Below are 64,775 nucleotides of genomic sequence, written 5' to 3' on the forward strand. Positions count from 1 at the left end.
TTATTCAAAAATAAAAAATACAATTCAAGAAAAAAAAGGAAAATAAATGACATAGTATGGAAAAATAAGAGAATTAATAATCATCATTGGTCGAGAATCAACATTAAGATTGAGGTCAATGCTTGCTAAAAAATTAAAAAAAAAAGGAATGTGACACAAGAATATTGAGAGAAAATTTAGGTTTTCTCATAAATTTTTTATCTTTAAGAAAATAAAATTAAAATATGATTATCTTTTACGTTTGTGTTTATCCACTTTTCTTCGTTGATTTCAAAAAGACAATATATCGTGATTTTTGTTTTTATTTAATTAAGATGTGATCACCACGAGTTAACTGACGTTAAATATTTTAGTATAATAACTCATTTGGTTTCTGTTATTTACATATTCTCTCAATTTAGTCGTACTTTTAATAAATTAAAATAAATTTAATCCTCAAATCAAATGATATCACATGTCACTATTCGATTGGAGAACTAATTTTATTTTAATTTAATATATTTATTTTAATAAGTATTTATAAACTAAGATACAATATATATACATCATGTTGTCTATTTTAGACCAAATAATGATATTGGTTCAATGGTTGGGTACATGCTTAGATTACTAAGAGACCCGTGTTTCTTTAAGTATTAATTAATAATGAAAAAAATATATTTTTAAAAAATCAATTTGGTCGTGCTCCGGTTGAGACGGACAGCAATTTGGTCGTGCTCCCGATTTTTGTCGGCAGCGGATATCGGGACCGGACAGTACTTCGCTTCATTCCGGGTCGGTAGCCCGCTAAGGAAGTTTATAATGATCATCGATACGGGAAGCAGTTTTACATGGGTGAAATGCAAGTACAAGTGCAAGGATTGTTTCAAAGATAGGGTTAGCCTTCATGAAAGGATATTTAATGCTAAAGCATCACGTTCGTTTCATCTGATTCCTTGCTCCTCTGATATTTGCAAGCAGGACCTTTCTCGATCTTTCTCTTTGCAGCATTGTCCTCGCCCCTCGACTCCTTGTTCCTATGATTACAGGTGCATCTTTTTACTCCCTTAATTCTTGTTGGTAGGGTTAAGTATTTGATCAGAGTATGAGTAAAAAAAAATATTGAGTTAATTAGTTGGCAAGTCTTGTTTTATAATATAAACTTTATTTGATTTGTTTTAAGTCAAGTCAAATTTATTAAATTTGAATTGAGTTGTGTTTTCGAGTTTTTGTTATAATTTAATTATAAATATTTATAACATTAAGATAATATTTGACTACAATTTAAATGATTCTTTATAATTATATATATATATTTCATATGTAATATATGTATATGACGCAAAATTGAGGATATCATGCAAAATTGAGGAATTTAACTTGAATTTGAGAATCAATCGACTAATTACTAAAAATTTTGAATTAGTTGAGCTCTATTTTATAACTCAAACTTTATTTGAAATTTTTTCGAGTCGAGAATATCAAGTCAATTTGTTTGAGATTTTTTTATATTTAAGTATAAATATTTATAACTTTATGATAATGCTTGATTTCAATCTAAATGATTTTTTATAATTATATACAATATAATATATACTTTGTATTTTTCATTCGTGACATACATATATCATGTGGAATTGAGGAACTAACTCGAAAGTAAAAATCCATCTATCAATTACTAAAAATTTTATTTTATTCGAATTTTATTTTATAATTTAACTCGAATTAAAAAAAATAAAGTAGAATCAAGTCGATACCAATTTTTTTAAGCATCAAGTGAGTTTTATTCACCCCTGTTTATTGGTGTTCTAGGTAGTCGGATGGTACGGTGGTGCACGGATTCTTCGGCAACGATACGGCTATAGTACGCCTCACAAACGGCCGGGAAGTTAAAGTGCCGAGAGTGATTATCGGGTGTAGCGAGATCATACAGGGAGAGTTCCACGACATCGATGGTGTAATGGGGTTAGGTTTCGAATGGCATTCATTTGCAGTGAAAGCAGCTAAGAAATTCGGGTACAAATTCTCCTATTGCTTGGTCGATCATTTGAGCCCCAGCAACCTCGTCAACTTCCTCGTTTTCGGCGAAGTCAATGATCCCACAACGCCGAAAATGCAGTACGCGGACTTGATTCTGGGATGGTGAATCCATTTTACGCCGTAAACGTCTCCGGAATCTCCATCGACGGCGTATTGCTCGATATCCCGTCGAATGTATGGGACGTTAGGAGCGGCGGCGGCGTTATCGTCGACTCGGGTTTCAGTTTATCACAGCTCGTGAAACCCGTGTTCGACCGAGTCGTCGCCGCCTTCGAGGCTCCCATTAGCAAATTCAAGAAAGTGTCTCAAAGCTCGGAGGGGCATGACCCGGATATTTGTTTCGATGATACGGGGTACAAGAAGTTGATGATGCCGAAACTGAAGATCCATTTCGCCGGTGGAGCTAAGTTGACGCCGCCGGTGAAGATTTACGTGCCCGATGCGGCAAAAGGGGAGAAGTGCCTTGGGTTCACCACCACGGCTTGGCCTGGATCGATGGAGATCGGAAATATTTTGCAGCAAAATCATTTGTGGGAATTCGATCTTTTAAACAGCAGGTTGGGATTTGCTCCTTCTAGCTGTATATTTGAACGATAGAAAAAATGGGGAGAAAAAACTAGAAGCCATTGGAGTCATCTTCTTAAACGAATTCTTCCATTTTTATGTTTTAGAATGATAGGGATACATATGATATATCCAAGTTATTTGGAATTTGTTAGGAAAAAAAATTTAAACATCCATTATTATGGACTGAAATTCGAGTAACTCAAATCATTGAATGGGTCAATAATGTTTATTCAAATGTTATAAGAGTAATTAATTTTGATTGTAATATATATATATATATATATATATTACTAATTATAAATGTTAATTTAAATTAATTATTTGAAATAAAATTTTAATTTCAACTTTAGTTTTTCATTGTTTGAACTTGCTACCCAATCTACTTAGAAAATGGCATGTGTAAAATTGAGCTCGACATTCAGTTAACTCAATTCGATTTAAAAAAAAATACACCATCCACTTAAAACTCGACTTTTATTTGAGTTTAGAATGATTTTAGTCGACTCGAATTTAACTCGCTTGTTTAAGATAAAATATGAATAACTTAACTCACTTGTTTGAGATAAAATCTAAATCTGATCAGACCTGAAATAAATATATTTATACAAGATATTAATTTTATTCGATAAAAATAGAGATCTAATTAAAAAATATGATAAGCTACGCATTTAGTACCAAAACTGATATTTTACCTAAAAATAATATAGAAAAATGTATTGTTACAATTATCCCTAAATATAAAATATATAATTATATTATTTTTTGGGTCCGGTCGAATATCTTTCAACAAAAACCCAAACTCAAACCGACCTAAACATATTATCTAGAAACTCTATTCGAGCCTACTCGAACAAATTCTCTAAAAAACTCAATCCAATAGGATCAGATCAAATCAGAACTCATCGAATTTAGGTGTCGTGCATGTACGTTAGTCATTAAAATACTTGACCATATTATCAGTTTCTTCATTTTCAAGTTAGAGGACATACATTCACATGGAAACGCCTGAAAAAAAGAGCAGACGTGCTGGTATTCAACACAGGTTGTTGAAGTCATAAAGGACCACTCCAAGGATAAGGAAAAGCACATACTATATTAAAACACGCATCATACTGATTCAATTGTTTGAATAATACTTTCTTTTACCATCAAGACTATTAATTCTACTGATTTTTCTATGTTTGGGTTAATCATATCGTATGTTATATGTATGTTACAGGTGAGATTTGATCGAAACAAGATTAAATATTATAAGAAACATTGAAGGTTTGGTTTTATCGGAGAACATAGGCTAATTGGGTTGACAATAATATCGACACAACTAAACCAGTCTTTTTCCAATTAGTCTCCCACGCACATTTTGAGTAAGTTTCTTTCTCTTTCTCTCTTCTAAAATTATTGTATAGGGTGAGCCATTGGCAACTTGTAGACATTGTTATAATTGTTGGTAAAATATACTGTGAAATGAAACAGTTAGCATCGACTAAAATTAATAACAAATAAAATAAACGATAAAGAATAAATTGTGATATGGAATAGCATCTTAGAAAATATTTTGTCTCGATATGTGTAATTGTTGTTGTAGACGTACGTCACCGAAATTAACACGGTAATTCCCAATAGCAAATTAATTTACCAATTTAAAAAATATCATTCTGCCCATAAATATGTTTTAAAGTAATTCATTTTGATTTTGCAAAAAAAAAATTGTTTTAAAGAATTTGTTTTATTTTCTTAAAAAAATAAAACATGACATAGACGTGTCCAAAACGCATATTACCACAAACAAAATAAGTAGGACAATAGTGATGATAACATGCACATGTAAGGGAGTTGTTTCACCATATTCACTAGAGGAGAAAGAATTTCTCTTTAAATATTTTTCCAAATACATTTTTCTTCCTAATATAGGATAAGTGCCCTTAACTTTAATGCACAACAAACAATATTTTATTATTTTTGGGTAATATGCTAATGTTTGATTACCTTAGCATAAGCCTCATCTCCATGTAATTTTTCACTCAATTTGATTTTTTTTTGGGGACAATTCCATGTAATGGTGTGAAATTAAGTTGAAGGCCCAGAAAAAAGTAAGAAAATGGGGGCTTCTTTTATTATTCTTAGCGATGACCCAACTCACAAGAAAAATATCCAAACACTTTGCATGCAAGTTTGGTATTTATTTAGCTTCTCTCTTCTCTCCGCTTGACCGCTTCTGAACAGAAGAGGGTTTCCCCCCCCCCCCCTTCTTCCACTTCTTGCGCTCTCTCTCTCTAGAAAGAAACGGGATTAATCACGGAGCTTTTCTTTTCGGATCGAATAACGCGGTAATCATCTCGCTTCCTATGATATTTTGTGTAAGCTATTTCTGAAAAAAAAATGACTTTATTGTTACCTTGTCCGCCTCTATCAATTCTGTGAGATACGAATGTAGGTTTTTTTTAATTCCATTATGGATGCGATATCCGTATACTAGGTGAAATATCCTGGTGAAGGTGTCAAAGATTGCTTCTTTTAGCTTCCGCCTGTGAATAAAGATATTTACACTGTTTTTTTTTATCTGAGCGTTTCGTTGTTGGTGAATCTTCAAATTCAAAACTTGGTTGATTCTTTTACTATTTGAAGTCTTGAATCATGTGGATTCTGTGTCAATGAGTTCTGTGCAAACAGGGTCTTTAGTGATGGCTACTGAGATAGTGAATAATGATGTTCTTGCGGGAGACAATGAGGAGTTGGAGATTTCGAATGGCATTGAGAAATTAGAGATATCAAATAGAAACGATGACTTATCTGCAAACTCTTCATCTATTAAAAAAGATGAAGAAGGAGGCACAGGTGATCAGTTGTTTGTTGAATAATTCTTTAAGACTTTTGTAGTTCATATATGCTGCTGCTGGGTTGACCATTCATATCTTTTGCAAATTCAATAAATGCGAGGGCACTTCAATGTTTTGAAATCCTTTTAAGTTTGCAACAATCGTTCAATAACTGTTTTGTTTTTCTAAATTGTGATTATTGCTTCTATTTCTTTCCAAGTTTCATATCCCAACCCATTTGGTTTTGCTTTAAGATATGCTGTTCCAATGAGATGATGATAATGCTTCTCTTAAAGGCTTCATATTTTTGTGTTATTTTCTTGATTGCAGTTTTGAATTGTAAGGCAACTTAATTATTATTTATTTACAGTATAAATTTCATATTAAAAAGTTGGTTTAACTATTTTTTTCTATAAAATACAGATGCACTTTTTCTTTCTAACATGTACACTTCTCTGCATTCTTAAAATTGTTCTCTAGCAGAAGTTGCAAAGAAGAAAAAGAAGAAGAATAAAAGCAAGTGAGGACCTGCTTCTAAATTTGGTTAGTTTATGTTCTTATTGGAGATGATCAGTTGAGAGTTTGACATTATTATGTTCAGGAAAAAGGAGGCACTGAAGCAGACTGACCCTCCATCTATTCCTGTTGTTGATCTTTTCCAATCTATGGAGTTTCCTGAGGGTGAAATTCAACAGTACAACGATGAGTGAGTCTTGAAATTTTCTTGAAACTACACTTAAATAAAAGTGCACTTTTTTCGTTTTAATTACTAAAGCTGAAGAAAGATCTTCAGTGCATGTTATTTTTGTTTTGAAATTATAGTAAACAATAGGTGCTTTACAACACAAGGAATTTGTAGGAAGCCAAAGTTGAACTTTTCTTCTTTTTCCCTTTGATGATTGTTCTTTGTTATAGTAATGTACAAAGTAGTAAATTTTTAATCTGCCTTAAGCCGAGAAAGTGAAAGTGTTATGTTATACTTTAAATGAGAAGATAATCATGTCAGAATGCTGTTGTCTGAGGAAGTACTTGATTGATTGCAGAAAGGTACGGAATAAGATACATTTCTTCCTTTGGAATAATAAGAAGCACATGAACATATTTTACAGTATTTAGCTCCTTTTTTGAAGTTTAGTTTTCTCTGTTGTTTGTATTGATTAATGGTAGTATCAAGTGCTTCTCATAATATTTGTCTGTAAAGCATGAAATTTTTTATTTATTTTTATTGCTTTATAGTAATTTGTGGAGGACTACTTCTGAGGAGAAGAGAGAATTAGAGCGCCTCGAAAAGCCAAAATATAATGCTGTGCGTCAAGCAGCTGAAGTCCATCGTCAGGTTTGTTTTTAGTCTTATTTTTGCATAAATTGCTGCTTGTTATGACGTAAATATGAATATTATTTGATATGGGAAAATTTGACTTTGGGGACCTTTGCTATAATGTTTGACCATCACTAGTATTGCTTTCTCATTCTTAGGTTCGGAAATATATCAAAAGCATCTTGAAACCTGGAATGTTAATGGCTGACCTGTGCGCGACCTTGGAGAACACAGTTCGCAAGCTAATTTCAGAGAATGGTTTGCAAGCTGGGATTGCATTTCCTACTGGATGCTCTCTGAACTGGTTAGTTTTATGTTTAACTTTTGATGGGCCAATGTAACTGTAACCGTTTGTATCCATGCTCAAACCGTTTTGGTCTATCAGGGTTGCTGCTCACTGGACTCCCAATTCTGGAGATAAGACTCTCCTTCAGTATGATGATGTGATGAAGTTGGATTTTGGAACTCATATTGATGGTAATACCACGGTTGCTACATCATGTACTCTTTTTCTCTGCTCTGTTTGCTGATTAGATCTGTAATTTCATAAGGAGTTATGGTTCTTGTGAATTGTGATATTTCTTTTGAGCTGGAGGTGTCAAAAAAATGAGTTATTGGGTTTGCAGGATATATAGTTGATTGTGCCTTTACAGTGGCATTTAATCCTATGTATGATCCACTTCTTGAAGCTTCTCGTGAAGCAACCAATACAGGTATCAAGGTACTGCAACCACTCAATATGTGTATTTCAAGAGATAATTTTGGTCCTTTTTTTTGCTTTCTTTTTATTATATATTTTTCCTGTGGTAGGTTGTACTTAATTATTGAACATTTAAAAAAATGTTGTGTTGGTGAATGGAAAGAAACTTCACCCAATTAATTCATGCCCCAAGTATCTCCTGAAACTCTTATCTTTCCTAGTAATGTGACAGTCACCTTGATTGGTCATATTTGCATATGAATATAACGTTAGTTTTTATTACTATTATTATTAGGGTGAATATTTTTGCACTCTAGAATATAATTTAATGGTCATTTAATTGTTCAGGAAGCTGGTATTGATGTCCGTCTTTGTGATGTTGGTGCCGCAATTCAAGAGGTGATGGAATCATATGAGGTTGAAATAAATGGGAAGGTGTTTCAAGGTAGGAAATTTAGTCAAAGATATGTATGTTTAAATAAGATTTATCATCTTTATTTATATTTATAATATCACCACTGCAAATTTAGATTTTGGTTAATTAGCGTTCAACATTGAATATAACTGTCATTGCAATAAGTGGGCTTCTTTTCAGCAGTCAAAGCATATCTCTGTAGATGAAATGTGCAATAATTGTAGTTTCCTTGGATCTCTATCCTTTTGAATAAAATTAAGGTAATATTTGATGGAATTGCATTCACATCAGAAAATTTCATGAGTATTTTATATTGTGGACAATAACTAGATGCTTTAATTTCATTTGATTTGCATGATGTTTATTCAGTTTTCAACAGCATTACCTCATTTTGGACTCCCAACTGCAAATAACAACATTTGGTTTGAACCATATTCTCTCTGGAGAGCAGTAAATGGTTGAAGTTGCTGAAATTTTTGGAAAATGATGTCTTATAGATAAATGAAAATTATTTACTGTGCATAGAGCACACAGAAGGCCATATTTAGTAATAACATGTAATTTATAAGTCTTATAAAAAAAACATGTCCTTCATATCTTGTCTTTATATGAACCTTTTCTAGGGTATTTAAATGTCTTTGGCAGTTAAAAGCATACGTAACTTGAATGGACACAGCATTGGGCCGTATCAGATCCATGCTGGAAAATCAGTTCCTATTGTGAAAGGTGGGGAGCAAACAAAAATGGAAGAGGGTGAATTTTTTGCCATCGAAACCTTTGGTTCTACTGGTAATATATCTCATCAGATGGGGAATTGAATATTTACCTAGTATATGGTAGTTTGTATGTATCTCTATCCTCTAACCAGTATTTCTTTTTTGACTTTTTTGCAGGAAAAGGGTATGTCAGAGAAGATCTAGAGTGCAGCCATTATATGAAAAACTTTGATGCTGGACACATTCCGCTGAGGTTGCCTAGAGCGAAGCAGCTGCTAGCTACAATAAATAAGAACTTCTCTACATTGGCCTTCTGTAGACGGTATTTGGATCGCTTGGGAGAGACCAAATATCTGATGGCGCTGAAGAATTTATGTGATGCTGGCATTGTTCAGGTAGAGCATCTTGTTGTTGATCTTCACTGTATCTTGAAATTTTTGGTTTTGCACTTTGTTTCAAGTCATTCGTTATTGGAAACTTTTTGATAGCCTTGCATGCTATTCGTATAATTTGGGCCAAGTGGACCTGTTATTCCTAATTATTTTAGCCACCATTTAGCTTTATGGTAGTGACTTGCATCCGCCCATATAGAGGTCAACGTATTTGGTGGGTTCTTGGATGATTATAATCCTCGAACCCAGATATACATCAGATACGGGTTCTTCAAGGAAAATAGAGAGCATACGATGTTGTGCTTTGCCAGTTGGTAATAATACATAAAGTAGCTTAAAAGGGAGATTGATATTATCATGATGTACTACAAAAGTTGAGATTAATGAAGAAGGTATTTGCTTGCAGCCTTATCCTCCTCTATGCGATGTTAAGGGTAGCTATGTGTCTCAGTTCGAGCATACCATATTGCTGCGGCCGACCTGCAAAGAAGTTATATCTAGAGGTGATGACTACTAAGGGGAATTAGCTGAAAAGTTTTGTCAGTAAACATCTTTGATATTTGTTTTTCTGTTGCATGAGTCACTAAACCATTAATGTTGTAATTTTAGCACTGTAACTTTGTGTTTCAAGACTCATAATTGGAATTAAAATTTCAGTATCTTTGCTTTTGTTTGGTTTTTCAGAAAATGAACCAATCCTCATTTATGAATGAACCTGGTACATCAAATATGATATGCATTACAATAACTATAATGGGTTTATTTGTAATTCTCTTTTCAGACTTGAACTTTCTTGTTTTATGTATCCGTGATTTTATAATACGTCATCAGTAGTCTTGTTTAGAAGTAATAATCAAGGCGAAGATGTTGGTGATAAAAAATGAATTCAGCATGAATCTTGATGCTGTTGATTAAACTACTGATTTACACTGGCAAATTAGAGATTGAACCATACGGTATGCTTTATGACTTGTTATTTCTACTTGCATTTTGCAAATTCGATTGTGATAACATTATGCCAAAGCATGCTTTTATCTGATGCTTTATCCTTAAGAATTTTATTAACACAATGACAAAATATTCTAACAACTCCCAGCCAATGCATGTTGTACCCTTATGTTATGAGGATAAAGATGCTTTTCTCTTTCTCATACATAGACCTGAGTATCGATCGAGTTGGTGTTAAAAAATTGAAAATCCATACCCACTGATTTTTATTTTTTTAAAATATTAAAATTAAACACACTATAGTCAAAATATGATTAACTCGACTTTAGATTGATTTTTTTTCAATCATAGTAGAACAAAATAAAGTTTGGGTTTATTTATTTATTGCTTTATTTATGTTGGCATATGTATTATATGACTAGCTGCTTCCGATATGTGCAATGAATGGTATTTTAAGCGATTAAAAAATTTCTCCCAACTGGTACTTCCGGATAGATTAGTGTATAGGCATATTTATTTTGTTTACAGATAACAAAAATCTTAAAATGAAAACTTACCAAAAAAATTAATGGAAAACATGGAGAGGTCGGTTCTGGAGATTATGTTTAATTCATTTTCTGATCTTCGCGAGAAATCATCTTTAATTTTTTTTTAATTAGATTACAAAACGAATCCGAAAATACGACAGAAGCGAGATATGGTTTGGCAGTCAAAAAAGCCTTGGCATATTCTGGAAGCAAAAGTAGAAAGGGAAGAATAAATAGAAATTGCTGAGCATCTTCACCATAATCCACTAACAGGCAACAACACAGGTAGAAAACTACATATTCCATCACAGCTAACCACGGCATCTTGCGAAAGCTTTACAACTTATAAGAGGATTATTGTTACAGTCATATCATTTTCTTAAGCGCGCTTGGTTTCCAACAGACTCCAATCTCTTGCCTAAACTTGGCTGCCTCCTCCAATCTTCTCGGACCAAAACACTTACAAACAAGGTTAGGTTAGTCCCTGCAAAACAATGAACAGCTTTAAAGAGAATAAAATACCAAAAGATAAAGCATCTGCTCAAGTCTGACAATAACGAAGTGGCCAAGGAAGTTTTTTTTGGTGGGTTGGTAGGGCGGTTTGAGTAGTAGAATAGGTATGCACGAGTTTCTGTATTTTTTCTTGTATGACAATTAAGGAAAGGCATTGGCCTTAGCAAAGGGTGCAGATGACAAGGCTAGTGTGTCCAACAAAACTACAGATTATGACAGCCTCCACTTTGTTTCCATCTAAAATATTACGTATTTTTATAATATTATCGATTTCACTTTAATTAAATTAAATAAATTTCAAAAGTGATTCACATAATATCTACACTAATATTTTAAACTACAACTTAAAATATTAAGTACTTCACGTAAAAGTAAGTGTCTAAATTATAATCGAAGTTAATTTATAATGTTTAAATAATATTTACTAAAAATAAGTGTTAATATTTTCTTTGTTATATTTTTAGATATTTATAGTTAAAAATAACATTTTGAGTGACATGTGTCATGCTCAGATTTAATGATTTTTTAACGGTAGACACTTAAAAATAGAACGTAGAAAACATTATACACATATTTTATTTTTAATGTAAATTATTTTAGACACCAACAGTTAACTTTAAGTATAATTTAGATACTTATTTTCATATTAAGGCAATGTTAATCTATACAATCTAAAGTATAAATATGATTCGATAATATCTTTTATTTTATTTTAAAATATTCTGTGAATTTTTAAATTGATTAAAATTCAATTTAAGTATAATATCTTAAGTTGCAACCTAAAATATTCACCTGAAAAACTTAATATTGCGTAATTACACTTTTGGTTAAAATGTTACATAAGTTTATAAAATAATTAAAATTTAATTTGACGGTAACAATTTAAGTTCTAATAAAAGAATGTTACCATTTAATATTTTTCATGATTATAATTTTGGATAACTTAAAATGTTAAGTAGATCAATCTAAATTGTTATACATTTCATTAATATTTTCGTAAAATATAAACTTAGACTGGTGTGAATTTGTTAGACCAAATATAAACTTAACTGAATGTTATTTAGGCCCAATTGACTATTATTCCAAGTTGGATAAAAGGACTGTCCCTTCCCTTCAGCTCCTTAAATCCAATTTATAATATTTTCTATGATGATGTATTTTATTTGATTCGATTAATAAAAATGTCTTTAGTTCCTTCAGAATAATAAATTAATAATGATATTTAATTTGTTATTATCCTTTCCAATAATATTATGTTTCAGAACAATAAAAACTTATAGCATCCGGATTAAGCACATAAATCAACCCAGATTATGCTTAGGAGTGTAACCATTGACACAACATCAAAATAGATGATTAAAAAACACCATAGTATACATGGGTATTGCATGAAGCTTATCGATTCAATAAATTGAATCACAAACATAATAAAAATGTTCTAAAATTGCAGTTGAAAACAAAACGGCTACCGTCTTTAACAAGTCATTTTGGACAAGCCAAATGGCAAAACTTACTTTTTATCTTCTTTCTCCGCCTCAGCAGCCTTCTTCAATCTGGCACCAATGTGTCGCTCGTTCATTCGTTCCACACGCAGTTTGTTATAGGCCTTGAACGACTTCATCTCTTCCGTGACCTTCACAAGCTCAACCGAAGGCTTCTCGCGAGAAACAGGCATATACGGTCCTTTGACTTGGGTTGCAGTTGAAAGCTCTTCAGCAGTAGAATCACCAGCCTAAATGAACAGAAAACAAAAGCAATGTGACAAACACAAACTAGAAAAGTATTTCAAGTTTGAATAACTGCAGACGTAACGAAAATTACCTTAAACCTGCGCGGACATCTTGGGAAGACAACAAGTTTGGCCTTGTAGGTCTTAAGCCTCTGAACATTGGCTTGAAGACCTTCAAGAGATCGGTTCTTACGGCGATGATCGACAGCAATACCGATGGTAGGTGCAAGTTTCTTTGAAATACCAGCAGCCTGACAACAGAACCAGTTGGTGCAAAATTACAACAATATATTCACTTGTTCACAAGGATAGATACAAGATTTTATGTTAGCATGGAACGTTATAAATTTTAGAGGTGTCAAAGTTATAAAAGATTAGGACTAAGATTATAAATAGAAAATACAAAAAATATACGAGAATTTAAAATTTTCAATATATCAAACCACTTGATCCATCCCTGCTTGTTCATAAATCACAGGTAAGATAACCAAAATGTTTCCTCAATCACTTGAAATTACTGCTACCTGTCACTATGGAATTTATCAAAAAGTATAACCTGCAACTTAAATAAGAACAAAAACTACGCCTAAGAGATATCAAGAACCTCAAAACATAACAAAAAAAACGGCCTAAAACAAATTGAGAAGAGAAAATAGCAAACCTTGAGCTCTTCGAGAGTGAAACCCTTGCCAGTTCTCAACTTCATGTTGTACTTCAAAGTCTGGCCATGAACAATCGGACGAAGAGGTCCAGCAGTAGGCCTTGGAAAGATCCGTACTGCCTTCTTTTGCCTTGCTGCAAAAAACAAAAAACCTCAAATCCCGTTAATAACAGACCAATTTCAATCATTCCAAATAAAACATGGGCATTCATCAATAAACAAAAGAAAAAAAATCCCACCGATTCTTCTTCTAGCCTTTCTTGCTGGCTGGTTGAACCAAGTTTTCACATAGTTCTGCCAGTGCTTCTTAAAGTGACCATTTGGGATAACATTGTTATGCTTAACCATGACTTACCTGCAATTTCAGTTTAAAAGTCAAACAAAATGATAAAACGGGAGAAAAGAATAACGAGAAAGAAGCTAAGCACCTTTGGCAGGAGATTAACAGGAGAAACAGAAGAAGATCGTCGCGAACGAAGGATGTTCCCCTAACTATAGGGTTTTTCTGGACAATTGCTTATTTATATGCGGCTTGTTTTTTGATCCGACGGTCAATTCATGAACCTAGAAATCGGACGGGCTAAAATAAATGGTTATGTTTGTAATATATGTACTAGATTATACCATCAGGTTGAGCAACGAAACCGATAATATTGAAAAATAAATATTCAATTTGGTTTAAGTTTTTTAATTTACGATTTGGTTTCGGTCTGGTTTAAGAAAATAAATATCCAATTTGGTTAGGCATGAATTCGATTTTTCGGGGTGAAAATCATTTGAACTGAATTAAATGGAATTACAAAAATAAAAGAAAATAAGTATCCAAAAACATGTTCATTTTGAATTTATTATAAGATAAATTTAAATAAATAAAATATTAAAATTAATAATATTTTTTATAAATATTAAATTTATACATTTACACTCGATTTAACCTTTACTTTTTTTTGAGTTTGAGTTTGAAAAATAGTGAACAGTCAAAAACTGTCAACCCAAATAAAAAAGAAAACCATGATTTTTATACCATTCGGTTTTGGTTCCCATTTTCAAAAACCGACAAAAAGCAATTCAATTCATGTTTTAGTGAAAAACCAAACCAAACCGAATACACCCATTATAATATTGATTTTTTTTACCCAAATATAACTTATTTTATTTTCTATTTTAACACTTATATTAGACTATTTCTCGAGAGTAAACACATTTAATTGGTTGAACGAATTATTTATCTTTATTTATTTTTATTTCTTAAGTTATGAGTTATCAAACATTTATTTTCTTAAGTTATGAGTTATTTTCTTAAGTGAGGTGGCCATTGATATCTCTGAGAATGACGGCACGAAGTCGAATCGGAAGGGGATCAACATCGACGTCTGAGGAGCTTAAAGAATACTCTCTTTCCATTTTTTAAAGTTCATTTTTCCTCTTCCCTACATAATAATAGAATTAAATTAAAAAAATGTACAAAAACTATTTCTCGAAATATTATTTTATTTTGCTACATAAAATAAAATCACATTTTGTAAGAAGCTCTTTTTAGGACGACAGATTAGGCTAAAAACCTAAAGAAAAACAAATATATATATATATATATAGTGCATACACACTAGTTGGATAACAACAACACTCAATAAATGAATAATTAAAAGATTATATTTAGACATTTAAATTTTTTTTATAACTATTATGAAAATTTTCATATCTATTAAAGAAAATTAAGTGTTTGAATATAAATTTTAAATAGGTACTTAATGAATAATTGAATATAAGATTAATAGATGTTTGTTGTTATTACCTAGTTTATGCCGATGTTAATATGCGTCTCTAACAAGCACAATGTATATTTTTTTTAGAAAGCTCATTTAATAGTTTATATATTTTTGGACTCACCTTTTTTTAGCTCAAAATATACATGTATTGTTAGTACTGGATAAAAAGGACTTGCATATAATTTTCATGTAACGTGTTTTTACTTTATGTGACACAAAAATATTATTAATTTCAATAATCAAAATTAAATGTCAACATATTTTTAAATATGTGATATTGAAATTGATCATATATTTGAAAAATTAAAATAAAACTTTGAATGTGTCAATTTTATTAATTATATTAATGTCTTATTAAATAAATAAATTTAGAATTATAATTATAGTCGATATGATAATTTATGTAAAATATGAATGAATTAAGACATGATACAAATATAATATAATGATATGATTAATAAAGAAAATTAAGATCAACAAGAGATCGGTTCCTTGGCAGCGGGTGATATGGTTTCCTATGCATGTTTCCGTTGTAACACCCTTAACTCGCATTTGTATCCGAATACAAGTTAAAGATATCATCCTATTTATGTATGACTTTTACTGTTCAAAAGCTGGTACAATTTTTTTCTTTTAAATTCTTCAAACTTAATATTTACAGATTATCTAACCTCATAAAATCATAATATAATATTTTAATTTCTAATTTACATTCGATCTCGTAGAATATTTTAGCAGTTTAATACTGTTTCATATCGTAATTTAAAACTGCCTAATTTAAAATTTAATCGATTAATCTTTATAATACATTATTTTACTACACTCATACATAGCCACTTAGTATTTTATCATACTTTTACCTTTCTTTATTTCATAAACTATATTATTTCTCATTTGAGCACAATTTCTAAAATTTTCTTTTTTATAACACTATGCATAAAATATATGTAATATCTATAATTAGATTTATTTTAAACAAGTTACTTTGGTTGTTGTCTACCGCCACACGACCACCCACTAATAAAAACTTTTATTATATTATCCTCATTATATAAATATATATATCATTCGTTTAAATTCGAACCAATATAATACGTAGTTTATAAACCATTCAGTGTAATTTACATTATGTTTATAACATTTTACTTTTAAAATGTAATAATTAAACTTGTACCGTTTCTTTTCCTATACTTGCTCTTTTTCTTGCACCAATCATTTCACTATATTATTCTTTTTTCTGTATCGTTCCTTTCACTGTACCGTTCTTTTTTCTATACTAATTTTTTTTATTGTATCATTTCTTTTATTACACTATTTATCTTATTATACTATATCTTTTACTGTTCTGTATCTGATGTTGTATTATTTTATATAATATACCATATATTGTATCATTTCTTTAATTATCACTCCACCTCAAGCACCGACACTTAAAAATGCCTCATAGAATTACACCATAGGTGCCATATAAACATGTATCACGTAGTCACTCAACCTTATGCACCACAATGGTACACAAGTCGCATTGAGTGATCTTTGCAGTATTTAATTATCACTCCACCTCATGTACCACAAAGGTACATGATTCATATGAGTGATCTATACTGGTGCAACTCGTAAGCTTGTACTTGTTCACTTCATCTCTTTCATCATTGACTTTCATGTTTTGTGTACTGGACTTTTATTTAAGTTTTATATCATTTTTATTATAAAACATTTATAGAATAATTATCAATTCATACATTATTTTTACATATATTAGTACTTTAATTAACTTAATAACTCATGTTTGCATAAATATTCTAAAAATATTATTAACGGATATTCGATACTAATTTATTTTATCAAATCGAAACTAACTTTAATTCTATCAAATTATTCTTCTAAATCCATTAAATAATTATTATCATCATTTTTACAATCATTCACTTAACTTTTCAACATTCACATTTAACTACTAATAAACTTTTCTTTCAAGTATAAACTCAATATTTCATATATATACATTAATATTCAATTTAAATCTATATCAACTATTTTCACATTATATCAAGTCTAATACACTAACTTTACCTAATTGCCATTTCACCACCAACTTTCCTAAAATTTACGAATTGAATCTCTATTTTATACAACTTCCCACATTGAGCTAAATTCCAATTTAACTATTCAAGTTCCTCTAATAATTATTTAGACTTTACACATTATCTCATATTCGATTTCTACTTTAATCCCTAATTTCTCCATATTTACAATTAATTTCTTTAGCTTATACATTCTTCCAAATTCGATTCTAAATCCATAATATCATAATTTCAACCATAAGTTAAATTCTTTTTAAATTTTAATCTATACTTTTCTATTTTATTTAACGTCGTCATTTGTACCATTTAATCCTAAATTCAAGCATCCTAAAACAAATTCAAATATTCCAACAACATCTTTAATTTCTATTCCCTAACTTATAACAATTTTCCATTTCAAAACCTACAATTTATATAATTTATAATTTAGCCCTCAATCTTAACAATTTTAGAAATTTAACTTTAATTAATATAACCGAAATTTCCAGCCTTTTAATTAGAAACATAATACCTTAATATTACAAAATTTATCACTTAAGTCCTACCTTTTTTCATAGTTTAGGATTTAGTCCCCAATCTTTATCAAATTTCTAAATTAGTCCAATTTCACATTTTAACATCAAGTTCAATATTCTAAAAATAAATTCCAACGTAATGATTCAACTATTACACATTAATCCCCATATTTCTCAATTTATGCGATTAAGTCCCTATACTTTCACAATTTTCCAAAATAGTCCAAATAACATTCAAAACATATAGGATTATTCTAATATCAATTTTAAACCTTAGATTTTTTCCCCATAATTTTCTCTAAACTCTTCATCAAGGCTGAATACTTTAGAGTTAGGATTCAAAGTTTGTCAAATTGATTCAAGCATGAATTCAAGCTTCTAACATTTAATTTTGTGCAATTCCAACAATTCCCAAAGGTGGCCTAGAACACTATGGAAAAAAAAAACGAGGACAAGAAAAGTCAGAGAGAACTGTTTTATAAAAAATGAAATATTTAACATAAAAAAGCAATATAGTCTGCTCATCACACAAGTTCGCTAGTTTGGAATGCTTGCATCTACTTCATCTGGGAGGAATGGAATAGATGATGTTCTAGTCGATTTGGTGCTAGATCGAATGTTGAGCTTTGTGGATTATTCGAGAGGTTGTAAAGGTGAAATTTTCTAGAATTAATACAGGGAACCTTGATTCTCAAATTTGTATAGAATGGGGACTTGATATTTGATTGTGCTCAGTTTTATGGGGGTTGATTGTACTCTTTGGGGTGAATGAATGTGTACAGGGATGTTGGGGTATAGTTGGGGGCTGTTTAGTGTACAGTGGTTGTTGAGACTGTTTTATTTGTTTACTTTTGGATAATAATATATACATTTTATAAAAAAATAAACAAAACCAAATATACTTTACCCTTATAAAATATATATTTTCTTATAAAATTAAGTCTGAAATATAAGATAAAAGTAAAATTACAAATTGACAAATTAGGAGGGAGGAGTACAAAAATGGCAACCGGGAGGGGGGGGAGGAGGAGGGGGAATTTCGTAATCTACTACAATCACACGTGCCACTCTTAAAATCGCGGAGGAGATAAAAAGCTGAAGCGTCGAATTGGTTTTCTAGTAAATATTAGAGGCGTAATAATACATAAATAAATCATCTTTCCCTCGTATCGCTGTATTTCAAAATTCAAAAAACGACCCAACAACTCTCCCCGTCCCTGCTAAATCTTCAAAAACAAAGAAGGAAACCGATATTTGGATCTCCTGAATCAACAAGACTTTGTGTTGAGATTTCTTGATCTGACGCTTGTTTGCAGAGCCATGGGCTGTTTCTTCGCCTGCCTTCGAGTCAGAGACCGTGGCTCCCGCCCTCACATCGTCTCCCCCTCTTCCAAACCCGCCGTAAGTTTTTCAGTTTTCTCGCTCCTCTGTTTGGTTCCTGAGAAAATTCAGTTCAAGTCACGCTTTCTTTCCTTGCCTATTATATTGCTGAAGCGAAGGAAACTTGAACTAAACTCTTTTTGTTTGTTAGGCTAAGAAGGAACATTCAGTTTCAGGAAACCGATTATCGTCTCTCTTTCTCGACGAAGGTAAAATATACGTAAACAATGGTGTAGCTCATTAGTCGAATTAGCTAACTTCAAAATTTTCCCTTTTTTGGAATGGAATCATTTAAGTTTTATTATCTTGTCTCTCTTCTAAAAGACAGAGGAGATTATCCATCCCATGATTTCAGGCTACCAAAAATTGATAAAGATCTCAAGGGTGAGGTATGTTCATGGAGCTTTTTTATATATATATATTTGTTATTTTGTATGTTCATGCGAGTGTCTGCCAACTCGAAACTTTCCCCTATCGTAGGCAAAATGTCGTTCTTCGTTTTCAAACACATCCGCCGATAAGTTTCAGCTGGATAAGCAACATCATCAGCCGCCTACTCCAATCAAACTTTCCGAGGCCTTGGTGAGGAGTTCAGATTCTCCGGTCAATATACCAAACAGGTTATAAGTTTTAACTTCTGTTTCGAGAATTTTGTTGAATGAAATGAATTAATTCCGCCTTCAATTAATTGTTTGACCTTGTGAGTCTGCCTGAGAATTGACCGGTGCACTTTCTGTTGTAGCTGTCTATCAAAAGCCGCTAACATTGGGAGTTTCTCTATTGATTCTACTGAAGGCGGTGAGACGACTACCGTTAATAAAACGGTTAAGATTGATATTGAACCAGCTTTAGCTCACGGAAGGAATAAGTCTGTACGATTTGAATGCGAAAGCGATGCATCTTCTAAATATGGTGATCAAAATACAAACAAACTTGAATTACGAAGTTCTCAAAGTGCATCGAAGCCCTCGCCAAATACAACCCCATTAAAACTTTCTGATGAAATGCAAACCCCTGGAACAGTTTTTCCCGCAAATGGGAAGATTCGGATCAGGTCTGAAGATGTTCATTCGGTTTTGAATCCAGTTGAGAATGCCGCTCGGTTGAATGCAAAGAAGGAAGAGACATTTAGCTCCAAAGAGGTATTTAAAGAGCTGAAAGAATCACCCGAACGACCGGAAGAAGCCACACCCAAGGTTGGAGTAAAACAAACTTCTCTGATGAAAGAGTCAGAGGAAGAAGGAAGCTTGTCTTCTTGGTTCAAGCCAAAACAGTATACCATTGATGAACATATTAGAAACCTTCAGGCCACTTCTGGCAAAATCCCTCCTGGTAAAACTCTTGTGGACAGGCCCATCATCGGTATGGTTGCTGCACACTGGAATGAGGATGAACCATCGCGCATCTCACCAAAATGGTGGGATGGCAATGGAATCCCAAATTCAACTAATAAGTACAAGGAGGTAAACTTTTATTTATATATATATATATATATATATATATATATATATTTTTGGATGCATATTGTGCTTGCAGTTTAGACCTCTACATTATGGATCTTCTCCTGTTTTCAGGATCAGAAAGTGAGTTGGCATGCATCTTCATTTGAAGAGAGGCTGGAAAAGGCACTGTCTGACGAGAGTCTCATCTCTCAGAGGTATGTTTATCATTTTTGCTTGCTGCATTCATTGTCTATGATGCTATTTTATTTTGTTTGTAAATCGATGGACAGCGGCTAAGCTTCTAATTACCTCAGCCTCTTCAAAGCAATGTACCTGGTCTAGTTAGTAGTGTGATTCACTGTATAAAATGCCTTTTTCTTATTCACTTGAAATATGGAGGCCTAACCCATCATATATATATAAAACTGGCTAAAAGAATATATGAAAGCCTAGTCATACTTTCTGTGATTAAATACCAATGTCTACTTTCTCTTAATTGAACTTCAGATATCATAGCATACACTACCCGAGGTATTAGCAAGTGAATCTTGCTTCTCATTTTCTTCTTTGCTAATTTCCGAAGTATGTTGGGGCCGAGGTGATTTTTATATCATAGCTATATCCAACGATGTGATGGAGATTCATATTATTACTCTATCTAATGTGGGGAAGATACTGAGATTTAATATTATTGGTTCTAATATAGTCTCTGTTTGAAAGCCAAGAAAGCGTCCGAGAGTAAAGTAAATATTACAGTACCACGCATTCAGTTGCTCAAGCATTTACCTACTTTTTTATATGAACTGTTTCTGGGTCACACTTAGGTTGGATATCTATATCTTTGACCCCCTTTGATGGAAAATTTAAATAGAGTGAAGTTATGGCTTAATGTTAAACAAGTTTGTTGATGGCGACCTTTTTGCTGGATAGTAACATTGTAGATGAAGTTCAATTCCTATCCGTTCTTCATATGGAAGTTGAAATAATTCAATTGAGGGTAATCTACATATTTAGTCACCTAACAATCACTTTGGTTTTGATTTGGTCATCTAATTGTTTTATTTTTAAATCATCACTAACGATATGTTTTGGTTTCATTTCGGTCACTCGTCATTAAAAATTAACAGAACTTTTGATGTAGTATTTTTTAAAAAATTTTCAATGATAACATGACATTAATTTAACACGTTAGAATCACCAAAGTGATAGTTGGGTGATTAAATATGTAATTTACCCTTTATTTGATTAGTAATTCTATTTGCCTATTCAATCGCCAACGGTTTCTACTTCGCATCAACACAGTTCTGATGGCCTGTTTTAATTACAGGAATCATGTTAACCGAACACCGATGGCTTTTGACGAGAACGATGAAAGCGACACTGCTCTGTCTCAGCTGCGACTTTCCCCACATTCCAAGTCAGTTGTTTCATTCTGATGATTAGCAGTGTTATTTTTCGTTTGAATCTCATTTTCATATTTAATTAGAATAGATGTAATTGAGGCTTTTAAACCTGAAAGAAGGGTTTAAATTCTTGAAATATCATGGCTGGTTTGTCTTGAGCGGTCCTTTTCTTGGGAATCATGCTCAGTTGGATTGGGATTTGCTTCAATTGTATATCAATGGTTATTTTGTAATACTGTGTCACCATTAGAGGTGCACAAAAAATTTGAATATCCGATTTTGCGCAAAAAATATCTGAGACCGAATTTGAGAAAAACCGGTTTTTTTAAACCGGATCGGATATTTTAAAACCGGATAGTATAACCAGTTTGGGAAAAAATTGGATAACCGGATTTTTTACTGGATTCAAAACCGATTTGAAAAAAACCAGATAAAAAACTGGTTTTTTATCCGGAAAAAAATATGGTTTGGAGTTTAAAAATCCGGTAAGAGGTTTAAAAAATTGGATGACCATATTTTTTACCGGATTAAAAATCGGTTTTTTTAAAAAAGTGGTTTTTTTCAAACCGAAACCAGTTACACCGGTTACATCATCCGGCCCTCCAAACCGGTTATGATCCGAACCGATTTTTTTATAAATCGATTTTTTGACTTAATGAAAAAACCGGATCAATTTTTATCCGATCTGGATCGAATTTAAATCCGACTATGTGCATCTCTAGTCACCATGGTATATACATAGTTTTCTATCAAAGTTGCATCAGATTGTTCTTAGAACTCTTCATAACATACGCAACATCCAATTACATAATATAAAATTAAAATTTTACATTGAATTAAGATAGTTAGATGATTAAAAATAAACAATCGAGTTTAACACTAAAATATAAGAAGATATTTACTGATAAAGAGATAATTTCAATAGTTTATTTCTCTTATCAAACATCTTAAACTAAAAGTATTTTATATTACTTAAGTGATTCCTTAACACAGTACTGTTCCCATTTTCTTCGAGAGATGTTTTACAGTTTTATTCTGTTAAAATGAAGAAGCCGTTAACCCAATCGCCAAAATTTACCAGATTACGAGAGGCAAGCTAGAAATTTATCGCCGTAATTTTAATTGATATTTACAATTGGTATATGAATATGTTTGTAAACTCTTCACTAGACATTTTTAATGTGATTGAATTTTCTAATTCAACTCAAATTTCAAGTTTTCATTCACCAATTAAAAAAGTTCCACTTTAATTGGGTAAATTTTCAAAATCAATTTTTAATTAGTTTTAAATTTAAATAATACATTTTTTTATATAAATTAGTGAATAATTTGAAATGTATAACTATTTAAAGATTTAAAAATAAAAAATAAAATAAATCTTCAACGGTTTCATTAATTTCTACTGTTATAAATTAGGTAAATTACACCCTTCATCACTCAATTATTTTCTTCTCTTCTATTTTAGTCATTAAACTCTTAAAGTTTTTAATTTTGAAAACTTTAGAGACTTCAGGGATAAGGTTATAGTTAACTCATTTTATTTTAAGGGTAAACTACACAATAGTCACTTTTGTTTCAGAAATAAATTACTAAACATAGGTTGTAAACCCAAAATAGTTCAGTGGTAAAATATCAACTTACCCTTTTTTCCCCATATGTTTTCTTCCCCAAAGCTGATATCTTCTTCGCCGCGCCGCTTCTTTTGCTTCAACTCCAAACATTCTCAGTCCAACAAGGCCTTACAATGGATACAACAATCGTCGGCTCTTTCCACATCCCACTAATGTGTGTAGTACGGTGCGAGTGACCAAGAGAGTGTTGATAATAATGGAGTTGGTGTTATGTCACCGACGATGTGTAGATTTCACGGTGGTTAGGGGTTTGGGAACGAAAGTGAGTTTGTTGTGAATGGGTTATTTTCCTATAATGCTAGAATGACTTTGCAGAAGGTTATCGAGTGTGCAAAGAGGTTCAATCTTTCACCTTCAATGAAGTCTTTGTTGAAAAAGAAGGTTGCAATCTTTCCTGCTAGTTTTAGAGCTAATTCAAAACAAATGCATACATAAAATCAGGCTTTTGTGGGAACATTGTCTAAGGGGATGCCCCTCTGGCTGTTGCTGGGGGTTGAGGTTTCTGCTGAGAAATCAGAGGAGTCCCAGACTTCGATCAGCCAGGATGGGGTTAATTCAGTATTGAGTAAATTCTGTGATTTAAATATTGATGCTAATTTAGAGCATGTTGGGGAAGATCAGAAAAGTGAGATGATAATTTCTCTGCTTCATTAGTGAAATCAGTGAAATAGACAAGCATTCATTCATATTTTCCATTCTCTCGTTTATTAAGTTCATAACATGCTATCAGTCGCTTTTGATCCGGGTCTGTGTGCGTAGCCTCCTGTTTGTTCTCTTGGTGGTTCTCATGGCAGACAGTGGTGCCCTTTCACCAGATTCCGGTGTCTCTTTGTCCGAATCATCTGCTCTTGGAGGAAAGGTGTTTACCTACTAGAAAATTAGTATTATTCTCAATGAATATAATTTTCTTTTATGGAAACAACAAGTTTTACTTACTGTTCGGAGTCATCGCCTAGAAAAACTTCTAATTGGTGATGTACAGCCGCCACCGAAAACGATTGAAGGAGATGACAGATCCCTCGTTGTAAATGAAGCGTTTAAAGTCTTCATGGCCTAAGATAGCGTCTTAGCCTTGGTTACTTTCTACTATGAGTCCATCACTTCTTCCACAGCTAGTTGGTTCCGAGACTGCGTCGGAGATATAAAAAACGATTAGCACGTTTTTTGCCAGCAAATCTACGACTACTCTCATGAACTTGCATTATCTCCTGAAGACAATCAAGAAAGGTGATTTTGGGATGCGAGCATACATCTCCTAAGTCAAAGAAATCTGTGATTCCCTTGCTGCTTGTGGTTGTCCCATTTCCGTGTTTGAACGCATTGTCACTATTCTTAATGGGTTACCCTTTGAGTATCGTCCCTTCATCGCAGTGATAACAGCGAGCAGATATCTGTTTACTCTCGAGGGCATTATTTCGGTTCTTGTTGATGCAGAGAGACAACAAATTTTTTTGAACAGTTCGATAACCTGAACATAAGTGCCAACATTGCTCAAGTTTCATCTGGCTCCTCACCTATTGCTCGGAGTTCGTCCATGCCCACTCATCAATCGAGCAAACCTCAGTTGGGGTCAGGCGGACAAGTTCGAGGATGTGGCAAGGTTCAATGTCGACTTTGTGGCAAAACTGGTCATTTAATTAATCGGTGTTGGTACCGATTTGACAAAACCTTTCTTGGAGTTACAACCATGCGAGACAAGGACAAGTCGGACCATGCTTCAGCCAATATTAGTCGTGTGAATATCAACAATACTGGTTCTAGGTGTGCTTGTTGTTCTACTATTACTCGGGGTCATGGGGCTTCTCCTACTTCTGCTGATTCCACCCCATGGTGTGTAGACTCTGGCGCTACTCACCATGTCACTGCTGATCATGGTGAACTTACTGATAGCTCGGCATAGGGCCTAGTATGTTAGTGGTTGGAAATGGTAAAGCCTTGTCAATTTCTAACGTTGGTAATACTTCCTTGAATACTGATTATCGGTCTCTAAGGCTATCTAATTTACTTCATGTCCCCACGCATAACTAAAACCCTTATTTTTGTATCTAAACTTACTCGTGATAACCAGGTTTTTTCTGGAATTTCATGCTAATAGCTGCCTAGTCCGTGATGAAGACAGTGTTAAGAGGGAATAAGGTAGATAAGCTATATAAGTTTCGTACGTGTTCGTCCAGTGAAGACTTGATACCTGCTGCAAATGTGGTTGATGGTAGTGCAGTTGACTATGGAATTTGGCATGACCGTTTGGGTCAGCTTTCAAATGAGCATAGACCAAGTACTTGTAATGCTCTTCGCTTTAAAAATTTAATAAAGTCAGGTCTTCATTATGCAATGCTTGTCAGTTAGGCAAAACCATGTCTTACCTTTCCCTGATTCAACTACTGCACATACCAAACCCTTTCAATTAGTATTTGTTGATTTGTGGGGGCCAACACATACTCCCTCCAATGGTTTCAAGTATTATCTGGCGTTTGTAGACACCTTCTCTCACCATACGTGGTTGTATCTTCTGAAGAATAAGAGTACTAAAGCTCTTGACGTGTTTCGGTTATTTAAAAAATGGTCAATACATAGTTTCAAGCAAACGTTTTTTCCGTTCACACTGATTGGGATGGCGAGTTTCGCCCATTTACAGATATGTTTGTTCAAGAAAGGATTCAACACCGAACTACCTGCCCATATACTTCTCAACAAAAAAGTGTTGAGAGAAAACACCATCTTATCATAGAGATGGCTCTCACTCTCATGGATAGGGCATCTCTCCCTTATAAGTTCTGGTCATATGCTGTTGTTACAGCTGTGCATCTTATCAACCGACTTTCCACTAATGTGTTACAAGGCTGCTCACCTTTTGAACGGTTATTTTCGAGACAACCAATCTATGATCACTTACGCGTGTTTGGATGCTCACCTTTTGAACGGTTATTTTCGAGACAACCAATCTATGATCACTTACGCTTGTTTGGATGCTTATGCTTTCCTCACACTCGCCCTTTCCAACCACATAAACTTACGTTCCGCTTGCAGCCGCGTGTTTTCCTTGGCTATAGTATTCAGCATCGCGGTTACATGTGTTTAGCCTCGAAAGGAAAAATGTTCATCTCTCACAGTGTCATGTTTGATGAATGCACTTTTCCTTACGTCGACAACAAGATGTTGGATTCTGGAGTAGTTCGCTCTTCACTACGTCTTAGCACCTCGCTTCCCGTGGTTCCTGTTTCCGTGCAAGTTCTTGGTGGTTGCTTAGGGAATCCTAATTCTCGTTCCTTTGATTAATCACAGTTGCTGAGTTCTTCTTACAGCACACCTGACTTGGGATCCTTGCTTATCTCAACTTAAATAGCACTTCTAGTGCTTCTGTGGATTCATCATCAATAGATCCCATAAGTAATCCTCACATACAAGAAGATCATCATAGCTGTCCCTACTCAGATGTTCCTATAGCAGAGGAGGTTAAGCATCAATCATCAAATGTGGCAGTCAATCATCATCCCATGATGACTAGAGTAAAAATGGGTATCTTCAAACCAAAAACCTTATCTGCTGATTCTTCATCCTTTGTTGATGAAGTTGAGCCAACTTCAATCTCCCAAGCTCTTCAAGATCCTCAGTGGAGACGAGCCGTATTCAATGAGTACAATGCTCTAATAAAAAATGGTACATGGCATGTTGAGCCTTTACATTCTAACCGTGTTGCCATCGGATGCAAATGGCTATTCAAACTCAAACGTAATGTGGATGGGTCCTTTGCTCGGTACAAAGCACGATTAGTGACCAAAAGTTTTTCTCAAGTTCCAGGCCATGACTTTGGTGACACAATCAGTCCAGTGGTCTGATCTTCCACTTTCAACACAGTATTGTCTATTGATTTTTCAAATGGGTGGGCTCTACTTCAAATTGATGTTAGCAAAGCCTTTCTTCATGGCGATCTTGTAAAAGAAGTAATCATGATTCAACCTCCAGCATTTGAGCCGCAATCTTTTGATGGTATATCCTTGGTTTGCAGGCTTTAAAAGGCACTCTATGGCCTCAAACAGGCCCCGCGAATGTGGTACGCCAAGCTCAAACAGTTTTTCACTCAACTAGGGTTCATGGAATCAGCAGTAGATGCCTCTCTATTTGTCCGATGATCAAGTGGCAACTGTGTGTTTCTACTCATTAGTAATAACATGCGATTCTAATGAAGCTATCGAAGACGTTGTTCAACAGCTTGGAGGGTGATTTTCTCTGAAATTTTGGGGGAGTTGAGTTTTTTCCTTGGCATCGAAGTCACAAGGACAACCCAACACCTTGTGCTTCGACAACGAAAGTTTATAAGGGACTTGTTAGACAAAATAAAAATGAGTGGAGCGAAGCTAGCCCGAACTCCAATGGTTTTGTCCCCTAAACTTACCGGAAATGATGGTAAGCCCCTAGCTGATGCTCAACACTTTAGAAGTGTCGTTGGAGCTCTCCTATACCTTACACACACTCGCCCCGACATAATGTTCAACGTTTATAGGGTTGCACAATATATGCATAACCCTTGTTAAGGGCACTGGACAACCGTTAAACGAATCTTACGCCACCTCAACTTTACTTTATATCATGGCCTTCTTTTTCGAGTCAACTACTCCCCGGGCAAGGTAACAACATTTGTTGATGCTGACTGGGCGAGAAGCGTTGACGATCGTCGATCCATTTCAGGCAACTGCATATTCTTTGGTGATAACTTGGTCTCTTGGAGCTCCAAGAAGCAAAAGACGGTCGCTCAATCAACCACGGAAGCTGAGTTTTGAAGCGTTGCGGATGTAGCTTCTAAAGTCGTATGACTTAAGATACTGCTTGCTGATTTGGGAGAAAAGGTGGAAACAACTCCAACAACCTGGTGTGATAACACCAGTGCAGTGGCAATGAGTGCCAACCCAATCTTCCATGCACGATCAAAACATGTGGAATTGGATTTGTGTTTTGTTCGTGAAAAGGTGGTTGGCAAAGAACTCAATGTCAATTATGTTCCTATTGCTCATCAGGTCGCGGATGGTCTGACCAATCCATTGATCAAGTCTTCGTTTATAACATTTCAACGAAGAATACGTGTTGCAGAATAGACATGAGCTGCAAGGATAATTTGTTATTAGGCTGTTAGCTGAGCTGTCGTTCAGTTATTCTATTATATGTGTAAGCGTCTTCTCTCTATGGACATGTGTCCACCTTCTTTTTTTCTTTAAATATGTTACTGTGTAATCAGTGAAATAGACAAGCATTCATTCATATTTTTCATTCTCTTGTTTATTAAGTTTATAACAATCAGATAAAGGATCTCGAGAAGCAAGTCAAAGAGAAGAAGAACTGGGCTCATCTAAAGGCAATGCAAGCTGCAAGAAAGCTTAATAGTTATCTAACAGAGCTTAAAATGATGAGAATTGAGAGAGAAGAGATGCAGCAGATGAAGAAGGGGAAACACACAATAGAGGACTCAACCATGAAAAGGTTGGGAAGAAAACATATGAGAAAAAAGGGGTAAATTGATATTTTATACTTGAACTATTTTGAGTTTACAAAAATACACATTATTAATAGTTTATCCCTGAAACAAAAGTAACCATTTGTGTATTTGTGTAGTTTATCCTTAAAATAAAATGGGCTAACTATAATCTTAGTCCATGAAATCTCTAAAGTTTTCAAAATTAAAAACTTTTAGAGTTTAATGACCAAAATACAAGAGAAGAAAATAGTATAATCATGAATAGTATAATTTACCTAATTTATAGCAGCAGAAATTAACGTAACTATTAGTAAATGATGGAAAACATTAGTTGAAAGAATTTTTTTTCAAGTTGAAGGGCAATATTAATTTTTTTTTTTGAAAATTCAACACCTCGTGTTTTTTGCCAAATAAAAATTTATCTAAACTTTAAATAATTATGTTGTTTATCCAAAAATAAAAGCGGAACAATCGCCATTGGAGGGTGCATTAGAAGCTCCGAGGGGCTTTTTGGAAGACACTTTCTTAAGCTTTTGCAGAACACACATACAAAAAAAAAAGTAATTCATATTATAGTTATGCATAACAATTACTAAAACTGTCAGTTTTTACCCCCCTAAAAAAAATCCTAAAATCTCCACCATGAACAAAGACAACACCGACAATACCGATCAGCTAATTCGTGTATACGCCGATGGGATCTATGATCTCTTCCACTTTGGCCACGCTCGCTCCCTCGAACAAGCCAAGAAATCGTCTGTTTTCCTTCCTCTCTCTCGCTTAGTCTATGTTTGATCTCAATACTTTTCTGGGTATCTTTTGAAATTCCTGCTATTTAATGGGTTTCTTTCAAAATTTTCATCTCTTATTTCATTTTATTGTGTATATGTATACTTTTTTTCTGGGGTTTATTTCCCTTTCTGATTTAAGGTTAGTCTTAATCTTATTTCACTTGTGACTGCTTCCTTAAATTTATTTATCCGTTATAAAAGTGAATGAATTTTATGAAATTTTAGGTTTCCCAATACGTATCTGCGGTTGGATGTTGCAACGATGAAACAACCCACAAGTACAAGGGAAAAACTGTTATGACCGAAACAGAGCGCTATGAATCCCTTCGCCACTGCAAGTATTACTTCTTTCTATAACTCCTCAAGGTATTCTACCTTATTACTCATTTGAGGTACTGTAACACTCCAATTTAGGGGTTAAATTTAAGAAAATATAAATTGGTAGATTTAATTTGGTATTTTGAAAGAAATATAGGATTAAATTGTAAAGTTCTAAAGTTGGCAGACCGTTTTCAGAAGTGCAGAAAGTTCAGTGGCTAAACCCATGATTTAACCATTTTTTTAATATGTTGAATTATAAATCTGATTCTCGTGCGCAGGCAACAGAAATTTTCCAGATTTCCCTTCTCCAGCAACCCAACTTCCAACTCCGATCTACTCGCCGTCCGACCTCCAAACGACGAGCCGAAACAACCATCGTGTTCGTTGTCAACCGAGGAACAAAACCCCTCAAACCTTTCGTTGTGAATCATCGCCGTTCGTCGTGAATTTCAGTCGAAAGTATCGTCGGTAATAACTCGGTTTTAGTTGGTTTTTCATCGATTCACAACGATCGGGTCATCTGTTTACGACACCTCCCGCACCATCGTGTTCCTTGTGCCGTTCCGAGTCCACCGGTGTTCTCCTTTTTCTCCGACGGCGGCGGCGCGTTGGGAGGTGAACCGGTCAAACTTCTCGATTTGTTGAAATCGAGCTCTCCGCTGTTCAAAATTGTGAACCGAGTTTTGTAAGTATCTCGAAATCGCTCAAAATAATTTTTAGAAATTTTTTCCGGGATTTTATCACTGTTCACGCGCCCCCACGCGCCGCCACTGCGCGTGGGGAAGGGAAAAGTGACCGGTTTGACCGGTTTTGGAACTGTTTTGACCGGTTTGACCGGTCACAACCCGACCGACCCGTTGACCCGACCCGACCCGTTGACCGACTCGTTGACCGTTGACCCGTTGACCGTTGACCGGAGTTGACCACTGTTGACCAAAACTTTGATTGGCTTTGATCGGGCATTAAACGACCTTTGACTTCGACCGAGTATACCTATCCTGACATTTTTCGACGTTCCAAATCCGATTCCGCTGTTCGTTTTTCGAAATTCGAACCCGAAGGCCTCGAAATTGTCAGTCAACCCGTTGACTTTGATTTTGACCAAAAATTCCAAATTTCTGAAAAGTCATATTTTATGCTTTCAACGTCCTGAATCCAAATCCGAAGTCCGTTTCGCCAAATTCGAACTCGGTAAGCCGTCTTTCACTGATTTATCACCCGATTCGATCCGTTTATCGTAATTAAGCTCCGTTTCTGATATAATTTATGTTGATATGTATCTGAGGAATTATTGGAAGTTGAATTGAAGATCAAAGGCGTTCGAATAGAATTTTTATGGTCGATCAGTATTGCACGGAAAATTGAGGTAATACTTTACTACCTCTTTATGCTTTATGGAACATGTTGATATTGGTAAATGCATGAATAAGATAATGTTGGTCACTTTTGTGGAGTTGAATAATTTATTCACTCGATATGAATGTGGTAGAAATTCTGTAACTGAATACGGATCGAATGACTAATATAAGAGATTGAGGAATTGTTAGATTAAATTATAAGTTTGTGATTAGTGATAAAGAAATCAGCCCTGTATCTGCAACTTATAATTTATTTCATCAAAGGTTAAATGTTAAAAGTACTTGGATGAGAAATTGTGAAAATAATCTGGTAGGGTAAAATTACGAAAATACCCTTATGTTGTAAGATGATAAGAATTGTCCCTGGAAGTTGGTTAATAACTCTGAAAAGATATATTGATCTGGTAAAAACTATTGATGTGCATAAGAAATGCTAGTTTTGATTAGGAAATGCGGATAACCGGTTTTTAGTCTTATGAGTGTTTGTGAAGGATACTAGAAGTCTGTTAAGGGAATCATTTCAAGATCAGAGAGTGTTCAAGAAATCAATTAATCATAGGATCTCTAAATTATACTTATTTTCGTTAAGAGCTAATATCAAAATTTTCTGGTTAAGAAATTACGGAAATGCCCTTAAGAGGTAGAATAGTCTGAGTTGACTCTGAATGAGAAAATACTTAGAGGATTCGTACTTAACTCGATTAAGTACGGATTTAATTGTTAAGATCCCGACTTAGTACAAGAAATTCTTGATATTCCGTTTGTAAAGTCTGAGAAGACACTTGACCTGAAAATATTCAAATAATGAGTAAATACTCGAAGAGTAATTTATCGGGGGTATTCTGCTATCAGAATTGTTCGAACGGACTGGAATAGATAATAAATTGGAATTAAATAATAAGATCGGATTGAGGAAAAAGATTGAAATACCGTGGATCTGTAAAATGACCAAAATACCCCTATAATAGAAATGACCCAAGAATATCACCAAGCTCAGGAATGATTGGATATCCTCGAGCTCTGAAATGAATGGAATAAAACTGAACACCAAAAATGACCAAAATACCCTTATGGCCTATACTAAGTAAATGTCTTGGATTAATTAAGGAATCTAAGTAAGCATAGGTATTGGACTATCTTTAAAGGTAATGGAAAACAATTTAAGTGAGTAGATCAACCCTAAAGCTATGTCAATACCTGAATGACATAGATATTACTGGAACATGTGTTCGTCTTCTCAAGTTAGGCTCGATGATAAATTTTGGAAGTATTCAACTCAGCTCTAGATTGTATTCAGTACTAAGAATTGGACGTTTGTTCGACAATCAACCACGAAGACCAAATTGAATGGAATAGAAGTACAACATGTATCCGAAATTCAGGAACGTTTGAATTACTCTGGAAAATCCTGAAGTAACTGGAATAGAGATGACTGCTAAATGAAATAGGTAACTTCAATGACTGAGGATTTAGTAAGTGACTTGGATAAGTCTGGAAACTCTGATGAGTTTACGTAGTGTACAATTACAATGAGTTTGAACAAATTAATCAAGTACGTCAGCATTTCATGATATTGTGGAAGTGTGGAAATGAAATAAAGACATTGGAAGATCTATTCAACGATGATTCCGAAAATGGTCTATGGAAAAGAATTGTGGTATTAAAGAGTAAATACCCTGGAAGAACAATGAATTGACCAATCGACAGGCATTAGTTCTAGAAACTATTCATCTAAGAGTTGTCCGATAATTCGATCAATCGACATATAATATAAATGTCCTGAACCTTCATTTCTTCCTTATCAGCTCAAGTCACATTCTGAATAACTGATGATTCTGTCAGTTATTGAACTCTTTCAATAGTGATTCTGAATTCCGATATTCTATCGGTATACTAAAGATCTGTGTTCCCCTACTTGTTAAGATTATCCAATATCTTTGAATACTATCTGTAAATTCTGGTGTGTTCCATGCTCACATGAATATTTTACCTGATTTTTGATTTGATTTCTGATCTGATACTTGACATGGATTCTGATCTGATATCTGACATGGATTCTGATCTGATACTTGACTTGGATTCTGATCTGTTACTTAACCTGATTTCTGATATGATACTTGACCTGATTTATGTTTTGATTTTTGATATATCCGTTTACGGACGGACATATTTTACTTGGGGGATAATGTTGGAGGAAGTATACCTGGAGGCTCCTCAGCTGTGTGCTCAGGGCCTTATTTACCGGTTCCTCGGCTGTGTGCTCAGGGCCTACTGGACTTGATGGTGGGTGTATGGTTCTGGGGAACCTACACAACTTGGACTTGTTGGATGGGGGTATATATATATATATGTTTTTTTTAAAAAAAGATCTGAAAAGTTACATGATTTTTGGGAACACACTAGAAAACCTATTCTGATCTCCTGAACCTAGACATCCGAAATATTTCTATATGAAATGAATATTATCTGTCACTACTTGCGATATCAATGAACCTCAGCTCAGCCAAAGAAATCTGTAAATATCGGAATCAATAAGGAAAAATACGTTTATCTGTATCTGCATGTTCATCAGCATCATCTGGTAGTTCTGTATTACTGAGCTTTCCAAAGCTCACTCTATTACTCACATTTTCAGGTTAAAAGAATTGTACCAGTGCATCTATTGACTTCAGTAAGGGAGTTCGTACGGCGTTGTTGAAAAGTATGGTACATGTGATTAGGGGGCATGTAATTGTATTTTGATTTATATACGAGTTTGGAAATCTGTTTTATTTTTAAATAGTGAAAACTGATTTTATAAGTTTACATGATCTGATAAAAAGTTTTAAATTTTCCGCTATTTTTACAGTGGGTCGCTTCGGTGGCCCTAATGTGACTTCCTGGATCGGATCGGGCTACCCCCATCGGTCTGGGGGTTACATTTAGTGGTATCAGAGATATGGTTTGAGTCAAAAATTTTCAAGTTAGACCGGCCGGTCGAATGTCAAAATATGTCTGATCAGTACATGCCCCTAGACTGCAATCGTACCTCTCTGAGCCGGAACTCCAGGGCTGAGTCCCTATCTGTATTGAGTAAACCAAAGTTTCTATCTGCTAAGGCTATACTTGTACAAAAAGGAATACCAGTAACATCTGTCTAAACGCTGTAAAGTATCTCATGAGTCATGTGAGAGTTATTCATCTGAGAATTTCTGACTCGACTCCGGAAATGAAATTGAGATATGTTGCTGCTCTACGAGCCTATTCACGTATCCAATGCTGAATTGATTTCACAAGAATAAAGTTGTTCTGATTATTTACTTGGACTGAGGGAGAATTCTGAAGATATTGATTACTCGAGAAAATTTTAAATTCTTTTATTGAAATAAGGAAAAATTTATGATAAGAATGTATGCTCAGCTGGTTAAGGATAAGTGGAGGAATCGTACTTTTATAAAAGCTATTGATAGATTTGAAAGAACTGATGGAAGTTTCATTTATGCAATTATGTAAAATGAATGAATTTCGAGGACGAAATTTTTTTAAGGAGGGGAGAATTGTAACACCCCAATTTAGGGGCTAAATTTAAGAAAATATAAATTGGTGGATTTAATTTGGTATTTTGAAAGAAACATGGGATTAAATTGTAAAGTTCTAAAGTTGGCAGACCGTTTTCAGAAGTGCAGAAAGTTCAGTGGCTAAACCCATGATTTAACCATTTTTTAATATGTTGAATTATAAATCTGATTCTCGTGCGCAGGCAGCAGAAATTTTCCAGATTTCCCTTCTCCAGCAACCCAACTTCCAACTCCGATCTACTCGCCATCCGACCTCCAAACGACGAGCCGAAACAACCATCGTGTTCGTTGTCAACCGAGGAACAAAACCCCTCAAACCTTTCGTTGTGAATCATCGCCGTTCGTCGTGAATTTCAGTCGGAAGTATCGTCGGTAATAACTCGGTTTTAGTTGGTTTTTCATCGATTCACAACGATCGGGTCATCTGTTTACGACACCTCCCGCACCATCGTGTTCCTTGTACCGTTCCGAGTCCACCGGTGTTCTCCTTTTTCTCCGGCGGCGGCGGCGCGTTGGGAGGTGAACCGGTCAAACTTCTCGATTTGTTGAAATCGAGCTCTCCGCCGTTCAAAATTGTGAACCGAGCTTTGTAAGTATCTCGAAATCGCTCAAAATAATTTTTAGAAATTTTTTCCGGGATTTTATCACTGTTCACGCGCCCCCACGCGCCGCCACTGCGCGTGGGGAAGGGAAAAGTGACCGGTTTGACCGGTTTTGGAACTGTTTTGACCGGTTTTGGAACTGTTTTGACCGGTTTGACCGGTCACAACCCGACCCGACCCGTTGACCCGACCCGACCCGTTTACCCGACCCGTTGACCCGACTCGTTGACCGTTGACCCGTTGACCGTTGACCGGAGTTGACCACTATTGACCAAAACTTTGATTGGCTTTGATCGGGCATTAAACGACCTTTGACTTCGACCGAGTATACCTATCCTGACATTTTTCGACGTTCCAAATCCGATTCCGCTGTCCGTTTTTCGAAATTCGAACCCGAAGGCCTCGAAATTGTCAGTCAAACCCGTTGACTTTGATTTTGACCAAAAATTCCAAATTTCTGAAAAGTCATATTTTATGCTTTCAACGTCCTGAATCCAAATCCGAAGTCCGTTTCGCCAAATTCGAACTCGGTAAGCCGTCTTTCACTGATTTATCACCCGATTCGATCCGTTTATCGTAATTAAGCTCCGTTTCTGATATAATTTATGTTGATATGTATCTGAGGAATTATTGGAAGTTGAATTGAAGATCAAAGGCGTTCGAATGGAATTTTTATGGTCGATCAGTATTGCACGGAAAATTGAGGTAATACTTTACTACCTCTTTATGCTTTATGGAACATGTTGATATTGGTAAATGCATGAATAAGATAATGTTGGTCACTTTTGTGGAGTTGAATAATTTATTCACTCGATATGAATGTGGTAGAAATTCTGTAACTGAATACGGATCGAATGACTAATATAAGAGATTGAGGAATTGTTAGATTAAATTATAAGTTTGTGATTAGTGATAAAGAAATCAGCCCTGTATCTGCAACTTATAATTTATTTCATCAAAGGTTAAATGTTAAAAGTACTTGGATGAGAAATTGTGAAAATAATCTGGTAGGGTAAAATTACGAAAATACCCTTATGTTGTAAGATGATAAGAATTGTCCCTGGAAGTTGGTTAATAACTCTGAAAAGATATATTGATCTGGTAAAAACTATTGATGTGCATAAGAAATGCTAGTTTTGATTAGGAAATGCGGATAACCGGTTTTTAGTCTTATGAGTGTTTGTGAAGGATACTAGAAGTCTGTTAAGGGAATCATTTCAAGATCAGAGAGTGTTCAAGAAATCAATTAATCATAGGATCTCTAAATTATACTTATTTTCGTTAAGAGCTAATATCGAAATTTTCTGGTTAAGAAATTACGGAAATGCCCTTAAGAGGTAGAATAGTCTGAGTTGACTCTGAATGAGAAAATACTTAGAGGATTCGTACTTAACTCGATTAAGTACGGATTTAATTGTTAAGATCCCGACTTAGTACAAGAAAATTCTTGATATTCCGTTTGTAAAGTCTGAGAAGACACTTGACCTGAAAATATTCAAATAATGAGTAAATACTCGAAGAGTAATTTATCGAGGGTATTCTGCTATCAGAATTGTTCGAACGGACTGGAATAGATAATAAATTGGAATTAAATAATAAGATCGGATTGAGGAAAAAGATTGAAATACCGTGGATCTGTAAAATGACCAAAATACCCCTATAATAGAAATGACCCAAGAATATCACCAAGCTCAGGAATGATTGGATATCCTCGAGCTCTGAAATGAATGGAATAAAACTGAACACCAAAAATGACCAAAATACCCTTATGGCCTATACTAAGTAAATGTCTTGGATTAATTAAGGAATCTAAGTAAGCATAGGTATTGGACTATCTTTAAAGGTAATGGAAAACAATTTAAGTGAGTAGATCAACCCTAAAGCTATGTCAATACCTGAATGACATAGATATTACTGGAACATGTGTTCGTCTTCTCAAGTTAGGCTCGATGATAAATTTTGGAAGTATTCAACTCAGCTCTAGATTGTATTCAGTACTAAGAATTGGACGTTTGTTCGACAATCAACCACGAAGACCAAATTGAATGGAATAGAAGTACAACATGTATCCGAAATTCAGGAACGTTTGAATTACTCTGGAAAATCCTGAAGTAACTGGAATAGAGATGACTGCTAAATGAAATAGGTAACTTCAATGACTGAGGATTTAGTAAGTGACTTGGATAAGTCTGGAAACTCTGATGAGTTTACGTAGTGTACAATTACAATGAGTTTGAACAAATTAATCAAGTACGTCAGCATTTCATGATATTGTGGAAGTGTGGAAATGAAATAAAGACATTGGAAGATCTATTCAACGATGATTCCGAAAATGGTCTATGGAAAAGAATTGTGGTATTAAAGAGTAAATACCCTGGAAGAACAATGAATTGACCAATCGACAGGCATTAGTTCTAGAAACTATTCATCTAAGAGTTGTCCGATAATTCGATCAATCGACATATAATATAAATGTCCTGAACCTTCATTTCTTCCTTATCAGCTCAAGTCACATTCTGAATAACTGATGATTCTGTCAGTTATTGAACTCTTTCAATAGTGATTCTGAATTCCGATATTCTATCGGTATACTAAAGATCTGTGTTCCCCTACTTGTTAAGATTATCCAATATCTTTGAATACTATCTGTAAATTCTGGTGTGTTCCATGCTCACATGAATATTTTACCTGATTTTTGATTTGATTTCTGATCTGATACTTGACATGGATTCTGATCTGATATCTGACATGGATTCTGATCTGATACTTGACTTGGATTCTGATCTGTTACTTAACCTGATTTCTGATATGATACTTGACCTGATTTATGTTTTGATTTTTGATATATCCGTTTACGGACGGACATATTTACTTGGGGGATAATGTTGGAGGAAGTATACCTGGAGGCTCCTCAGCTGTGTGCTCAGGGCCTTATTTACCGGTTCCTCGGCTGTGTGCTCAGGGCCTACTGGACTTGATGGTGGGTGTATGGTTCTGGGGAACCTACACAACTTGGACTTGTTGGATGGGGGTATATATATATATGTTTTTTTTAAAAAAAGATCTGAAAAGTTACATGATTTTTGGGAACACACTAGAAAACCTATTCTGATCTCCTGAACCTAGACATCCGAAATATTTCTATCTGAAATGAATATTATCTGTCACTACTTGCGATATCAATGAACCTCAGCTCAGCCAAAGAAATCTGTAAATATCGGAATCAATAAGGAAAAATACGTTTATCTGTATCTGCATGTTCATCAGCATCATCTGGTAGTTCTGTATTACTGAGCTTTCCAAAGCTCACTCTATTACTCACATTTTCAGGTTAAAAGAATTGTACCAGTGCATCTATTAACTTCAGTAAGGGAGTTCGTACGGCGTTGTTGAAAAGTATGGTACATGTGATTAGGGGGCATGTAATTGTATTTTGATTTATATACGAGTTTGGAAATCTGTTTTATTTTTAAATAGTGAAAACTGATTTTATAAGTTTACATGATCTGATAAAAAGTTTTAAATTTTCCGCTATTTTTACAGTGGGTCGCTTCGGTGGCCCTAATGTGACTTCCTGGATCGGATCGGGCTACCCCCATCGGTCTGGGGGTTACATTTAGTGGTATCAGAGATATGGTTTGAGTCAAAAATTTTCAAGTTAGACCGGCCGGTCGAATGTCAAAATATGTCTGATCAGTACATGCCCCTAGACTGCAATCGTACCTCTCTGAGCCGGAACTCCAGGGCTGAGTCCCTATCTGTATTGAGTAAACCAAAGTTTCTATCTGCTAAGGCTATACTTGTACAAAAAGGAATACCAGTAACATCTGTCTAAACGCTGTAAAGTATCTCATGAGTCATGTGAGAGTTATTCATCTGAGAATTTCTGACTCGACTCCGGAAATGAAATTGAGATATGTTGCTGCTCTACGAGCCTATTCACGTATCCAATGCTGAATTGATTTCACAAGAATAAAGTTGTTCTGATTATTTACTTGGACTGAGGGAGAATTCTGAAGATATTGATTACTCGAGAAAATTTTAAATTCTTTTATTGAAATAAGGAAAAATTTATGATAAGAATGTATGCTCAGCTGGTTAAGGATAAGTGGAGGAATCGTACTTTTATAAAAGCTATTGATAGATTTGAAAGAACTGATGGAAGTTTCATTTATGCAATTATGTAAAATGAATGAATTTCGAGGACGAAATTTTTTTAAGGAGGGGAGAATTGTAACACCCCAATTTAGGGGCTAAATTTAAGAAAATATAAATTGGTGGATTTAATTTGGTATTTTGAAAGAAACATGGGATTAAATTGTAAAGTTCTAAAGTTGGCAGACCGTTTTCAGAAGTGCAGAAAGTTCAGTGGCTAAACCCATGATTTAACCATTTTTTAATATGTTGAATTATAAATCTGATTCTCGTGCGCAGGCAGCAGAAATTTTCCAGATTTCCCTTCTCCAGCAACCCAACTTCCAACTCCGATCTACTCGCCATCCGACCTCCAAACGACGAGCCGAAACAACCATCGTGTTCGTTGTCAACCGAGGAACAAAACCCCTCAAACCTTTCGTTGTGAATCATCGCCGTTCGTCGTGAATTTCAGTCGGAAGTATCGTCGGTAATAACTCGGTTTTAGTTGGTTTTTCATCGATTCACAACGATCGGGTCATCTGTTTACGACACCTCCCGCACCATCGTGTTCCTTGTACCGTTCCGAGTCCACCGGTGTTCTCCTTTTTCTCCGGCGGCGGCGGCGCGTTGGGAGGTGAACCGGTCAAACTTCTCGATTTGTTGAAATCGAGCTCTCCGCCGTTCAAAATTGTGAACCGAGCTTTGTAAGTATCTCGAAATCGCTCAAAATAATTTTTAGAAATTTTTTCCGGGATTTTATCACTGTTCACGCGCCCCCACGCGCCGCCACTGCGCGTGGGGAAGGGAAAAGTGACCGGTTTGACCGGTTTTGGAACTGTTTTGACCGGTTTTGGAACTGTTTTGACCGGTTTGACCGGTCACAACCCGACCCGACCCGTTGACCCGACCCGACCCGTTTACCCGACCCGTTGACCCGACTCGTTGACCGTTGACCCGTTGACCGTTGACCGGAGTTGACCACTATTGACCAAAACTTTGATTGGCTTTGATCGGGCATTAAACGACCTTTGACTTCGACCGAGTATACCTATCCTGACATTTTTCGACGTTCCAAATCCGATTCCGCTGTCCGTTTTTCGAAATTCGAACCCGAAGGCCTCGAAATTGTCAGTCAAACCCGTTGACTTTGATTTTGACCAAAAATTCCAAATTTCTGAAAAGTCATATTTTATGCTTTCAACGTCCTGAATCCAAATCCGAAGTCCGTTTCGCCAAATTCGAACTCGGTAAGCCGTCTTTCACTGATTTATCACCCGATTCGATCCGTTTATCGTAATTAAGCTCCGTTTCTGATATAATTTATGTTGATATGTATCTGAGGAATTATTGGAAGTTGAATTGAAGATCAAAGGCGTTCGAATGGAATTTTTATGGTCGATCAGTATTGCACGGAAAATTGAGGTAATACTTTACTACCTCTTTATGCTTTATGGAACATGTTGATATTGGTAAATGCATGAATAAGATAATGTTGGTCACTTTTGTGGAGTTGAATAATTTATTCACTCGATATGAATGTGGTAGAAATTCTGTAACTGAATACGGATCGAATGACTAATATAAGATTGAGGAATTGTTAGATTAAATTATAAGTTTGTGATTAGTGATAAAGAAATCAGCCCTGTATCTGCAACTTATAATTTATTTCATCAAAGGTTAAATGTTAAAAGTACTTGGATGAGAAATTGTGAAAATAATCTGGTAGGGTAAAATTACGAAAATACCCTTATGTTGTAAGATGATAAGAATTGTCCCTGGAAGTTGGTTAATAACTCTGAAAAGATATATTGATCTGGTAAAAACTATTGATGTGCATAAGAAATGCTAGTTTTGATTAGGAAATGCGGATAACCGGTTTTTAGTCTTATGAGTGTTTGTGAAGGATACTAGAAGTCTGTTAAGGGAATCATTTCAAGATCAGAGAGTGTTCAAGAAATCAATTAATCATAGGATCTCTAAATTATACTTATTTTCGTTAAGAGCTAATATCGAAATTTTCTGGTTAAGAAATTACGGAAATGCCCTTAAGAGGTAGAATAGTCTGAGTTGACTCTGAATGAGAAAATACTTAGAGGATTCGTACTTAACTCGATTAAGTACGGATTTAATTGTTAAGATCCCGACTTAGTACAAGAAAATTCTTGATATTCCGTTTGTAAAGTCTGAGAAGACACTTGACCTGAAAATATTCAAATAATGAGTAAATACTCGAAGAGTAATTTATCGGGGGTATTCTGCTATCAGAATTGTTCGAACGGACTGGAATAGATAATAAATTGGAATTAAATAATAAGATCGGATTGAGGAAAAAGATTGAAATACCGTGGATCTGTAAAATGACCAAAATACCCCTATAATAGAAATGACCCAAGAATATCACCAAGCTCAGGAATGATTGGATATCCTCGAGCTCTGAAATGAATGGAATAAAACTGAACACCAAAAATGACCAAAATACCCTTATGGCCTATACTAAGTAAATGTCTTGGATTAATTAAGGAATCTAAGTAAGCATAGGTATTGGACTATCTTTAAAGGTAATGGAAAACAATTTAAGTGAGTAGATCAACCCTAAAGCTATGTCAATACCTGAATGACATAGATATTACTGGAACATGTGTTCGTCCTCTCAAGTTAGGCTCGATGATAAATTTTGGAAGTATTCAACTCAGCTCTAGATTGTATTCAGTACTAAGAATTGGACGTTTGTTCGACAATCAACCACGAAGACCAAATTGAATGGAATAGAAGTACAACATGTATCCGAAATTCAGGAACGTTTGAATTACTCTGGAAAATCCTGAAGTAACTGGAATAGAGATGACTGCTAAATGAAATAGGTAACTTCAATGACTGAGGATTTAGTAAGTGACTTGGATAAGTCTGGAAACTCTGATGAGTTTACGTAGTGTACAATTACAATGAGTTTGAACAAATTAATCAAGTACGTCAGCATTTCATGATATTGTGGAAGTGTGGAAATGAAATAAAGACATTGGAAGATCTATTCAACGATGATTCCGAAAATGGTCTATGGAAAAGAATTGTGGTATTAAAGAGTAAATACCCTGGAAGAACAATGAATTGACCAATCGACAGGCATTAGTTCTAGAAACTATTCATCTAAGAGTTGTCCGATAATTCGATCAATCGACATATAATATAAATGTCCTGAACCTTCATTTCTTCCTTATCAGCTCAAGTCACATTCTGAATAACTGATGATTCTGTCAGTTATTGAACTCTTTCAATAGTGATTCTGAATTCCGATATTCTATCGGTATACTAAAGATCTGTGTTCCCCTACTTGTTAAGATTATCCAATATCTTTGAATACTATCTGTAAATTCTGGTGTGTTCCATACTCACATGAATATTTTACCTGATTTTTGATTTGATTTCTGATCTGATACTTGACATGGATTCTGATCTGATATCTGACATGGATTCTGATCTGATACTTGACTTGGATTCTGATCTGTTACTTAACCTGATTTCTGATATGATACTTGACCTGATTTATGTTTTGATTTTTGATATATCCGTTTACGGACGGACATATTTTACTTGGGGGATAATGTTGGAGGAAGTATACCTGGAGGCTCCTCAACTGTGTGCTCAGGGCCTTATTTACCGGTTCCTCGGCTGTGTGCTCAGGGCCTACTGGACTTGATGGTGGGTGTATGGTTCTGGGGAACCTACACAACTTGGACTTGTTGGATGGGGGTATATATATATATATATATATATATATATATATATATATATATATATATATATATATATATATATATATATATATGTTTTTTTAGAAAAGATCTGAAAAGTTACATGATTTTTGGGAACACACTAGAAAACCTATTCTGATCTCCTGAACCTAGACATCCGAAATATTTCTATCTGAAATGAATATTATCTGTCATTACTTGCGATATCAATGAACCTCAGCTCAGCCAAAGAAATCTGTAAATATCGGAATCAATAAGGAAAAATATGTTTATCTGTATCTGCATGTTCATCAGCATCATCTGGTAGTTCTGTATTACTGAGCTTTCCAAAGCTCACTCTATTACTCACATTTTCAGGTTAAAAGAATTGTACCAGTGCATCTATTGACTTCAGTAAGGGAGTTCGTACGGCGTTGTTGCAAAGTATGGTACATGTGATTAGGGGGCATGTAATTGTATTTTGATTTATATACGAGTTTGGAAATCTGTTTTATTTTTAAATAGTGAAAACTGATTTTATAAGTTTACATGATCTGATAAAAAGTTTTAAATTTTCCGCTATTTTTACAGTGGGTCGCTTCGGTGGCCCTAATGTGACTTCCCGGATCGGATCGGGCTACCCCCATCGGTCTGGGGGTTACAGGTACAGTCTGCCTGAGCTTTGCGTTTGTTTGTTACAAGCAACATGTACCTTTGGATGCAAGAGAAATAGAAAATTTGAAGAATTAACAACTAAAATTGTAATTTTTTTAGAGTAAATTACATGCTTAGTACCTAAACTATCAGTTTTGATTCGTTTTAGTGCCTAAATTTTTTTTAAAATCATTCATAAAGTTTAATTTTTATTTCATATTAGTATTCTTGTTCAAAATTTAACATTAATTTTTGAAAAAATTGAAAGTTTATGTACTATGACGACAAAATTGATAGTTTAGGTATTAAAGTTTTAAATTTTTAACTGTGGGTACTAAAATTAAATAAAAACTAAATATTAGATATTATTTTGAAAAAATTAAAACTTTAAGGTACTAAAACAAACTAAAACTGATAGTTTAGTCATTAAATGTGTAATTTACCTTTTTTTTAAGATATTGGATGGGCCAGTCAATGTGTTTTTCAAAGTAAAAAGCAAGTGGCAGAAGCGGTTGCCTCATTTTTTACGAGATATTTTATATTTAATATATAAATTTGTTTCAGTCATATATATATATATATATATATATATAATTTTTTATTAATTTCTATCAGTATCAGCACCTTCATTTAAGGACTTTGTTATTAATTTCTTACAGGTGGGTTGATGAAGTCATTCCTGATGCCCCTTGGGTGATCGATCAAGAATTTATTGATAAACACAAAATTGACTATGTTGCTCATGATTCGCTTCCGTAAGGATCGGCAATTCTTTCTTTGAGACTAAGTCATTCATGTCAAATGTCTCAATGTTTCGAAAATAAATGTTTAAATAGTAAATTGCTGTATATTTGTTTATTTTCTTATTTCTTTCTAGTCTTTGGTCCTGTTAAACTCTAGTTTCTCATAAATATACAAATACCTGAAATTTATCTATTCTTGTAGTCTTTATACTTTTTCATAAATCTTTTACAGCTATGCGGATGCCAGTGGAGCTGCAAATGACATGTATGAGTTTGTGAGTTTATTGACGTGACTCTTTGCACTTATTACTTTGGTGCTCTTTTTGAACTTTGTGTTGTATTATTAAGCAAGCTCTTGTTCTCAGGTGAAAGCTGCCGGGAAGTTCAAGGAAACAAAACGAACTGAAGGGATTTCTACATCAGATATTATAATGAGAATTGTTAAAGACTATAACCAGTATGTATTACGTAACCTAGACCGAGGCTATTCGAGGAAAGAGCTTGGAGTCAGCTTTGTAAAGGTGAGATCTCTTTATTGAATCTCTTGGTTTCGCTAATAATGTTTCTCTATTGAAATTTCCATTAATTTCAACAGGAAAAAAGATTGAGAGTGAACATGAGATTGAAGATACTGCGTGAAAAAGTAAAGGAGCAACAAGAAAAAGTGGGTGAAAAGGTATGCCCACTGTCATACCTTGATATCTAGTTTAATTAATTTTCACTCTTTTGTTGTATATCTAGTAGCAAACAATTATATTGGTTCTAGTTTTGTCAACTTCACATTGATATTATCGTCTAGAGTTTGAATCTGTGCATGTCTAATATATTTTCATATGATGAAGTCTACACTCCATAATTCATTCCAGTGAAACATTTTGGTTTACGGTAGTATAATCCATACCGTCCTTTTATATGTTGTTCTCCTTGAAACTTCAGTATTGACTGAATTGCCTCAATGGCAAGCAAGCTAATATTCATTACCTGGCTTTTCTTCTGTCTTTAAAATCCATTTGTGCATGTTTATGTTGACTCGAACAGCCCTGCAACTCTTCGGTATTTGGTAAATATCTGCACAATGTTCCCCCTCGTCATCACATCTTCATGCTTCTCAAGTAGTCGGCCCCTTATATGTAAATAGTTAATTAACCCACACACACTTACATTTGTAGTAACAAACATCCAAAAAAAAGTCATTTACCTTGGGGAAAATGCGTCTAAAAGCCAACTTTAGAATTGTTAAAATCCGGTTGCCAGGTTGGTCCAATGTTTGGCAGTGTTGAAAATCTAAAGGTAGATTGCTAAATTCTAAATCATGCTGGCTGGAAAAGGCGGACTTGTCTGTCTGGTTAAAGAACATAGCTGTAACATCCACTATATTAGGGGACTATTGCCTTTAGATTAAAGTATAAGACATTAATACAGGGTTATGTTCTGTAGATTGAAGTATATTCACTTTCATTGCTTGATCAAATTGGTCTACATTTAATTCCATGTATTTTTGCCTGGTCTGTTCAAGCCAATGTGTTTCATAAGCACCCAAAATAAGAAATATATTTCATCAAGGGAATTTTGTGTTGGGAATTAAACTTTGCATACCTCCATCCCCTGGATTTCAGCAGAAAGGATCACTAAAGTTATGGAATATGAGATTAACTTTTTCTAGCAACAATATTATACTACAGTTTTCTGAGTTTGAGACAGTTAATCACCTTTATATTTGTTTATTTTGTGTGTATAAATGTTTATATTTATGCATCAGATTCATATATTTTTTATTTTATTTTGTGTATATGTGTGTATGCATGTGTTATGTACTTGCACAGGTGGCCACATACCAGTTGCCTGGATCTGGAATATTTTTCTTTTGTACATCCTTTTTTCTGTTATTTATAACTTATAAGTCCCTAACCTTATCATAATATGAATGTGATTTAGTAGTTCACTAATCTTACCCGTCAATACTTGCAGATACAAATCGCAGCTATGCATCGTAATGAGTGGGTGGAAAATGCTGACCGTTGGGTTGCTGGATTTCTTGAGATGTTTGAAGAAGGTTGCCACAAAATGGTGAGCAAATCTAATAACCTATGCATATAGAAATGACAATCGGATGCATATAAAAATTTCAGGAATGTAATTAACAATGATGTTATCTCACTTGAGAACTTTGGGTGCTCCTCAGGGCACTGCAATCAGGGATAGAATCCAGGAGCGATTGAGGGGGCAGCTGTCCAGGGATTCTACTTTTCTGTTGCAAAATGGCAAGAGTGATGAAGATGAAGAATATTATTACGACGATGATGACTCCAATGATGATGATGATAATGAAGAATATTACGATGATGAAGAATATTACGATGATGAAGAATGTTATGATGAGAAAAATGCAAAAGGAAAGAAATAAATTTGCTTCTCCACACTCGGAGGTTCCGGTTTACCGCGTATGGGGTACTGTAAAGTGCTACATGGTAGATGTCCAATGTGTCATGTGGATTCTATAAAGCTAGAATTGAGGCAGACTTAGAGTAAGTATTTCTTCCGTTAGTTGTTTATCCATGTCTATGTTCAGGCAAAATACTTGTCCCCAAAATCAGACATGAATATGTTGTTTCCACTGGTGATTCTGTTTGCTAAAACCGCCTTCTTTTTCATTTTAGATTGGTACGATAGAAGGTTTTGTGCTAGTTTTCATTACAGCTATATAGGATATGTAAGAATATTCTTTTTTCTTCTCTTTTGGGGGAGGTTCGAGGGGGTTAAATCTAGATTTTTTATTCATTCAGAGGTTAATATGTTTCCTTCACAGGCTCATCTTTAATGTATTTGATTTCAAGTGTTCTTTGATAAGTTGGGAAATGAAAATTTAAGCGTTCATGGGTTTTTATTATGAGGATTATTTATTTTGTTTTGGTAATCTTGTTAATATAATAACATTAGGTGGATATTATATGTTGATTTTTTTTAAATGAAATGATTTATTTCACATATAATTAAGAAAAGGTACACTACATAAACCATCTAGTTAAGGGTCATTTTTCATTATTGTCGTCCGATTATGAAAATTTATGAAAGGGCCAATTTTCATTATTTTCGTCCAATTATGAAAATTAAATCATGGTCTATTGATAAGGAAGATATTGTTTCAATTTTAATTAATATTTGATCTCGAATTCAATCTAAAGAATTTTAATTTAAGATTTTTTAATATTTTAATCATTTTAATAATATGATACTCATAATATTCAAGTGACATCGGATCAAAATGATTAAAAAAATACCAATGCAAAAGAATTAAATCATAATATTTTCATTATTTTCGTCCAATTATGAAAATTAAATCATGGTCTATTGATAAGGAAGATATTGTTTCAATTTTAATTAATATTAGATCTCGAATTCAATCTAAAGAATTTTAATTTAAGATTTTTTAATATTTTAATCATTTTAATAATATGATACTCGTAATATGATCTCGAATGTATGATCCAAGTAAGAAAAATCATCTATGTATATCTTGTTCAAGTGTTATAGAAGCGCTTTAGAGTCCATCCTATAATTCCACTATCATACAACCAATGCAATTGTACAAACGAAATGAATATTTAGTGAATCCCGATACAAAAGTACATACTTGTACATCTAAAATACCATGGCTCAATCAGTTCATCATTCATCAAAGGACTTTGGTCATACTCTGAAAATGAAGAGGCGTAGATTTGAAGGTGGAAACTTGCGACCTGCAAATGTTGAAGACGGGATTGTGAGAAAATAGTAGAAATAATAAACCCTGTAAGTACAATTTAAGGGTCTATTGATAAAAGTGCTATGATCACTAGTTTTTTCTGATGTCACGAAATTTGGATTTAAAATCTAACTTCCACACCCACATCATATTTTAAGTCCCAATTTAGTCCAATCTGAACCATAGTGCTTTATCCTATCCCAACCATAAGCCCTAAAAATCCTTATATTTAATTAGTTTAAACCACTATGAACCAATGTTGACAGGTTTCATACATTGTACATGAAAGTATATATGGAAACTTCTTTATCAGATACATTATCTAGCTGGCATATCAAGTTGTTCTTATAGTGGTGGAGTCTTAAGGAAAGAGAAGTTTTGCCTGTTACAAACCTGAACAATGAACATGATGCTCCTTTCATGATTCGACCAGATTAAATCTAAACCAACTCGCTCTCCAATGCACAAGCTACATACCAAATACCATGACAAGGGATACTGCTAGCAAGCAGGTGGCAACCTACTCGAACCAGCCTCTAATACCATGCTCCAGAAATCTTAAGCCCGAATCAATAAAGCTCCGAATCTTTAAACAGGACAGAGAATCCCACAATGTGTAATCTAGAGGAAAAACATGTTCATCTCCCATTTGTAGTCTCGAGGTTTCATCAGTGTCCATGAGTTATGTTCCTCTTCAGTAATCAAATTCAGAAATCCCAAGTAGACAAGAACTCTGAAAGGATTTGTAGTAATCAACATCTTTTCCACTCTCTGCGCAGTCCTAACAATTCATATAACTTATCAGATTGGGGGTGTTCTTGATGTTTTGAAGTAAAATAGTTCACACAACCAGCCACCTCAATCCAACTACATCCAACATCCTTCCTCATACCCTCCATTGCTTTTCTCACTCTATCAACATTTTCCCAGTTTCCTTCCTCTGCAAAAATATTTGAGAGCAAAACATGATATCCTGTTGTATTGTTTCCCACGTCCATTTGAAGCAGCCTCTTGGCCACAACTTCACTCAGGTCAGTTTTTTTATGAAGCCTGCAAGCTGCAAGAAGTGATCCCCAAATCTCCAAGGAATTACCCTTTTCACCTAATTGCTCAACAAACTCATAGGCTTCCTCCACCCTCCCAACCTTCCCTAGCATGTCAGCAACACAGCAATAGTGTTCCACAGAGGGCTGGATGTTAAACTCTCTCTCCATTGAATTAAATATATGAAGGCCCTTGTCAACCAACCCAGCATAGCCACAAGCTGATAAGACCGCAACAAAGGTAATGGCATCGGGCTTAATGTTGGAAGCTTGCATTGAGTGAAACAAAGAGAGAGCTTTCTCACCTATCCCATGCTGACCATAACCCAATATCATTGTGGAGTATGTGGCAGAATTCTTCTGGGGGATATTCGAAAACATATTTTCAGCAAGTTTGAGGGCACCGGATTTTGAATACATGTCAACTAAAGCTGTTCCCACAAAGACATTTACGTCCAACAAATTCCGAATGGAAAATCCATGAAGTTGCTTACCTAAATCTAAATTCCCCATCACACTACATGCTGGGAGAATTGATGCCAATGTCACAGCATTGGGCATTCCATTTTGCTGAAGCATTTGACTGAAGACAACAATAGCCTCTTCAATAAGGCCATTCTGAGCAAGACCAGCAATCATAGCATTCCACGTGGCCTGATCTCTATTGCCAGAATTGCTTTTTCCAAAAAGTAGTATTGAATTCCTAATCAAACCAGATTTAGCATACATGTCTATAATATAACTATCCATCCCCTGAAATTGAATGCCATGTCTAAGAAGATAAGCATGGGTCTGTTTTCCAATTTCCTGGTTTCTAAGATTTGATGCCGCTGAAAGTATGGCAGTTACAGTCACAGAATCAACTAAGAAACCTTGCTTTTGCATCTCATATACGAGCAACAACCCTTCATCATCCAACCCATTCTGTACAAAAGCAGAAACCATAGTATTCCAAGAAATGACATCTCTTTCAGTCATCTTATCGAAAACTTCAAATGATGTGTGAATTGAACCACACCTGGAATACATAACAAGTATTGCATTGGCCACAATAACTGATAATTTGTGTACATTCTTAATTATATAGGCATGTAGTTGCTGTGCCAAATCCAATCGCTGCAACTGTGAAACAGCAATTACTGCTGAGAGATAAGTGACATCATCAAAGCCAGTTTCTGATTCCATAGCTTTAAAAAAAAGCTTAATTCCTTCAACCTGACAATTATTTTGAAGATACCCTCCAATCATAGTGTTCCAAATCTCAATATTTCTCTGCAAGCAGTTGTCAAATATTTTCCTAGCAAAATCAAGGCAACCAAGCTCTGCAAACATGGAAATCGACGAACTAACAACAAAAGGGTCATCAACACATTCACCACCCAACTTGAGAAGCATCCCATACAGAACTTCGGCATTATTACAGTCCTCTAAACCGGATATAGCTGGGAAAACATTAACAAAACTAACTGCACTTTGTTTTATCCCTGTTTTCATCATATTCCTAAACAACTTAACTGCTTCCAGATATCTCTCTGTCTTTACATACCACGAAATCATAGTATTCCAAGCCACCACATCTCTCTTACGCATCACATTAAATGCTTTACATACCAAATCATTTTCCAAATAATAGAAGCCTTTACTATAATCACCCATTTCCTTACTGTCCATAGAACTCAAACAAGTAGCATAAAAATTCAACAAAGCATTATAGACGATCCTACTTGGGTATGTTAAACCCCGAATGAAATGGCAATGCACGGCTTTACCTATGCGAAAGTTCTGCAACAGAGCACAAGCTTTGAGAACAGAGGAGTAAGTATAAGGGTCGCATTTGGTGAGAGAGGAGGAATTCTTCATGTAGGAATAGAATAAAAGGGCCTCACGGGGAATGTTGTTGCAAATGTAACCAATGATGATGGTGTTCCAAAGAACTGTTGTTGGTTGGGGAATTGTGTCGAAGAGCTGGCGGGCAAGGTGGGGTTGGCCTTGTTGGCATATTCTGCTAAGGCGGGAACGGATGGTGGGAGTTTTGAGAGTTGGATTGGGGGGTGGGGAGGAGATGATGGTGGGTGGAGAACGGGAAGGGTTGTTTTTGGCGGTGCTGACTGTGGTTGATGTCAGGGAGAGTGGCAGAGGGAGAGCCGAGGAGGCCATGAATGATGGATAAGATGATTTGTTTAGCTTGCTTGTGCTTTCTCTATCATATTTATATGCTTGGTTGGCAGTTAGAATTGCGTAAGTTTGCCTCAATCCACATATCTTTTTGCCATTCTTTCAGCTTCCCCCCCCCCCCTTTCTTTTTTTTTGACATAATGCTAAAACTAACTCCAATATTTATTAAAATTATTATTTTTAAATATTTTATTTTTTTATTAAAATATTTTTATGAATAAAAGTTATTAGTTAATTAGCGATCAACATATGATACTGATTTGGTAATTTTATATGTGTGCAATTACTAATATGACACCTATTACGTTATTATTTTATATGACATGACATGTGCTACATAATATTAAAATGAAAAATTATGTATTATTTTAAAATAAAAAAATAATTAGTTGATAAAATAAAACAAAAATATAGTTAAAATATTAAACATATAATTTGTCCTCAAATAAGTTATACATTTTTTATATATTTTGTGGAAAATGATTTTTTATTCTTTTTAAAATTATTACTAAATAATATTAAAATCAAATTATAATTGAAAATCAAATGAAATATTATCTATTAATTTTCTTGTGTCGTGTCATTTTTCAACAACAATTACTTATAATTAATGACACAATATCCATATTAATAATGCACCTACCCACAAACACAACTGCTTGAACCTAATATTTTTAAAATTTACGATATTTCAACTATTAAAGTCATTTAATAAATCGAGTTAAATTTATAATTAAATTTTAACCTAAAATTATATTAAAATGTATAAAAATATTACATTAATCTACATTATAAAAATATTTTTGTCATGGATTTTAAAATACTAGATATTCCTATACTATTTCAAATTTTAAACATATAACTCTCATACCAATAAATAATAATAAGAAATAAGGATATTTTTCAAATAAAAGTAATATATTGACTTACTTTTTTTCAAAAAATATAATATTTTTCAAAAATTTAAATTTAAAAATGAATAAAAATTATGGCATATTGAAATCATTTTTCATATAAGTAGTTATGATGTAATCCCTGGTGGGTGAAATGAACAAACTGGAAAATGATATGTAACACATAAACAAAGAAACCTGCCAACCTTCTGCAATAACAAGAAACCATGTATTCTTCCAACAACACCACTAAAACATGTGCCATTATGGACGCACCAGTCTCACCCTTTGCTATCCTCCGATGCCCTCCCCAGATCTCGAAAGCAAAGTCCAAGACAGTCGTCGGTCAGACACACAAAGAACAAAACCAAAACTTTAGTTTTTTTTTTGGATAAGTAAGATTTTATTATCCAAATAGCAAGAAGCTACAAAATACAATAGAGTCATAACAGATTACATACAAAAAGAATCAAAGGTCTGTAATATTCCAGTGGTTGCAGAGGTTAAAATTCACTGTAAGCAATCTATTAAAAGTCCTACCCTTTAAGTGAAGTCTAACAACATCTTTAATAGCCTTAAGTAAGTCTTCAACAGTCCTTGAACGTCCTTGGAACAGACGTTTGTTCCTCTCTTCCCATAACAAATACACTAAAGTGTTCAAGGCCAATTTCATAATCAAGGAAAGTAAGGATTTGCCTTTCAAGTTGATACATGCCTGAGTCATGAAGTCACCCCAGGAGCAGGCACAAAAAATCAATCCAGATAAAGAGAAGATGGACTCCCAAAGGGAAGCTGCAGTGGGACAAAAAAGGAAGAGGTGGTCTCTTGATTCAGGTTCTGCAGAACAAAGAACACAATGAGAATCAATAATCACTCCCATGCGTTGTAACCGGACCTTGGTAGGGAGCCTATGAAGAAATGCCATCAAGGTGATAAGGCTATATTTTGGTATGTGCATGGGGTACCAAAGCAGTTTTTGCCAAGGAACCGTGGGTCTCTTTTCTCTGATTGAATCCCAGATGGAACTAGCAGTGGCAGCTCCTGTAGACAGTAATTGATGCACCTCCATTCTCATTTTCAGTAACCTCTTCATGCACCAGCTGGTGCTAGGTTTTATCTCCACTGACCAGAAGTTCTTGTCCTTAAAAACATAAGAATTGAGCCAAGCCACCCAAAGAGACCCTTGTCCTGCTAGGACTTTCTTAATTAGGAGGATCATATAAGCCTTATTCCAAATCTTCATGTTTTTAATTCCTAGCCAACCTTCATATTTCAAACAACAGATGTTGGACCAGCTTACTCTAGCTCCATAAGATGCTCTGTCTGACCCTTTCCAAAAGAAACGAGAACAAAACTATTTAATCTTTGCAAGGACAGAGTTAGGAAGGAAGAGCTGCGTGCACCATAAATTAGAAATAGAAGAGAGGATTGTTCTAATCAGTTCCAGTTTGCCTGCGTAGCACAGAAGTTTAGTGGACCAGTGATTCAATATGGTTTTGATATTTTCAATAAGGTTCACACAATCCCTGTCAGTAATTTTTTTAGTAGTCAGTGGAATACCGAGATACCTAACAGGAAGGGAGCCAAAGTTAAAGCCAGAAATCTGTTTAATATTTTCCTTAGCAGCAGAGGACATTCCAGCAGAAAAAACTTCTGTTTTTGAAATGTTGAGTTTAAGTCCAGATATCTCGTAGAAATAATCTAGTACACTCGAGACACCAATAACAGATTCCACATTTCCTTTGCAAAAAATTAGGAGGTCGTCTGCAAAAGATAAGTGGGTCAAACCAATTCTTTTGCACTTGGGATGAAATCCAAATATACCTTTAATAGCTGCTAAATTGAGAAGTTTAGAAAGGACATTAATGGAGAGGACAAAAAGCAATGGAGAGAGAGGGTCTCCTTGTCTTAGTCCTTTAGCACCCTTGAAGAACCCAGACAAACTTCCATTAAAGGAAATAGAGTAGCTAGCAGTGGTAAAACAAATTTCCAGCCAAGAAGAAAAGATAGGAGGCAGACCTATAGCTTTCAAGATGGATAAAATGAAGTTCCAGTTGATAGAATCAAAAGCCTTGTGAAGATCAATCTTCAATGAGCATCTTGGAGAAATATTAGACCTATTGTGTAACACCCCCAACCCGTACCCGATCCGACTACGAGTCCGATATGTCACATTGACTTTTCAAAACCTTTACTTGAACAAAATAGTAAATAATTTTAAAACTTTTACTAAATACAATTAACTAATTTACATAAAAGTAGTATCATATGATTTTACAAACCAATAAGAGCATATCAAATTCCAAAACTTTATTTACATGACAACTACCTCTATATACCAATTACATATATTTTCTGATCTGAACTTTGTAAAGGAGATACTGACTTGTCTAGCTCCACATTGCTCTCTATATTCTTTTCGAACCTACGTGTGAAACAATCACACGCTAAGTCGAAGACTTAGTGAGGCAAATAAAACATTCCATATAACAAAACACATGAACATTTAATACTAACTTATCATACAAAATCATATAACAATTTCATACAAAATCACACATCTTTTTATATAACAAATACACTCATGTACATATAACATCATCTACTTTCTTAGTATTATCATTTATATTATTATCATTATTCATATCATTATCATCAAATTATTTATCACATGATATTGTATTTATCATTTCTGCATATCATATAAGACATATATCATTTCACCTAGAAACACCCATAACATCATACAATTCATATAACGCATTTTGTATAATCAAAAACATATCCATCATATATATATATATATTGTATTTGTTATTGTTTCTTTATTAGACCATGATACACTAGTGAGAACTAAAGATATTTGAGTGCATTGAGGTTGTGCACAAATGCTGTCACCACAGCTCGTATAAATGCACCGAAGTGCCGCGTAGAATTGCACCGTAGTGCCACGTAGAATTGCACCGTAGTGCCACGTAGAATTGCACCGTAGTGCCATATAATAATGTCCATAAGGACCACATATTATTCCTTAAGAATCATATACATATGACAAGGATCACATAGGTGTCTCAACAGACCCCATACATGTTCCAAAGAATACATATATGTCTCGAAGGACCGCGTAGACCCTCGACTCTTGGCATGCCAACTATACCCCTAGCTCTCATGACACATAACATGGGCATTATCATTTATTTCATTTCATATTCACATATTCATATTACTTATCTCTTATCGCATGTCTGATATCTTATAATCATGTAATCACATAGCTCATGTCATTTCTTGTGAAATCACACATATCATGTAATACATATAACTCATATACTTTCTCATATATTCACATAGGTAATATCATAGGACTTATATCTTTTCATATGGTTTATGTTTTATTCTCTTATATTCACATACATGTAATACATATCAAACATGTTTACATAAATCATTTCTATATAATTCACATGTACTTATATTCTTTTTCATATACTCACATAGTCATATAATATAATATTTCATATGACCTCATATATCACATCGTTTATATACATATCCAAATATTCAGAGATACATATCACTTAAAGTATTTCTATTTACATAATTTATGGTCATATAGTTCCTATCACAAGTCACTTATCTTATCTCTTCTTCTCATATGTTCATATTTATCATACAACACATAAGTTTTATTACATATTTATATCACATTCATATATCACTAATTCATAATATAATTTACATCGCATCATCTATCTTATTCATTATTTCTTAGTATGCACTTATATTACATAACCTATATTATACTGATAAACATATATATTACTTCTATTATTTCTTTTATATACAAATTAATCAATTTACTTAATTCAATTTCATATAACTCCTATAATTTTCTCATATCACTCTATATTTAAGTTTCCTAATTGATACATTATTCTCATTTCATTCTATAACTCAATTTTATTTAGTTTCTTCGTTTCTCGTGGATTCACTTTCATCATATTCTTTTATTTTTACATATTTTATTTCATAATCCTATACTCCCTTTATCATATAATTTATGTAGGTTCTCTTATAACTCTTCATAAACATATATTTTCCATTCTATATATTACGTAGATCTTATCATATGACTTATTCTTTATACTTACATAAATTATAACACATACAAGAACATATCAGCTCATATAATCAATCATACATACATTTCATGTCATTCGCCTACTTATAATCAACACTTCATGCATAATAAAACAACTATAAGAAATAGACTTATCACAAGTCCAATTTCCTTATAATCCTATAAAATAAGATGCACTCACCTGGGCCTCATTAAGTTAATACTGATCTCTCATATTTCCCTTGATCGATCTTATTTGCCAAATGTTCCGGAACTGATTTATGCTCGGTATCTACACAAATATACAATTTAAGGCAATTTATCAAAATCTAACCTTATAACTTGATACTAATAGCTTAAACGACTTTAAGAAATCAACATTTCCATTTTCCTTTAGGGGGTATCGATACCCTCATGACATTATGGAATTCTGCTCGTTTGAGAGGGTATCGGTACCCCTTTGATTCCCCCTAGCCCAGAAATCAGTTTTGAGCTCAAAAATCCTCTTGATTCAATTCAAACGCTTCATCTTTCATCCCTTTTCATATTCCTAACTTACATATACATACTTAAACTCATTAATATTCATTTATCTCATCTATAACCTCAAAATTCCATATTTCTTATGGAAATCAATAATTATACCAAAGTTTCCATGTTATCTAAACTTAATTATAACACTTCTAACTTCTTATTCTTATAGATGACAAGTCAAATTCATTCTCCAAATTCGTTTAAACATTCTTATTCAAAATTTCACTTAAAACCCCATATTCTTTAATCTCTTCTAACATCTTCATCTTTGAGTTTTTACTTATCTTTAGACTTCCTTAAGCTTTCTTACTTTCCAAAGAATCAAAACCAACTTAGAATTCAAATAATAATCAACTAATAAAAATTCTCACCTTAGCTCTTGGCTTCCATGCGTGAAGAAAAAATGAGAAGAAGAAAACTCTGGAAACTCATTTCCCTCATTTCCCACGTTTTATATCCCTTAAAAGAGAAATAAAAATATTCTCTTAGAAAAGACCATAATACCCTTATTACTTTCAAACTTTACTATTAAATCCAACCTCAAAATTCTCCAATTAAAATTCTGAACTTTTTAACTTATTTCGAAATTGAACACAATACTTTCAAAATTCACCTTTAAGTCACTAGCTCGATATTGAGGATGATACAAATCTCCCCTCCTTTAAAGAAAATTCGTCCTCGAATTTTCACTGTACATCTTGATAAGAACATATGTTCTAATGTTTTCATGTTGCTTCATTTACTTAATCTTTCCTGTCGCCATCAGAAAACTTACTTTTCATTCCTTTAGTTCTTCATCTACCTTCTTCCCTTATACATCCATATCATATCACTTATCAAGTATACACTAACTTCAGTTCTTATCACTTCAAATCATAAATCAATCAATTTACTTATCAATCTCTAATTGCCTTGCAATCATACTCCAACTTCATTCTATCATCACTTTACTGTCTCTTAACTTCTTTAATCATATAAATCATTCTTTTTTTCTCTGACTACTTCTACTTGACCAAGAAACATAACTTTAAATCTTCATCATAGATAATTAAAACATACATCTTGCAGAATCAAACAATATTTCACATCCTCTGACAAACCTTTCTTACTTCTAATCAACTTATAATTTATACTTCAACATAACTTTTATCACATCTGATCCTTTAAACTCAGTCATTTCATTTCCTTATTCAATTACTTTTCCCTAATTTAAAATCTTCTTATAACATAGGTCATATCTTTTCTTCAGACTCTCATACTCTTCTAGCATCCTTTAGATACACAAATCCATATCTTCTTAACTATACCACATTTACATTATCAGGATATACTACCATATCTAAATCCATATCAGACTTGATTGACTTAACCTTACACCTTTTCCAAATCTTACAACTTTATCACTTTTACTATTACAACTCATCAATAGTAACTGTTCAATCTAGGGCACAAGCCCTAATCAATCAATCAATTATATACATCATTTCTATTCGAAATTATCTCAACAATAATTTACTTAACTTATAAATCCACCTTTATTCTTATACACCATGCAATTTCCATTATTCATACTTAACATTCTAACTTCTTTATCTTATAAATTGATTAATGATGTATCCATTCTTAAATTCTTCTTAGCAATCCTTAGCTTTACTCAAACATACAAATCCTTACTTCCTTCACTATATCACTTTACTATGATCACAATATACAAATGTATCCAGATTCACTTCATATTTGGTTATCATATCCTGGCAATATCTTAAAATCTTATAACTCCAATACATTTCATCACACAATCTTGTTAGTCAACGCTAACTCTTTCCATCTGGAATACAAACCTTTATCACATCCACAATCTTACTTATACACAATACTACCCATTTGATTCAAATCCATAACTCTGATTTCATTCATCTTATAAACATATCACTGATGCACTTATTCTTGAACTCTTTTACAATTTTAACCACATCATTTGATCCTTTAACGTTCTTATGGTGACACTTGTTCACCATATTCTAACTTGTCCACTTAGTAACGAAACTACTCAATTTAACTTCTCCATTTGCAGAAATGAAAACCTTCTAATCATTATCTTTATATCATTTAACCCAAAGGTCTGTAACAACATAATCTTCCTCAAATCCACCCTTGAACTCGGGTGCTCTTAACTCTTTCAACTAATTCGATACATTCATTCTATTAGTTAAAGAAGTGGAAAATTGAAAACACATCAAAATATTATTCAACATCATGAAGACATTTTCTAATCTTGTACAGGCATTCCCTGAGGTTTTTCGCTCTTCTCCCTGCCTGACCAGGGCATGTGAATGCTATTACCTTCAGGTCTATCGCCTTGTGCTTCACTTTTGAAACTCTCAATATCACACATCTAATATAATATAACTATTAAACTCTATTAACAAGACAACACACTCCTTACCGTTCAGACCATAAACTTTTTCACTTCGTGTTGGCATGTACATTAAAAAAAAACACTGTTGACTTCGATTTAAGCCTAGAATCGGCTAAACCGTAGCTCTGATACCATTAAATATAACACCCCCAACCCGTACCCGATCCGGCTACGAGTCCGAGATGTCACATTGACTTTTCAAAACCTTTACTTGAACAAAATAGTAAATAAGTTTAAAACTTTTACTAAATACAATTAACTAATTTACATAAAAGTAGTATCATATGATTTTACAAACCAATTAGAGCATACCAAATTCCAAAACTTTATTTACATGCCAACTACCTCTATATACCAATTACATATATTTTCTGATCTGATCTTTGTAAAGGAGATACTGACCTGTCTAGCTCCACATTGCTCTATATATTCTTTTCTAACCTACATGTGAAACAATCACACGCTAAGTCGATGACTTAGTGAGGCAAATAAAACATTCCATATAACAAAACACATGAACATTTAGTACTAACTTATCATACAAAATCATAACAATTTCATACAAAATTACACATCTTTTTATATAACAAATACACTCATGTACATATAACATCATCTACTTTCTTAGCATTATCATTATTTATATCATTATCATCAAATTATTTATCACATGATCTTGTATTTATCATTTCTGCATATCATATAAGACATATATCATTTCACCTAGAAACACCCATAACATCATACAATTCATATAACGCATTTTGTATAATCAAAAACATATCCATCATATATATATATTGTATTTTTTATTGTTTCTTTATTAGCCCATGATACACTAGTGAGAACTAAAGTTATTTGAGTGCATTGAGGTTGTGCACAAATGCTGTCACCACAGCTCGTATAAATGCACCGAAGTGCCGCGTAGAATTGCACCGTAGTGCCACGTAGAATTGCACCGTAGTGCCACGTAGATTTGCACCGTAGTGCCATATAATAATGTCCATAAGGACCACATATCATTCCTTAAGAATCATATACATATGCCAAGGATCACATAGGTGTCTCAACAGACCCCATACATGTTCCAAAGAATATATATATGTCCCGAAGGATCGCGTAGACCCTCGACTCTTGGCATGCCAACTATACCCCTAGCTCTCATGACACATAACATGGGCATTATCATTTATTTCATTTCATATTCACATATTCATATTACTTATCTCTTATCGCATGTCTGATCTCTTATAATCTCTATATCATAGCTCATGTATTTCATATCACACATATCATGTTACATAAATCATACTTTCTCATATATTCACATATACTATATCTTTTCATATACTCACATAGTTATATATTATTTCATATCATATACACATGTATACATATCAAACATGTTTACATAAATCATTTCTATATTACATAATTACTTATATTCTTTTCATATACTCACATAGTCATATAATATAATATTTCATATGACCTCATATATCACATCGCTTATATACATATCCAAATATTCATAGATACATATCACTTAAAGTATTCCTATTTACATAATTTATGGTCATATAGTTCCTATCACAAGTCACTTATCTTATCTCTTCTTCTCATATGTTCATATTTATCATACAACACATAAGTTTTATTACATATTTATATCACATTCATATATCACTAATTCATAATATAATTTACATCGCATCATCTATCTTATTCATTATTTCTTAGTATGCACTTATATTACATAACATATATTATACCGATAAACATATATATTACTTCTATTATTTCTTTTATATACAAATTAATCAATTTACTTAATTCAATTTCATATAACTCCTATAATTTTCTCATATCACTCTATATTCAAGTTTCCTAATTGATACATTATTCTCATTTCATTATATAACTCAATCTTATTTAGTTTCTTCGTTTCTCGTGGATTCACTTACATCATATTCTTTTATTTTTATATATTTTATTTCATAATCCTATACTCCTTTTATCATATGATTTATGTAGGTTCTCTTATAACTCTTCATAAACATATATTTTCCATTCTATATATTACGTAGATCTTATCATATGACTTATTCTTTATACTTACATAAATTATAACACATACAAGAACATATCAGCTCATATAATCAATCATACATACATTTCATGTCATTCGCCTACTTATAATCAACACTTCATGCATAATAAAACAACTATCAGAAATAGACTTATCACAAGTCCAATTTCCTTATAATCCTATAAAATAAGATGCACTCACCTGAGCCTCACTAAGTTAATACCGATCTCTCATATTTCCCTTGATCGATCTTATTTTCCAAATGTTCCGGAATTGATTTATGCTCGGTATCTACACAAATATACAATTTAAGGCAATCTATCAAAATCTAACCTTATAACTTGATACTAATAGCTTAAACGACTTTAAGAAATCAATATTTCCATTTTCCTTTAGGGGGATATCGATACCCTACTGGGGGTATCGATACCCTCATGACATTCTGGAATTCTGCTCGTTTGAGAGGGTATCGGTACCCCTTTGAATGAGTACCGATTCCCCCTAGCCCAGAAATCATTTTTGAGCTCGAAAATCCTCTTGATTCAATTCAAACGCTTCATCTTTCATCCATTTTCATATTCCTAACTTACATATACATACTTAAACTCATTAATATTTATTTATCTCATTTATAACCTCAAAATTCCATCTTTCTTATGGAAATCAATAATCATACCAAAGTTTTCATATTATCTAAACTTAATTATAACACTTATAACTTCTTATTCTTATAGATGACAAGTCAAATTCATCCTCCAAATTCGTTTAAACCTTCTTATTCAAAATTTCACTTAAAACCCCATATTCTTTAATCTCTTCTAATATCTTCATCTTTGAGTTTTTACTTATCTTTAGACTTCCTTAAGCTTTCTTACTTTCCAAAGAATCAAAACCAACTTAGAATTCAAATAATAATCAACTAATAAAAATTCTCACCTTAGCTCTTGGCTTCCATGCGTGAAGAAGAAAGGAGAAGAAGAAAACTCTGGAAACTCATTTCCCTCATTTCCTACGTTTTATATCCCTTAAAAGAGAAATAAAAATCTTCTCTTAGAAAAGACCATAATACCCTTATTACTTTTAAACTTTACTATTAAATTCAACCTCAAAATTCTCCAATTAAAATTCTGAACTTTTTAACTTATTTCGAAATTGAACACAATACTTTCAAAATTCACCTTTAAGTCACTAGCTCGATATTGAGGATGTTACATATTGTATCCTCTAACCAGTTCCTGAGCAAGTAAAGTGTTGTCAATGATGTTTCTTCCTTTTAGAAAAGCTGATTGATATAGTCTTACCAAGTCAGGCAGGAGGAGAGTCAATCGCCTTACTAGGATCTTAGAGATAGCTTTATAAATCACAGAACAACATGAGATTGGTCTGAAATCCTTAACCTTACTTGGGTTAGGAACCTTTGGGACCAAAGCAATAACAGTTGCGTTGAAGGCAGGAAGAAGGAAAGAGTCAGTAAAAAATTGAGAGACAACAGCAGTTACATCACTTTCAATGATGTGCCAGGAAGTTTTAAAGAAGAAGGGAGAAAATCCATCTGGACCTGGGGATTTTTCATTCCCTTGGGAGAAAAATGCCTCTTTGATTTCTTCTTTTGTGACTTCTTTTACTATAGCAGCAGAATTTTCAGCAGTCAAAGAGTAATTAAAAAGATGTTTCAACATATTAGGGTCGATACCCTTAACAACAGAGTCTGCTGACCCTAACAGGTTTGAAAAAATTTGACAACCTCAGCAGACATAAGGTCATAGGTTTCCTTCCGGTTACCTTGCTCATCAATAAGAATTCTAATAGTGTCTCTTTTGTTTTTGAGAGCTACAACAGAGTGGAAAAATCTGGTGCACTTGTCTCCCTCTTTTAACCATTGGACTTTTTCCTTTTGTCTGAAAAATAAAGCTTCAGCTTCTTCTAATTTTTTCACTTCATTTTGGATAAGTAACTCTTTATCAAAAGAGTCCTCACCTCTAAGGGTTTTAATTTGCTACAGTTTAAGGTCAGCTTTAAGTTTGGTCACCCTTGCAGGAATATCACTATAACAAGACTGATTAAGAGCCTTCAAACTGACTTTTACACGCTTTAACTTGGAGAAAAGAATCTGCATAGGATTTCCTTGGGCAGGTTTTGACCAGGACTGGTTAACCACTTCAAGGAAGTTAGGGTGCTGAGTCCAATAGTTAAAAAATTTAAAAGGCTTAGGCCTATTAACTTGCAGTTCTTTACTGAGCCAAACTTGAGCAAGACAATGGTCAGAAATTTCGGGAGCTAGGAACTCTACATGAGATTCTTTGAACTTTGTAACCCAATGAGAGTTAATAAGGACTCTATCGAGTTTCCTAGCCAGAAAAGAACATTGTTGTTTATTGCTCCAGGTAAACAGAGGACCAAAGAATGGATGGTCAAATAAATCCAAGTCATGAAGGACATTTTGAAACTCTCTCATGTCTGGAGAAGTCAAAGGACTAATGAGATCATTGTCAGAACTTTCATTAGAGTGGAGGATGATGTTGAAGTCACCTCCAAGAATCCATGGGAGGTGACCTATGTTAGCTTCAAGATCATGAATATGCTGCCAAAGGAGCCTTCTAGTAGTACCATTGTTACTACCATAGATTGTTGTGATTACAAAAGGGACACTTTGGAAGAGGCATTGAATAGAAATACTTTGGTTAGAAGAGCAAAAAACAGATAAGGAAAGTTTTTTTTCCCATAAGATCCATATCCTTTCATTAGAAGCGTGATCATAATTTGAGTGGACAATCCAATCAGCAAACTTAGAACCAATTAAGACAGCAGCCTTGTCAGCTTTCACTCTAGTCTCAAGTAAACAAAATACATCTACTTT

General features: G+C 34.0%; 5 protein-coding genes and 2 pseudogenes across 6 annotated transcripts; 4 read left to right on the forward strand and 3 right to left on the reverse strand.

Annotated features, from left to right (window-relative positions):
* The first annotated feature begins 571 nt into the window (after positions 1 to 571).
* Positions 572 to 2,677, forward strand: LOC120120093 (annotated as a pseudogene).
* A 2,220-nt stretch (positions 2,678 to 4,897) lies between these two features.
* On the forward strand, positions 4,898 to 9,612 carry LOC120119709 (methionine aminopeptidase 2B-like). 2 transcript variants are annotated; one of them, XM_039139521.1, is made up of 12 exons: positions 4,898 to 4,913; positions 5,257 to 5,421; positions 5,886 to 5,922; positions 6,004 to 6,108; positions 6,639 to 6,738; positions 6,879 to 7,024; positions 7,106 to 7,197; positions 7,347 to 7,441; positions 7,769 to 7,865; positions 8,481 to 8,624; positions 8,729 to 8,946; positions 9,350 to 9,612. In XM_039139521.1, the coding sequence occupies exons 2-12, from the start codon at positions 5,268 to 5,270 to the stop codon at positions 9,458 to 9,460; spliced, it is 1,299 nt and encodes a 432-aa protein (XP_038995452.1). In that variant the 5' UTR covers positions 4,898 to 4,913; positions 5,257 to 5,267; the 3' UTR covers positions 9,461 to 9,612. The 2 variants fall into 2 exon arrangements, with proteins under 2 accessions (XP_038995452.1, XP_038995451.1); XM_039139520.1 differs by lacking the exon at positions 4,898 to 4,913 and having other exon boundaries at positions 5,223 to 5,421.
* Positions 9,613 to 12,263: 2,651 nt separating this feature from the next.
* LOC120119883 (60S ribosomal protein L13-1-like) lies at positions 12,264 to 13,859 on the reverse strand. Its single transcript, XM_039139681.1, has 5 exons — positions 13,750 to 13,859; positions 13,561 to 13,676; positions 13,322 to 13,455; positions 12,753 to 12,911; positions 12,264 to 12,663 (listed from the first exon to the last, which is right to left on the reverse strand). Exons 2-5 carry the CDS (start codon positions 13,667 to 13,669, stop codon positions 12,442 to 12,444), a joined length of 624 nt encoding a protein of 207 aa, XP_038995612.1. The 5' UTR covers positions 13,670 to 13,676; positions 13,750 to 13,859; the 3' UTR covers positions 12,264 to 12,441.
* Positions 13,860 to 18,897: 5,038 nt separating this feature from the next.
* Positions 18,898 to 22,122, forward strand: LOC120120149 (protein JASON-like). Its single transcript, XM_039139857.1, has 7 exons — positions 18,898 to 19,090; positions 19,221 to 19,278; positions 19,394 to 19,458; positions 19,550 to 19,689; positions 19,812 to 20,532; positions 20,644 to 20,726; positions 21,839 to 22,122. The coding sequence occupies exons 1-7, from the start codon at positions 19,010 to 19,012 to the stop codon at positions 21,945 to 21,947; spliced, it is 1,257 nt and encodes a 418-aa protein (XP_038995788.1). The 5' UTR covers positions 18,898 to 19,009; the 3' UTR covers positions 21,948 to 22,122.
* A 7,508-nt stretch (positions 22,123 to 29,630) lies between these two features.
* Positions 29,631 to 47,731, forward strand: LOC120119859 (annotated as a pseudogene).
* A 764-nt stretch (positions 47,732 to 48,495) lies between these two features.
* On the reverse strand, positions 48,496 to 51,866 carry LOC120119711 (pentatricopeptide repeat-containing protein At3g22150, chloroplastic-like). The gene is made up of 2 exons (XM_039139524.1): positions 49,039 to 51,866; positions 48,496 to 48,640 (listed from the first exon to the last, which is right to left on the reverse strand). The coding sequence occupies exon 1, from the start codon at positions 51,843 to 51,845 to the stop codon at positions 49,398 to 49,400; it is 2,448 nt and encodes an 815-aa protein (XP_038995455.1). The 5' UTR covers positions 51,846 to 51,866; the 3' UTR covers positions 48,496 to 48,640; positions 49,039 to 49,397.
* A 1,359-nt stretch (positions 51,867 to 53,225) lies between these two features.
* Positions 53,226 to 53,999, reverse strand: LOC120120094. Its single transcript, XM_039139830.1, has one exon. The coding sequence runs from the start codon at positions 53,997 to 53,999 to the stop codon at positions 53,226 to 53,228; it is 774 nt and encodes a 257-aa protein (XP_038995761.1).
* Between the last annotated feature and the right edge of the window lie 10,776 nt (positions 54,000 to 64,775).

Source organism: Hibiscus syriacus, unplaced genomic scaffold (assembly GCF_006381635.1).
Source record: "Hibiscus syriacus cultivar Baekdansim isolate YM2019G1 unplaced genomic scaffold, ASM638163v2 tig00110332_pilon, whole genome shotgun sequence".
Classification (NCBI taxonomy): Eukaryota; Viridiplantae; Streptophyta; class Magnoliopsida; order Malvales; family Malvaceae; genus Hibiscus; species Hibiscus syriacus.

Coding starts and splice junctions, on each gene's coding strand:
- LOC120120094 (XM_039139830.1), bottom strand. CDS start 53,999: ATGAAGATTTGGAATAAGGCTTATATGATCCTCCTAATTAAGAAAGTC.
- LOC120120149 (XM_039139857.1), top strand. CDS start 19,010: ATGGGCTGTTTCTTCGCCTGCCTTCGAGTCAGAGACCGTGGCTCCCGC. Junction 19,459..19,549: donor ATAAAGATCTCAAGGGTGAG/GTATGTTCATGG, acceptor CCCCTATCGTAG/GCAAAATGTCGTTCTTCGTT. Junction 20,533..20,643: donor CAACTAATAAGTACAAGGAG/GTAAACTTTTAT, acceptor TCCTGTTTTCAG/GATCAGAAAGTGAGTTGGCA.
- LOC120119709 (XM_039139520.1), top strand. CDS start 5,238: ATGAGTTCTGTGCAAACAGGGTCTTTAGTGATGGCTACTGAGATAGTG. Junction 6,739..6,878: donor CAGCTGAAGTCCATCGTCAG/GTTTGTTTTTAG, acceptor TCTCATTCTTAG/GTTCGGAAATATATCAAAAG. Junction 7,198..7,346: donor TTTTGGAACTCATATTGATG/GTAATACCACGG, acceptor TTGGGTTTGCAG/GATATATAGTTGATTGTGCC.
- LOC120119711 (XM_039139524.1), bottom strand. CDS start 51,845: ATGGCCTCCTCGGCTCTCCCTCTGCCACTCTCCCTGACATCAACCACA.
- LOC120119883 (XM_039139681.1), bottom strand. CDS start 13,669: ATGGTTAAGCATAACAATGTTATCCCAAATGGTCACTTTAAGAAGCAC. Junction 13,456..13,560: donor AAAGGCTAGAAGAAGAATCG/GTGGGATTTTTT, acceptor TGTTTTTTGCAG/CAAGGCAAAAGAAGGCAGTA. Junction 12,664..12,752: donor GATGTCCGCGCAGGTTTAAG/GTAATTTTCGTT, acceptor CTGTTCATTTAG/GCTGGTGATTCTACTGCTGA.